The 72,089-nt window shown below is 39.2% G+C and overlaps 2 protein-coding genes, 1 long non-coding RNA gene and 1 pseudogene across 12 annotated transcripts; 2 read left to right on the plus strand and 2 right to left on the minus strand.

Annotated features, from left to right (window-relative positions):
- The first annotated feature begins 15,089 nt into the window (after nucleotides 1-15,089).
- Nucleotides 15,090-16,748, plus strand: LOC104596105 (protein LURP-one-related 11-like). The gene is made up of 3 exons (XM_010257136.2): nucleotides 15,090-15,391; nucleotides 15,473-15,727; nucleotides 15,835-16,748. Exons 1-3 carry the CDS (start codon nucleotides 15,158-15,160, stop codon nucleotides 15,967-15,969), a joined length of 624 nt encoding a protein of 207 aa, XP_010255438.1. The 5' UTR covers nucleotides 15,090-15,157; the 3' UTR covers nucleotides 15,970-16,748.
- Nucleotides 16,749-19,522: 2,774 nt separating this feature from the next.
- Nucleotides 19,523-38,258, plus strand: LOC104596107 (uncharacterized). Of its 10 annotated transcripts, none has more exons than XR_002022601.2 (6): nucleotides 19,524-20,044; nucleotides 21,283-21,403; nucleotides 21,875-31,880; nucleotides 33,007-36,497; nucleotides 36,577-36,982; nucleotides 37,064-38,258. It is a non-coding gene; the product is annotated as an uncharacterized LOC104596107 (long non-coding RNA). The 10 variants fall into 10 exon arrangements; XR_002022602.2 differs by having other exon boundaries at nucleotides 19,524-20,014; XR_016080787.1 differs by having other exon boundaries at nucleotides 19,523-29,380; nucleotides 31,774-31,880.
- Nucleotides 38,259-47,955: 9,697 nt separating this feature from the next.
- Nucleotides 47,956-49,784, minus strand: LOC104596106 (low-temperature-induced 65 kDa protein). The gene is made up of 4 exons (XM_010257137.3): nucleotides 49,541-49,784; nucleotides 49,177-49,410; nucleotides 48,887-49,084; nucleotides 47,956-48,799 (listed from the first exon to the last, which is right to left on the minus strand). The coding sequence occupies exons 1-4, from the start codon at nucleotides 49,623-49,625 to the stop codon at nucleotides 48,105-48,107; spliced, it is 1,212 nt and encodes a 403-aa protein (XP_010255439.1). The 5' UTR covers nucleotides 49,626-49,784; the 3' UTR covers nucleotides 47,956-48,104.
- Nucleotides 49,785-61,452: 11,668 nt separating this feature from the next.
- LOC148804253 (large ribosomal subunit protein eL42 pseudogene) lies at nucleotides 61,453-63,373 on the minus strand (annotated as a pseudogene).
- Nucleotides 63,374-72,089: the final 8,716 nt, after the last annotated feature.

Consider the following 72,089-nt stretch of genomic DNA (forward strand, 5'->3'; position numbering starts at 1 on the left):
TAATAAATTTATATCTAAATACATAGACATAAGGGCAAAATAGGCATTTAAAAAAAACAAGCACATTAAATCGGCTTTTCAACCGAGGAAGGGAGGTAGTTGCATGTTTTCTAAAAAGTACAAGGGAGGTTTCTATTAAAATGAAAACACAAGGGAGGTTTTTATGATTGTTAGAAAACTTAGGGGAGGTTTTTGTATTTTACCCTTGAATTTTTTTAATTGAAACTTTCTTTAGATAGATATAGATAAAATGTGGGAGAGAGGATAAATAGGAATTAGAGATAGTTTAGGAGAGAATCTCTCTACTAAATTAGAGATAATTTAAGAGATAAATAGGAGTTAGAGATAATTTAGGAAATAAATAGGAATTAGAGACAATTTAGGAGGAAGTGGGGAAAGTGGTGCCACTTGGCTAAACATTAGAAAAGCAAATCCCTCTTTCTTTATGGTTGTTAGAAATAGTTAAGCATATGTGATTTCCTTATTGGTTTAATGGGTAACTATGTGGAACTAAAATAATAAAAAATTAAAAAAAAAACAAAAAAAAGGAAGAGGGTTTTAAGGAAGGAGAGGTATGGTGACATGGACAGACCAAATTTAATATATATATATATATATATATATATATATATTGTCAGTTGATAAAATATAGGTTCTTAGGGATGTTTTTTGTTGCAAACAATTTGATTTTTGATGTTGCATGAATTTGCCAAACTCCTTGTTGGAGGACAGCTCAGATGAGTGGGCTGATGAGGTCAGTCCACTGAACTACAAGAAGGCAGAAGATCAAAGTACCTAGGGTGATGAACCCAAGCTGGGCACTCTGATGCTTAAGTTAGTGATGAATGGGAGGTCTTTTTACAAGTGTTAGGATCCGCATTCTATGTACAAGATATCTGGGAATAACTGGCCTTATCGATTTGCTATTTTTAGGGCATGTTTGTCCCACGTTGGTGGTGATCCACATCCAGACTCTCTGGATCATGCGGGAACTGGGGTCATGTGTGCCAAGTAGGCAACGTGTTGCCACCTGACTCAGAACTGATAGGCATGCCACTCTGGAGGACATTCTTCCATGTAGGTTAGAGGGTCGGTACCCTAGAAGTACGTTAGCCACTCAAGCCTTTGTCTGCCTAGGTCGGGGATGTTGTGCCTCTGAGGTCATCGACTTGTCCTCCGAAGGTGATATGTGCTGCCTTGTTGCAGAGTGACTCTCAGGTCATGATGTAAGCCAGGCAGGCCAGTCTAGGTTCTCCTGGCTTAACTTGACCTGCCCCACGTGGTGTTGAGGTGCCATCAAACGATTTGGACTCACCATGTGTTTCTTCGTGGTTGGTTGGCCAAATTACCCCTCATCAATTTTCATGTACATAGATTTCACTTCCAAGGGAGACACAGAAAATTTGTTTGGGGAAATCACCATAAGGAATGTTCAACTTCATAGTACTTAGGTCTCGTTCACCTTTTGGTAAGTTATTTACCTAGGTAAGTGTTTCCTTTACCAAGTAAGTGCATTTACCCATTTTCTTTTATTTCACAAGTAAATAATATAAGGGTAAATTTCTTTAAACTACCCTTATGGTTTAGTGAATTGACTAAGTGTACCCTTAGTGTTTGAAAATTGACCAACTCTACTATTAGTGTTTCTGACAATTGACTAATACTTCCCTCACCTATTCATGGGTCAGGTAGCCCGATGGCCCGGCCCGCACCCTGGTCGGGCTTGGTCATGTAATTAGGCCAACGGGTCTGATCTCGGGCCTAACATAGTAAGCTCGACTGTGTTTTGGGCCTGGCTCGGGATTTGTCAAAAAAGCCCGACTCGGACTGACTCAGCATTATATATTTTATATATTATATAAAATATATAAATAATATAATATTTATTGATATTTATAATTTAATATATACATTTTTTATTCTTTTCTTTATAATTTCTTTCTCTCTCTCTATTCAGCCGCTTCAGTAGTAGTAACAGTATGGGCTAAATTTCGGAATCGGGCCTAGGCCCGAGCTCGGGCTTTTTATGAGGGCCGGGCTCGGGCTCGGGCCTTAAAAAAATCTATCAATACAGAGTAAAAGCCCGGCCGGGCCCATGAGCAGGTCTATCGTCAGTGTCCGTTAACAGAAAGATTAAAAAGACTATTTTGCCCATCATTCTTCTTTAAATTTTTAAAATGAAAATTTTGACACCTCTCTCCCCACTTGACCTCCGCTCTCCCCTCTCTCAACCTGTACTCTCTCTCTCTCGTTCTCGCTACCTGCTCCACCGCCCAAGCTACCTCTGAGCGCATTCAGAGGTAGTGGATGAAATTTCGATTCCATCCATACTCCCCTCTCTCACTCTCTCTTCTTTCTCCCTCATCTCTCCCATGAACGGAGAAATCTTGCAAATCATGGCTCGATGAACCATTCAGAGGTAGTGGATGAAAGCTCGATGAACCAGGTCCAAAACCCAAAATGTTGATTGTGGGTTTGAACAGAGGTTGACTTCAACGTTTTAGGACCAATAGTAGGTTGCCGACGAACAATGTCCGTCATTGTTCTGTTCGGAACCGATGCAAGTCAATTTCCAAACTGTCGGTTTCGAACCTTGCAAATCATGGCCCGGCTCCAAACTCTCTTCGATCCAACAGAAGAAGCCACTAATGCGTAAGCAACGCATCTCTGTCACCGTCTCCGTCTCCAAATCTAACTCCGACCCCATCTCCATCTCATCATTATCTTGGATTCCGTGTCCATCTCCGACTTCGATTCCGTCTTCGTCTCCGACTTTGACTCCAACTCCTACGCTATCTCTGTCTCATTTGAAATAGTGCCATAAGAGGTGTTCTCTGAAACAATAGTTTGTAGTTCAAGAAGAAGAGAGGTTTCAACGGCTTCTTTCTGTTAATTTTAAGTGTTTAATATCGTGAGCTTGGGTTGCAACGGCTTCTTCACCGGTTTTGAATGATTACATCTCGGGTTTTGCATTTTGTCTGCTTAAAACATTAGAAAAAATGAACGCTTCGGTTCAGAATTAGCGTCTCCAGTCACTCCTTTTTCATGAATTAGCGTCTCCAAATTTCTGTTCACGCAGGAAAATTCACAAGCCCGGGTTGTGGTTGTGAAATTGTGTTGTGGTGTCAGAGGAAAATTCACAACCCAGCAAAACCATTTATGAAAAGTCTGTGTTATTGCTTACAAAAAATAAAAAAAAAGGAAAAATGAAAATCCATGATATGATCAGAAATTCTGATGCACAAGAGCAAACAGAACAGACTTCAGACGAGCCCAGTTGTTACTTCTACAATCGGCAAACAGAGAAGACACAATTTCTTTTTCTTCTTCCAGTTGTTGCTTCTGCAACTACCTCCCAAATGGCAACCTGAGTGTGCTCCTCCACAGAACAGGGAAGGGCGGAGCAGACTCTGAAGAGAGAGAGAGAGAGGAAGAGATGGGAGACCAGAACAATGTCCGCCATTGTTTTGTTCGGAACCTCTGCAAGGCTTCGTTGTCACCGCCGCTCTGTTCGGAACCGCTGCTCACGAATGTCCGTTGACTCCGCCGCCCCTCGTCCACCTCTGCTCACGAATGTCCATCAGGATCTGACGCCACGCCATCGGAACCGCTTGAAATACTATGCCGACCTCGCCTCGAAGCTCGCCGATGATCGCCAAGACCGTTTTGGTTTCCGAAACACCACATTGGTAGTTTGTTGCTTCACTGAATGTGAAACTTGTATACAGGTATGGTGAGGCTTCGTCCGCAAGATTCAACCAGGAAGGAGAGAGGTGGGGGTGGGGGGGGGGGGGAGATGGGAGAGCAGAACAATATCCGTTATTGTTCTATTCGGAACCGCTGCAAGGCTTCGTTGTCACCGCCGCTCTGTTCGGAACTGCTGCTCATGAATGTCCATCGACTCCACCGGATGTCTGTCAGGATCTCACGCCACGCCATCGGAACCGCTTCAAATACTATGCCAACCTTGCTTCGAAGCTCGCCAATGATCGCCGAGACCGTTTTGGTTTCCGGCACATTGGCAGTTTGTTGCTTCACTGAATGTGAAACTTGTATCTGCAGGGGTTTCAGGTTTTTTTTTTTCGTGATGGCAAGAGAAAGATTGTCATTGATTTTTGGGGAAGGAAACTTCTTGCACGAGAATGTCACCGACTCGTATTTGATAGGCGATTTGAATGGTTAGAAGAAGGGTAAGTTAGGTATTTTGATGCATATTTGAATGGTTTATGACGGAACAGTAAAGTAGCATTAGTCAATTTTTAAATAGTAAGGTATACTTAGTCAATCAAATAAATCATAAGGGTAGTTTAAGAAATTTACCCATAATATAACGACTATTTTAAACATAAAAATTTCATTATCCAAAGGGGCATTTTTGTCCCATCAAAGTGTTGGCAATTTCCGCCTTGGTGGGAAAATTATTTACCCACTTAGGAGATGGGTATCACTTACACAGGAAAATAAAATTTCTCTAATCCCCATATAAATCTAAAAAAGAACATGGGTTTCCATCCCATTGACCAACTTTCCCCCTCTCAATTAAAAACATATGCTTTGGCAGGGAATCTTGAATTGGTCAAGTCAATATTATACATGGAAGACGGCAAGAGGAATTACCAAACCACCGTAACTAGTGAGCAAATTGACAAGAGGCGTTACCAATTAAAAAGAAAACTGACAGAGGAGGTTACTAGCCACAATCCATGAACTGTAATTTCCAACCACTCCAAAACCGCAAAAGACAGCATCAAAGAACGCCAGAGAAATGTAACGTCCATCCATAACGCCGGTGAACTGTAATGTCCATCCACAATGTCGGAAAACTATCACTGTCATCCGAAAAGTCGAAAAAATGAAAACTGCCACCCAGGACGTCGGAGCACTATCACAACCATCAAGGACATCGAAGAATTGAACTTGCCTTCCAAAATGCTGGAGACGACAAAACAAGGGGCAAATCCATCGGTGATTTTTGCTGAAAGGAGATTAGAGGAGGAACGCCAAATCAAAATGCCCACAGAAAGAAAGCAAACAAAGAGAAATACAGAAGAGGGGAGAAACAGAGGAAACAAGGAAAAACAAAAGAACAAACAAGAAAAACACAGAAAAGCAGAGAACGGGGGAAGACGAATAAAAGAGACACAGAAAAACAGAGAACGAGAGAAGATAAGCAAAAGAGAGATAAAAAAATAGAGAAATACAGTAGAACAGAGAACAAGGGAAGACGAACAGAAGAGAGATAGAAAAAACAAAGAAACACAAAAAAACAGAGAACAACAAATAAAGGGCTGAAAGAAAAAAAAAAAAACCTCGAGAGATCTCGAAAGTAAAACCTCTCTGTGAAGGGGGGGTGATCCTTTCAGGGAAAATATTATATATAATATATTATATATTATTTATATAAAATCATCAAGTTTTTTACTGTACTATAAATTCAAATCATAATTTTAAAAATCCAACAAATTTTTATTGAATTTGGATCGATCGAATTTCTTATCAAATGAGATATACCCCGTACCAAATTCGATTAGATCCACTTATAACCTTAAAAACAAATACTATTTGAACATTTGTTGCTCAATAAAGGCATTTTGTTCATAAAACAATTGTAACATTCTAAAGTTTTTTTTTTTCTTTTTTAATACCAAACACGCTCTTGTTAATTGTTTGCATGGTTGCTTGACTTTTTCAAGGGATCTACATAATCGTGATGATTTAAAGGTGTAAAAGTCATCTGATGAAGTGATTACCATGATCTGGTTTATGCAATTCTCATCTCTACTCTCTGTGGATTCTATTATGATCCATCCACGCAGTAATATATTAAATTTAATAGATATTGATTCCTTTCTCTTGGTCCGTAGATGTCAACAAAGTCAAGCTGATAATTGTAGAGACTAGAATGGGTTATACATATACCTCGTCATCAATGACGAGGCCGAGGCTTAGGCTTCTCCCCCTTTTGACTTAACCAGGCCAATCACAATACGCCATGTTACCCTGATTATGGGCCCACATGTACGGATCTTAATGGCAAAAATTCTCATACCAGAATGGACAGACTGCCGCAGACCATCTGGCATTTAAAAAATTGTTAAAAAAATGAAGTTTTACCAACTTATTTTAATAAAGTAATTTGTACATTTCGTACACCGATCATGAATATCAGATTATATATAAAAAGAAAAAAGCAGAAAGGTCGGTAATAAATTTCATGGATTGCGACGTGGCCATATATATCAATCCCGTCAACCCAAATAAACAACGGAGAAGTACGGACAAGCCCAACAATAAGTAAATTGCCCGCTAGTTATAATGTCCATAGATTTCATTCGTCTGTTGGTTAGTGAGAGGATGCTGTACCGGCTCAACAAAGTTCTTAGTTATGTATTCTTGGAGTGATGGGTAATTTAGGCCATATATGATTTATTATGATGGGTTTCATTCTTTCCATTGTTACTTATTTTGGGTTGAATGAATTATTTGAGAGTATTTGGTTATAATATTCTTGTCATAGGCATCATTTATTTTAGAAAGAAAACTGAATACATGCCATAAACAATAATGTAATTTGTAGCATTGAAAGTAATAGTGTTTCATGTTGTTCATGTTCAACCTTTAAAGAAGTTTTATGTCAGTGGTCATAAATAATTTATTTAAAGAATTGTTCATTTTTTGGATTTTGAACCGGGAAAAGTTAGTTAATGAAATTACTATAATCTCATTGACCAAGACACCTATGTTCTTTTTTTAGATTTATCTGGGGTTCATCATGGGTAAGTGATACCCATTTTCTAAGTGAGTAAGTAAACTTTTCCACCTAGTGAGAAAGTTGCCAAGACTTAGATGGAACAAAAATGCCCATTTTAATAATGGATTTTTATGGCTAAAACATTCATTATCTTATTTACATGGAAAATACAAGAACATGGATAGCACTTACCCAAATAAATGTTTCTTAATAAATACTTACCCAAGTAAATAACTTCCCAAAAAGTGAATAGGGCTTAAACCTCAAGAATCATTGACATAGATATTTACTGGCGGTTGACTTGAGGCCAATTGCTTATTGGCCACTGTTGTGCAAATTTATGCTGACAAATATTAATCGTTGGTTGTCCATTGGTAAAAATCTATATTGGCGGTTTTCGAGGCCTAGGCTTGTAGTTTATGAGCACTAACACAATGCTTCTTTGAAAATTTAAAATAAGCAATACAAAGCATGGTTATATGATGCTTTACAATATTTTATGATTTTCTTAATATATTATATTTATTGAATATACTATTAGCAATTAGATGAAATTTTTAGACATTTTGTACTTTTTCATATTATTAACTTTATTTTTAATTTTAGAATTTTAAATTCCATTTTTATTTGGAAGTTCCAAGTTCTTCTCTTCATTTGCACAATTGCCTACTCAATTTAGTAAACTAATTTCCATTTAATTAGTTTTAAATAGGTGTTAATAACTTCCTTTAAGTTTATTTTATATTTTCTCTACCAATTTTTGTCCATTCGAGAATTAAACCAAACATGACCTTAATAACTGAATGAATTAGCTTGCATGATATCATTGGCCTAATAGAGGATCCTCTCCTCACTAACTAGTAGAGGATTTCGAATTTAAAAAAAAAAAACTCAACCCAAACAGAAGAAAACGGAGTAGTTTAGCGTGAGGATGATTTTAATCTTAATGGTATATATACACCACAATACCACATCAACTCCATTAACTAGACCTTGCATATGCAGTAATATGAATATTGAGTTGCATCGCTGTAGACGATTGGAAATACAATTAAGAAAATGGCTCCCCTCGAGGCATCGGGTCTCGATGGGGGATCATGCTTTTTTTTTTTTTATTAGAATGGATGGACTATCATGGGTGATGAACTTGCCAATTCATCAATGGTCTTTTTCTAAACCTAACTTTAATTTCTTCAATAATTGACATTTTATTGGTTCTTATTCCAAAAGAAAAAAAAAAAACTGAACCACCTAGTGATTATTGTCCCATTGGACTTGCAAATATAACATATAAAATAGTTGTAAAGATTCTGATAGGCAGATTATAATTTCTCCTCAACAAGATAATCTCTCCGACCCAGAATGTTTTCATGCCAGGAAGACAGATTATGGATAATATTGTTCTTGCAAAGGAAATAGTTCATTCATAAAATAAATCTAAAGCAGGAAAAAGGTTCTTTTCTTTTGAAAATTGATCTTGCAAAGGCCTATGATAGAGTTTCTTACTGCCTGCAACTTTTGGGTTTTTCTGATTCTTTCTGTTCCTTGATCAATACTTGTATGACCTTTCATAGCATGAGAATCATCATAAATAGAGAATGTAGTCGTGCTTTTTCACCACAGAGAGGGCTGAGACAAGGTTGTCCCCTCTCTTCCTAACTCTTCATTATTTATATTGAGGTCCTGTTTAGACTCTTGTCGCAAGTAGTGTCAATGGTGAGCTTAAAGGAGTTAAGTTGTGTAACTATCATGAAAGACTGAACCATCTCATTAAGTCTACTCTTCACATGCTGGTAGGACTACTCTCATCAAGTCTACTCTTCAAGCTCTTCCCTTGTCCTAAAATTCAAGTCCAAGTTAAAGAACAGGAAAGCTAGAGTCCTCTCGCATGCTGGCAGGACAAGTCTCATTAAGTCTGCTCTTCAAGCTCTCCCCTTGTTCTACATGGCCGCAACACAGATACCTAAAGTTGTTTGTTGAGATTTTTTGTGGGGAAAATCCAGAAGTCAAGGTTAAATTTATTTGAAGGCCTGGCACACGTTCTTATGTTCAGAAGATAAGGGAGGACTTGGACTAAGACAACTTTCCTTGATGAACAAAGCTCTACTACAAAAGTTAGCATGACAGTTTCTTATTGAACCAAATTCCATTTGGGCTCGAGTCCTGAAGCAAAAGTACCTTTGCGGAGTTACCTTTTGGAAACATGACATAGGAAAAAATGCTTCCCCCATTTGGCGAAGCATAAAAAGTAGCCGTTCTAAACTCCTAAAGGGTTATAAATGGTTTATTTTAAATGGTTGGGAGGTGGATATTTTTGATGACCCATGGGTGATGGGGAGTCCATCAAAAAACCTCTCTCCCGGTCTAACTCTTGTAATAAGGTTTCTCTCATTGTTGGTCACAACTCAGATTTATGGAAGACAAATGACCTCGAGCAAATCTTTGATCTTTCAATCATCAGCAAAATCAAACAGGTCCCATCTTCTTGCTACTGAACAACAAAGCAATGATAAATTGAGTTGGAAATTTACCCCACGTGGGAAATATGCTTGTAACTATGGTTACAAGCTCTTGACCGATGAGTGTGAATCTTCTAACATGGGCTAATTTTGCAATGATTTTATGTGGAAAAGGTTTTGGGGTTCTAAAATGCTTATTCCTCGAATCAAAATGTTCATTTGAAGGTGCATTATGGAGGCAATCCCGGTTGGTGACTTTATGAAAAGATGTCAATCTATTAATCCAACTTGTCCACTCTGTTTTGAAAAGCTTGAAACTATGGAACACCTATTCTTTTCCTGTCAAGTTGTGGCACCGATTTATTGTTGTAAGTTTGAGATGGTCGGGCCGGGCTTGGGCCCAAGTTGTAGGCCCGATGGTCGGGCTGAGCTCGGGCTTGGGCCTTAGAAAAATCTATTAAGACAGAGTGAAAAACCGGCCCGAGCCTAGCTCAGCCCGGCCCATGAACAAGTCATATAGGCTTAACAGAGCCATGACCTGGTCTATCTTACCAAATTTCCTACAGACTATGGTCTCTCTTGAGATATAATTCCCTTGTTGATTGTTGAATGGAATTTGCCTTTGAGCTTCAAAAGAAAAAAAAAAGGAAATACAATTAAGAAGAGAAACCTAGATGCCCAAATCGATTCAAAATTAAGAAGCTAGAAAGAGTTGCAACACATAAACTTATTATCACCGTCTCGATATGAAAGGCCAAATATCCAAAGTACATCTTAGAAACCAATTTGTTGAAGGATGGAGTACCTTTGTAAAATCTTCAAATTGGACTAGTAATCTTGAGCTATTGGAGCAAGATGCAATGGCTTATAACAACAAGCAGTTCTTTCTTATGTTGTTTCTTACTTTTTGCTGGTTAGAATAGACCAGAATACTTAGGTCATGTTTGGGAGTGCTTATGTTAAAAATAAGCACTTAAAAACAAGTGTTTATTCGAATAAATACTTATTTGCATTTGGCACCCAACTTTTTTAAGTGCTTACTTTAAAAAATAAACACTTACTTCATATTGGGCATTTGGTAGTTTTTTTTTTCAAATAAGCAATTAAATAAGCATTTGTGACTATTTTGTCCTTCAATTTCTTTTGAATTTTCAAAATATACCATTATGAAATCACTTTTATTAAATTACTTTTATAAAAACACTTTTATAAACACTTTTATGAAAATACTTTTACGAAAGCAATTTTATAAAAGTACTTTTATGAAAGCACTTTTATAAAAACACTTTTACAAAAGTACTTTTATGAAATCACTTTTATAAAAAATACTTTTACGAAAGCACTTTTACAAAAGTGCTTTTATAAAATTCAAATAGGGATAATTTTATAAGTGATTTTAAAATTCAACTAGGGATAATTTTGGAAGAAAAAAAAATTGAATAATTGCTTATTGTACAAGTACTTAAAAAAGGTGGAAATTTGGGCTAAAATATAAGCCCTTATATTTAAAATAAGCACTTATTTCAGGCTTATTTACTAAACACCAAGTCACCAATAAGGCCCTGTTTGATGATTAAGTACTTGTTTGGTAACCCACTTTTCAAATCACTTATTATGTTTTTAAGTACTTATTGGGGTGGAAATGTTTGGTAAGATACTTTCCCCATAAGTGCTTATATTTATTCAAATGACAATTTTAACCCTCACTTCACTCTTACATATATACAATACTTTTCACATGTTATACTACATATTTCAACTGAGAGCCCACATGGACCTCCACGTGGGCTGTCATGTGGATCCAATTAATAATAATAATAATAATAATAATAATAATAATAATAATAATAATAATAATAATAATAATAATAAATAAATAAATAAATAAATATATACTGGTACACATGTCCTTCGAAGAAAGAAAAGAGGCAGATAATTCCCGCCATTTTTTTGTATCATCTATAAAACATGTACTCAGTACTCAGTAGTCACTTTAATAACTATCTAAGCATGGAGAAAGTGATGGAAGCCCTTCTGATGTCGACGAGATCAATCCCATGGAAACCAATCTCATCAAAATGAGCATCAACATGGATGCCATGTTTTAGTAACATCTCCACCAATTCCTTTTGTCTGTCAGTGCTAACGTCCCCACCAAACCCCCTCATGAAGCACTTCCCCAACAATCTAATCATGTCAGTAGTACACCCTTCCACCATGGGGTTACAGAACTCGTGGTCTCGATCCGCTCCCACCGGCAATATTGACTTCCAATACTGATCCATCATGGACAGAGGCAATATCAGATCGTTGACATATTGCAGCTCTAATCTTGTCCTCTTCACCCCACCAAACACAGGCTGGCTCAATACCCACAAAACTTCACTGGCTCAAGGTCTTGTCCCAAATAGCTTTTAAGGCTTTCAGTCATTCTTCCTCTGAAGCGTTTTCAGAACTCGGAAGCAAGAGAGAGAGAGAGAGAGTTGTAGAAGAGCAAAGCAGCGTAAGGGTGTAAGGGCGTGAAGTGGATTCTAGGAGGGAAGTAGGAAAGGGATCGCGTGAAGAGGGACTGAGCATGAAGTGGATTCGAGGGGAAGAAGATGGTGAACAGTGTTTTTTGGGCATAGGGGTATTTTAGGCATTATAAAAATTTATTAGGGACTGATTTGTCCTATTTTTTTAAGAAGTACTTCTTCAAGAAGTATTTAAAGCCTACTTGAAACCACTTTTTCAAAGAAGTACTTCTTTAAGGAAAGTACTTCTTCCCACTTTTTTACCAAACACCTAGAAGTACTTAAAAACCACTAAATGTGTGGTCCCATGTCTTAAAAGAAGTACTTCTTCTAAGTGTTCTCAAACAGGGCCTAAGTGCTTAATGGTGTGGTCCTAGCCCAAATAAGCACTTATTTTTAAGCACTCCCAAACATGGCCTTAGTAGGTTTGTGGCTTTTTTTGTGTTATTAATAAGTAAAGAATGCATATTAGTGTTTTTTTAGGTGTCCTATTCTAGACCTGATATACCAACTTTTTTATTTAGCATCATTATCTGAGGTTGGCTTCAGTGCTCACAAGATGGTGCTCACACTGTTTGCACAACCTTTACATTCGTGCATTAGGAATATATCCGTACTTGTATGCTTTATTTGATGGGTAGGTTTTCCTAATGCAAGGTTGCAAGGGAGTGTGCAAATAGTGTGAGCATGGTCTTGTGAGGACCAAATATGATTTCTCATAACTGAGGGGTAACCCAGTTGGTGTGCTGGGTGAATTGTCCCAGTAATGGTGTGGTTTTGAATTCTGCTATTATCATCTCTGTAAGAAAAGAGTTGTTGATGTGACTCTCCTATGAGATTTGTTACTACCACTTGGCAGGGCTTTGGCTGATCAAACCCTCCACCCCCCATCTCCCGTGAATTTGATGAAAACCCAATTGATATTTGTAAGCACCTCCGATATTAGTTGATTGGTTATAAGTTTGGGTTTTAAAAGTATTATCGCTATGTCTTGAATTCTTTATCATTACTTGTTTATGAATCCACTTTGATTAAGTTGAGAAAAACTTAAAGGCAAAATTTCATAGTGGTTTGTAGTGGAAGCATAGGGCTTGGGCCGCTAGGGTGTGAACTGAATATGAAGAGTTATGTATTTTGGGGGTTTTCTCTCTTGTATACTTGGTCTTTGTGTTGTGAGAGAAGTCATGAAAAATTGGGTGTATTTGGAGTTTAGGGTTTTCTGTAAGTGAGGTTGTGAGTGCACAATTCTGTATTTTCTCCATTGTTGATTTCTCAATGGATTTCTGATCCTCCTTCGCCCATAGGCATAGGCTATAAGCCGAACCATGTAAATCTGTGTGTTATTTTTGTTTGTTTTTCTTTATCTGTATTTATTTGTTTTTGGGTGCCATTTGAATCTGCATTTTTGGGTTTTGGGAAACAGAAAGATTACTTATAAGTTTTATATCATAATCTGACCCTTAGTTTAGATTTCAGATAATAAAGAAAGTTTTATGGATGATGAGTACTTCATTTGAAAAATAGAAAAGGAATTGACTAATCCTATCACTATTGTTTAAAATAAATCTTTTAAATATCCCTAAATTTTATAACAATTGGCTAATTCTACCCTTACTGTTAGTGTTCCATCGCAATCCATTCACATATGATGGTAAGACTGTCATAATATCTTAGAAGCCCAATTTTACTCACTCCTTCACCATCTCTAACCATGAGAACAAGGATGTGAAACATGGATAAACACATCACTAGTAAACTATAGCGGATGTTTGTATGGCTAAAGAAGCTTTGATTGTGCTGCTTTGGAGAAGGCAACATGTTTAAGCAAAAGAAGCAAACGCCACCTGACTGCAAGATGTAAATGTTGCATAACTGGGTTGTAAAGCTTGCATATGCAGAGTTAATCAAAGCTGTCATCAACCAACCTGTAAGCAGTGCTTGCATCAAACTCCTCTAGGAACATGTTTTTCTTGGCAGGTGCATAGAAGAGATTATAAATTATATACCTTAACATGACCTCACCTAACAGCTTAAAAATTTGAACAGTTCTTTGAGGTGGTATTGCAGCCTTTTGACCAAGTGGTATAGTATTCGATCTCCATTGCTCTCATTATAGTAATTAAATTTCAGCATAGAGCATGGATAGGTCCTCATGTGAGGGAGCCTTACATAGATACCTCACCTTATAGCTTAAACTTTCAGATCGAATGGTTCATTGAGAATTGTGTCGGTTTTATCTCTATTTCTTTCAGTGTACCATCCTTGTTTCTTAACCATTGAAATTTTAGTTCTAAAATGAAAGGTGACTCATATAAATCCACTGGTACCGAATGTTAGATCTTCATTAGTTTTGCCTCCATTAGCATAAAGAGTTGGCTGGCTAACTGAATGGCCCACCATGTGATCGATGTTTTTGGGAAGGATTAATGGTGTTATTTGCATCTTCTTCAATGATTTAAGAAGATGAGGTAAGACCGATTGCAGCAAGGGAAAAACGACATCTTAGAATGAAAATCAATCAGGAAGATAAAAAGTATGGGTGCTTATCGGTTACATGACCATCAAACTTTTATTCAAAAACGCTAGATTTCAATAATTCTGGGATTGGAGCAATTGCAACAATTTAGGCAATCACAAAATTAAAAGACAAAATGATGTTTTTTCTAATGTTAACGTTGCGAAAATTTAAATTAGAACTAAGGATAAAATGGTCTTTTTATCTTTCTATTAATGGTTAATAGGATTGTTAGAGATTTTTTTAGGGAGAATGACCGATACCGCCAGTATCAGAATTTGTAGGTTCAATATAGGATTGGGATAGATGCCAAATAGGAATTGATATCAATTCACGAACAGACAATGTAGGTATCGGTTCATTTTTGAATGTTTATAGCCCAATCCTTACTTTTCCGTTTTTTTTTTTTAAACAGTACGGATAAAATAGACTTAATACTAGTATATATGTTTTCCCAAAAAAAATGCTAATGTGGCCCTTACCGGTCGAACATTTAGTATAATTTATTAGGAAAACCAGAACCCCTCAACAAACTCAACGGGAACACGCCAAAAAAAAAAAAGTTTACGTACGGCCTGTACGGTTGATGAAGAGATGAAACTTGTCTGCCACGAGCTTTGTGGTATTCACCATAAGACAAACATGATTAAGATGTATCGTGGTGGCATTTAAGTGATAAGGTTTCATAAAATAATAATTCCATCCTTCCTCGCATGACATTCTAATTATAAAGACGTACTTTAGATTAATTTAATCGATAATCCAACTAATAATAAACTGGTGATTTGTTACAATCAATTAACTATTTATTAAGACTAATCAATAACCAATTAATAATAAACTCCAGTACTTGTGTCTTACAATAAAAGCCCAAGACGATGAACTCCTTATCATCCAAATCCAATTTCAATTCCTTCGTATGGCAAAAGTGTATCCTGGGAGTTCTTCTTCTTCATCATCGTCCAACTTAACATCGAAAAGAGAGGCTTTTACCATATGGATGAAATCGCTTGTGCTGCATGGTAGTGGTTGCACCGTCTTTGATTCAAAAGGAGAGATTCTTTATCGTGTTGACAACTACAATACGAAGGGTAACAATCAAGTTTATCTCATGGATCGTAGAGGCCATGTCCTCTTTTTAATACATCGGAAGGTAACAAATAATAGATCATGGCATTTAGTGTATATAATTATAAATAGAGGTTTGGTTTTCATGATTTCACTGTTTGTGTAGAAAGGGCGAGTGTTTGGAGTTGGGTGTTGGGAGGGCTACAAATGCGATGCCGATGGTACTGAAGAGATCAGTATGAAGAATCCATGTTTCCAAGTCAGAAAGTTTTGCAGGATTTTAAAGCCAAACCCTTCCTATAAAGTTACTCTGGGTCTGGGGTGTGACCATCAAAATCCATCGGCTTTCTACAGTATTGATGGATTGGTTGGAAAATCAGCCTACAAGATAGTAGAAGAGTCGGGGAAACTTGTAGCGGAGGTATAAATCCCACGTTAATTATTTGGTTGCGTTAAAGTACTTTTCTACTTTATTTTCTCATTTCTTCATTCATTTTTTCTGGGTTTCTACTTTATTTCCTGGAGCAGGTAAAGCAGAAGCAATCTTCCTCAGGAGTTGTATTGGGAGAAGATGTATTGGCTTTGGTTGTGGAACCCCACGTCGATCACTCCCTTGTTATGGGTATTGTTGTTGTGTATGGCCTAATCAATCACCAAATCTAACTACTTTATTCTCCTAATATCTACACATGAAACCCTAAGGCTTCTGGAGATGGAAGACATCATTATATATGAGTAATATACATGCATGTGCATATATGTCTGTTCTTTTTTTCTTTGTAACTGAGTATTCCAGAAAAAAAAATCATCAAGTTTTTTAGTTCAATATTGTCTCAAGAAAATTCGATCACCACGACCGCAGCAGATGTGAGCTCTATGGGTACTAGGAAGGAATAGCGTACGACCAACCTAACGTACGACACATCTTTCAATAGAGCTTGATAAATACAGTGATCCAACCATCGAATAACAGATTGATTACTTACGGAAATATGCGCCCCACAGCATATTTCAGCGTGTATTAATTGAGAACATTTTCTGTAATTGTCATTGAAAGATGTTCCTAATACACCGTTGAGAATTCAGTTTTATCATCAGTTTGATGTACATACCAAGAAAAAGGGAAGATCAACAAACTGCTGGTTCTCCATGTTTGCGCCTTTGGGTGTAAAGTGATGCTATTATTCTACTTATCAAAAAGAAAAAGAAAAAAAGTGAAGATATTCCATTGCATTAGCTTTGTCTGTTCTGTTTTTTTTTTTTTCGAGTCTTGTCTTTTATTTTTGAGAGGTCTAGGCTAGGTACCTAAAATTAATATGAGAGTCTTAATTTGCTGTTGCTGGTGGAGGTATTTGGCCTTCTCCTGCATCTCCAAGTAAGCCATGGATTCTTGCATATTATTTTTATGGATTGGGGTTGTCATGAAATATATAATTTCTTCATAATCCTTCACTTTGCATCTAGGTCTCGGTTCTCTTGTTGATGGACCTTGAAATATTCTTTGTTGGGGGCATATGATTGCCCTCCTTTTTGGCATTTCATCACTATTTACACCACTTGCAGAGGTTTTTCTGGCTGTCATCTCCTCATTTTAGGTGTTGTTTTCTTTCACTTTCTTCTACTAGTATTTCAGTTTGAGCATTTATGAAGGAATGAAATGTGCCTAATAAGCATTAAAAAAAACAAAAGAGGCCAAAATTAAAATTAAAACTGGACTATAAACTATTCGAATCAAATTTGATAAGGGGTCAATTTCATTCGATTCAATAAAATTTTAGGACATTCAAATCTGACTTTAACCCGCTGGATTTTACAATTCATGATTCGAATTTAACCATTTATCTTAACTAATATCCAATTCAAATCCGATAGTTACAGGAAGAGGAGAAAGACTTGCATTTTGCAGCCGTAAGTGGCAAACTGGCGGTGGCGGACTACTGGTTAGTTGCAGGTTGCAGTTGAAGCGTCCCTCTAAAGAGGTGAAACAACGGCACTGTGCAGCGCAGGATTGGCAATCGCTGGTCGGAGTGGACTGGTGTTGGGTCTGGTGGGAGGGGGGACTTCATAAAAATATAAGATTACAAAAATTGAAAAGAAACTTAAGTATAAATCTAAAGGGTATAAATGCCATACAAAATTATATCTTAATAAAACATATATAAAAATTAACATATCGGAACTACGGGACATTTCCAATTTGATCCGTTAACTTAAATGGATCAGTTTTCCAATTGAATCTGATTTGTTAGGATTAAGGGATATTCAAATCCGGGCATAGATGTCGATTTGATTTTCTCAACCACCGGATTTTGGGAGGGGGGGATATTAGTAGTGTGTATCACCGAATACCAAAAATAATCGGGTTCAGTCAAGCTTTGAGGGGAGGGAATCAAGCGGCCCTCCTGCTCATGGTTATCTCTTCTTTCTTAGCAAGAGAGGTTAATGGCCGTCCCTTTCACGACTATTGCGTGGTTTGCAGAGATTTTTTGAATTGTTTACTCTCGGTGCTCGTGGTTATCTCTTCTTTCTTAGCAAAATTAGTTTATTTGTTGGCATTGTATTTTTTGATTTTCTTGCTATTTATGCTTCATGGATTATAATCTAAGCATTTATTTTATGAATGAATTTCGCCTGGAAGGCTTAAAAAAATCCGATTATTTTGAATTGGATTACGATTTGGTCCAATTTAGGCAGTGTTTGGTATGACTTCTGTTTATCAAATAAATGATGCCATATCATCACCAAATCAGCATTTGTTCCATTATAGGGTTTTGTACGCATAATTATGGATAACTTTTGGCCTTGATTTACGGTCTGGTCCACACCCCAATTTCTCATTCACGGCAAAATCTCATGGTTAGGGACCGTCCACACTTGATTTTTGGTCCCCTACTTCACACTTTTCCTGAAAGGCTGAAACCCTATTGTCTGTTTCACTTTTCAATATTTTTGTCAATAAAATATTAATTATTTTACATAAATTTTTAATTTTTATCAATAAAATAATATTTTCTAAAATTTTAATTATTTTACTATTGCTTTTATAAAAAAATTAATATTTATTGGTTAATATTAATTCATTGATGCATTTTTCAATATATTTATCATATAAAATGCAAAAATTAGATATTTATAATTAACTGTGTAGATCAAGGTTTTCGAACCACCGTTGACCCAGACGATCAGATCGTTCGGCTCAGGAACCGTCCAGGCAAGTAGTTCCATTTTACCCCAAACCCAGATTTTGGCCAAAAGCCGTTGAAAAAGTCAAGAACTCGTTGACCCGAGCGGTTGAACCGTCGACTCATTCAACGTTTTTTACCATATTTTTTAATTAATTAATTTTTTTTTAAATTGTTTGTCAAATAAGCTATCCGTACGATCCGAACGGTCAGACCGTTGACTCGAAAATCGGTGGCCAGAACGGTTCTGTTTTTTGGTCATTTTTTAAAATGATGGTGTAGATCATTCATAAATGTATATGAGATACATGGAATCAAAAAGTGTATTGTGGATTGGTCCACACCACGCCTATAGAACGCCACTCTAGGTGTGGAGTGGTCTAGTGCACACAATTTGTCCATAGTTCAAAACAACTGTAGAATGTGGTGTAGTGTGGATTGGTCCCTACCACAAGATATGGTGTGGATTAGTCCACACCCACCAATTTCTCATCCACACTACAGAACATCCCCTAAGTGTTTATTTACTACTTCGCTGAGGTTGTGCCTAACAGTGCCTAGTGGCATCTAATTATCAACAAATTGTGGCAAAACACTTATAAAATATTGTCTCTCAATTTTGAACACAATTCAAGTACAAAGATTTATTTAATAAACGGAAGCCATGCCAAACATATACTTAGTTGCAACCGTAGTTAAAACCATATGCCTCACCCGAAATATTAAGAAGAGTATGTAGTCACTTTATAAAAATAGTAAAAATAAAAAGGAATTTTATTGATTAAAAAAGAAAAAATTTCCCATATCTACCTCTTCATGTTTTTGCAAGAAAGATGACGACTTTCATTTTGTAAGGCTAATCACGGAATGGATGTGCTCTCCATCCATTAAACATAATCTATTCATGCGAGTAGATTGACGGTCTCACGTGCAAGTAGCTCGTGCATGTAGATGGAAGCTAAACAGGACGGTCTCACGTGTAAGCTAAACAGAGCAACCAATCCATGCAAGAATCCCACATGGGTTTTGAGTCTCCCTCTCCGAGAGAGCTCCTTAGCCTTTCGAGTTTCCTTATTTTGAGTTTCCCTGCCATTATGAAGGGAGAACGAACTAGGCCTTCCTGTTTTTCTCTTTACGCTACTGTCTGGCGAGCTTCGATGGCCCTCTTTACGCTACTGTCCGAAGGGGAGCCTGTCTCCTCTTCGAAGATTCTAGCGACCTTCCTGTTTTGCCCTTCAAGATTTTGGTGACCTTTGGTGGCCCTGTTTACGCTGCTGCCCAAAGGAGAGCATGTCTCCACTTCGAATGAAGGTCTCGATGGCCCTGTTTTGCTTTCCCCTCCTTGGTTAGCCCTCCAAGATTCTTGTGACCTTCGATAGCCTTGTTTATGTTGTTGTTTGAAGGAGAGCTTGTCTCCTCTTTGAAGGAAGGTCTCGATGGCCCTGTTTTTCCCTCTCTGTTTTGCCCTTCAAGATAGCCTACCTTGATCAGGAGATCTTGCTATTTTCTAGCGACCTTCCAAGGAAGTATAATCAATTCTTTTTGCATGGACACATGTACTACATGCTACCTCGTAGATCTTATCAATGATAAATCTGATAGATTATGTCCGCCCGTCACTTGCAGTAGTTCTCATCTAAGAATTATTTTACTGTATTTTTTTGCATGCTCAAATGGGAATAATTGTGTAAAGTGTCTGTGCCTTCGTATTTCAATGGGATTTTTTATTGTATTTTTTTGCATGCTTGACTGTGAAAGTGTGTCTCTTCATATTTCAGTGGGATTAATCGTGTAAAGTGTCAGTCTCTTCATATTTTCAGTCAGTGTTTGATTGACTAGGTGAATAGCCATAATAATTTCTTCTCCTCGGTAGATGGTATTTGTTTGTTGATCATTTTCTATATATACCTTCTTATATGAAATTCATACTACTGAAACCACCATTCTCTCTTTGCACTTCTACTACTCTCTTTTTACTTTTCTGGTACTGCCTTTCACTGTTCTCCTTCTATCTTCCTTTGTTTCCATTCTTGCTGTTTGGGTTCTTGCCTAGGTTCTTCTGGTTGCAACAAAAATTAGGTCAGCATGTTATTAGATAAAACATTTATTACTTCTATAATTGTTGTTTAGTGCTCCATTATATTGCTGGCACTATGCTACTCCCAAAATCTTTTTCTACAGCCTTGTCTTTTTCGTGCCAGGCCTCATTGACAGTCACACTACATCATCCTTCCACTGTTCTCCTTCCATCTTCCTCTTATCATGTTCTTGTCGTTTGGGTTCTTTTGGTACTACCTTTTACTCCATTGCAATAAAAATTAGGTCTCCATTTTCTGTTTCTATAAATTTTAAGTAGCTTTTTTTGCCTTCTACACAAATACAATCATGCATGATTGTTCTATTTTGATAATGTTGATTGATAAAAATAAGATCCTTTCTCCTCCACAAGAGAGATTAATATCTATCAAGGAATAAAAGCGTCAATTGGTATAAGCTGATAGGCATTGATTTTTGCATGGGTTCTTTTGGTACTGCCTTTTACTCCATTAAAATAAAAATTAGGTCTGCAAGTTATTAGATAAAACATTTATTACTTCTATAATTGTTGTTTAGTGCTCCATTATATTTTTGGCACTATGCTACTCCTAAAATCTTTTGCTACATTGTAATAAAAATTAGGTTTGTTATTAGATACAAAACTCAACAGTTTTATATTTCAAACCAAGTTTTTTTCTTCTGTATTGATATTGAACTCTAATATTTTTTATGTGTTGACTTGTCTTTTTTGTGCTAGGCCTCATTGAAGATCATATTGCATCAGCCTTCCACTATTCTCCTTTTATCTTCCTCTCATTCAGTTCTTGTCGTTTGGGTTCTTTTGGCCTTGCCTTTTACTCCATTGCAATAAAAATTAGGTCTTCATCTTTTGTTTCTATAAGTTTTGCCTAGCTTTTCTTGCTTGCTACACAAATACAATCATACATGAATGTTCTATTTCGATAATGCTAACTCATAAAAAATAAGATCCTTTCTCCCCCAGAAGAGAGATCTATATCTATCAAGGATTAAAATTATCAATTGGTATAAACTGATAGGCATTGATTTTTGCCTGGGTTCTTCTAGGACTGCCTTTTACTCCATGGCAATAAAAATTAGGTCTGCATGTTATTAGATAAAACATTTATTACTTCTATAATTGTTTTTTAGTACTCCATTATATTGTTGGCACTGTGCTACTTCCAAAATCTTTTGCTACATTGTAATAAAAATTAGGTCTGTTATTAGATACAAAACTCAACAATTTTATATTTCAAACCAAGTTTTTTTTCTGCACTGATATTGAACTCTAATATTTTTTATTTGTTGACTTGTCTTTTTTGTGACAGGCCTCATTGAAGATCACATTGAACCAGCCTTCCACTGTTCTCCTTCTATCTTCCTCTCATTCCATTCTTGTCGTTTGGGTTCTTCTAGTACTGCATTTTACTCAATTGCAATAAAAATTAGGTCTTCATATTCTGTTCTATAAATTTTGCCTAGTTTTTCTTGCCTGCTACACAAACACAATCATGCATGAATGTTCTATTTTGATGGCACTGACTGATAAAAATAAGATCCTTTCTCCCCCACAAGAGAGATTTACACCTATCAAGGAATAAAAGTATCAATTGGTATAAACCGATAGGCATTGATTTTTGTCTGGGTTCTTCTGGTACTACCTTTTACTCCATTGCAATAAAAATTATGTCTGCATGTTATTAGATAAAACATTTATTACTTCTATAATTATTGTTTAGTGCTCTATTATATTGTTGGCATTGTGCTACTCCCAAAATCTTTTGCTACATTGTAATAAAAATTAGGTCTGTTATTAGATACAGGGACGGAGCCAGGGGTGGTGGAGGGGAGCCATGGCCCCCCCTATGCCTTCAAAATTCCCTTTAAATCTATTTAAGTTCCACTTGTATTTTAGCCCCTTTACTCATGTTCCCTTGCTTTTGGCCCCCCCTGTTCATGTTTTCTAGGTTTTGCCCCCCCAAAAAAAAATCCCAGCTCCGCCACTGATTAGATACAAAAATCAACAATTTTATATTTCAAACCAAGTTCTTTTTTCTATACTGATATTGAACTCTAATATTTATGATGTTTTGACTTGTCTTTTTTGTGATAGGCCTCATTGAAGATCACATTGAATCAGCCTTCCATTGTTCTCCTTCTATCTTCCTTTCATTCCATTCTTGTTGTTTGGGTTCTTCTAGTACTTACCTTTAATTCCATTGCAATAAAAATTAGGTCTTCGTGTTCTGTTTCTATAAATTTTAACTAGCTTTTTTTGCCTGCTATACAAATACAATCATGCATGAATGTTCTGTTTTGATAATGATGACTAATAAAAATAAGATCCTTTCTCCCCCACAAAAGAGATCTATATTTATCAAGGAATAAAAGTATTAATTGATATAAACTGATAGGCATTGATTTTTGCCCGGGTTCTTTTGGTACTACCTTTTACTCCATTGCAATAAAAATTAGGTCTGCATGTTATTATATAAAACATTTATTACTTCTATAATTTTTGTTTAGTGCTCCACTATATCGTTGGCATTGTGCTATTCCCAAAATCTTTTGCTACATTGTAATAAAAATTAGGTCTGTTATTAGATACAAAACTCAACGATTTTATATTTCAAACAAGTTTATGATGTGTTGACTTCTGCACACTAGTTTTGAATTTTAATGTCTTCGATCTACTTCTCGTTGTTTAATATCATCACCTTGGGGAGTTCGAATCTACAGATGATGTTCCTTTAGAAGAAATTCTATACATTGTGAGTTGTGATGGATACCAACAGCTCGACTTCCATTCACTTAGTAAAATAGTCTTCCACGACCACCAAGAACCTCCTCTGCCCGGTGGAAGGTGGGAAGGGACCAAGAATACTTATCCCCCACTATGTGAATGGCCACAGGCTAGTAAGGTACCTCAGGTTAGCGAAGGCTTATTTGTTATGTTAGCATGCCGCTAACAGTTGTTGCACTTCCGGTCTAACTCCATTGCATCTGCCTTCATTGTGGGCCAGTAGTAGCCTTCATGGATCTCACGTAACACGTAGTTCGCTTCTATTTGTCACAACCGGCACAAGTAGGGGAGCATGAACGACCTGCGATACATTTGCTCACCAATGATAACATAGCGAGCGGGGTGTAGATTGTTAATGAGCGGGTCGATCCAACTTGGTTCTGTAGCCAAAATAGGAGCAAATGTAATTTATCCTCCTTATAATGCTAGGTTATGGCAGGTCTTCAATGTAAATTATCCTCCTTATAATGTCTGTCGCACCGACCATCTTTGAGAGCGCATTGGCCTCGATGTTTTCAGATGTCGAGACTTACTAGGTGTACCAAGAGCGGAAGTTGGGCAGGAGCTCTCTAACCTTGGCTAGATAGGCCGACATAGTCGACTCTCGGGCCTCATATTGCTCGTTTACTTGGTTCACCAGTAGTTGTAATACTACATACAACGAGATGCTTCACGCCGACCTCCTTTACCAATGATAGCCCGGCTATTAGCGCCTTGTGCTCATCTTCATTGTTTGAGGCTCAGAACATGAATCAGAGAGCGTACTCCAATTTCACTTCGCTAGGTCCGTAGAGGATTAGTCTAGCTCGACTTCCACACCAAGAGTCATCCACAAAGAGGATCAAGGGCACCACGTCCCAAGTTGGGTTGGGTGTCGCACTAGTAGTAGCCTTTGAGGTGGTCATAGGCTCCGCAACTCAAGGGTTAGTGTGCTTAAGGTACACTCGGTGACGAAGTCTGCCAGGATCTGTGCCTTGATCGCTGGGCATGGATCAAACTAGATAACGTATTCACTGAGCTTGATTGCCCATTTTGTCAACCTTTCTAAGACCTCGGGCTACTAAAGAACTCGCCTCAGAGGTCAATTGGTTAGGACTACAATGGTGTGGGCCTGTAAGTAAGGGCACTCTATTTGGGCTGCTAACACCAATGAGAAGGCAAACTTCTCAATATTGGGAAACCTAGTCTCAACAGCATGTAGGACCTTCCTCACATAATAGACAGATCGTTGCACTCTATCCACTTCGCAGATTAGGACCAAGATGACTACCTCATCACTCGTAGAGAGGTAGAGTTTTAGCTCATCTCCAAGTTTGGCCTGGTCAACAAGGGCGATGAACTTTAATACCTTTTTAGCTCGCCAAACATGAGTTGACACTTTTTGGTTCATTTGAAGTCTTGGTTATTTTTTATGGCTTTAAAGAATGGAAGGCACCGCCTAGCTGACTTTGACATAAATCGGTTCAGGGCGGCTATCCGGCCTGTTAGCCTTTGGACCTCTTTAATCATCCTAAGGGGTCTCATATCTAGGATGGCCTAGATTTCGTTCGGGTTGGCCTCGACGCCATGTCGGTTCACTATGTACTCAAGGAACTTTCCCAACAAGACTCCAATAACGCACTTATTCAGGTTGAGTTTCATGTTGTATTTTCTTAAAATATCAAAAATACAATTTACATAAGAAATTAAAGAATTTGAAAATTGGGTTTTCACAACCATATCATCAACATATGCTTCTATTTTATTATCAATTAAATCAGAAAAAATTTGTTTACAAGGCGTTGATAGGTCGCTTCAGCGTTTTAAACCAAAGGGCATAACTTTATAGCATTACAAGCCCGTTTCAGTTATAAAGGTAGTGTCTCCTAGTCGGTTGGATCCATTTGGATTTGGTTGTAGCCAGAGTAACTATCCGTGAAGCTCAACAGCTCGAACCTTGAGGTCGAGTTTACCAAGTGGTCTATCCTAAGGAGTGGGTAGTTGTCCTTTGTGTAGGCTCTATTGAGGTCAGTGTAATCGATGCCCATGCGCCATTTGTCATTGGCCTTCTTCACGAGCACTAGATTTGCAATCCAACTTGGATTTTAGACCTCTCTAATTAAGTTTGCTATGATGAGCTTCCCTACCTCCTCATTTACTATCCTTCACTGCTCTTGGGTGGGGTTCTTTTTCCTCTACCGGACTAGTCTAATTAAAGGGTCAACATTCAACATAGGAATTGTAAGTAGGGAGTGGTCTCCTTGAAAGACAGAGGAAGACTAGGAGCAGAGAATCAACCAAGAGGTTTGGGCCAGGGAGGTGAGGAGATGATTGGATAGGGAATCTGATGATAGGGTTGATTAAGAGTCAAATGGATGAATTTCGTTATGAGGGAGGGTCCATATTTAAAGGGAAGGATCTTGAGATCCTGAAAAGGAGCCAAAACCATTTGTTTTCTACTAGGAAGGAGAATATTAGATTCGTTGTTAGCCAATAAGGAGTGCTGCTAGGGTTTCACCACGTGTTCTTATGGGATCTCTTGAAGGTTGACTTTCCTTTCACCTAGAGATCCTCATAACCCACGTGTATTACCGCCTTTCGCGTCTCACTTAACTGACATGGCATTAATGATGTCATCGCCTAATAGGTAGCCTTTTATTAAACCTATGTGGCACCCGGTCATGCATGTAACTTAAAGTTTCACGTGCAACCAATATTCAGACCCGATTTTGGGGAACCGTAGCTCAGTAACGATTCAGGGTTTATTGTGGGCGTGTAATGAACCGTGGGTTCATTGCAGACCTACGATGCACCGTAGGTTCATCACAGACCTGCAGTGTGTTGTAGGTTCATCGCAAGGACCGATTGGCTATGGGTTGATTGCAAGCGTCCATGTGGTGTCAATCCAGTGTTTATTGTGCTCTTAGGGACTTAGTGAGCACTGTGTACCTACATTAGCCCCCCTGCTTATCTGTAAGTGGAATCTTATTGATAAGCATTTTGTCTTTGGATTTGCTTTGAAGTTCTATGATGAGTCGATGAATACCTGTGCATTGGATTTGGAAATCTACTCTGTTTTGGGATTTCATGTGGTTAGTAGAAAATTAAATTAGGCTTCTGTCAGCCCCCCTACCTGTTGATAGGTCGGGAGTCGGTTACTTGAGCGGTCGTGTGTCTTTGTGTGTTAGCGTTTGTTCTTCAATTGGATTTCCTCTCTTCTGGAGTCTAGCCCCCTGTCTTTTGATGATTTGCTTTTTGTGAATGGGCAACTCAGCATTGGATTTGCGAGTTTCAGCCCCCTAGCCATTGATACGAAGGAAATTAGCAAAAGGCATTATCGTTGTTGTACCAATGTGGGCGGTAGTCCCCCTTGTGTGTCAGGGTGATGCCTTTTGTGGCTGCACAGTGTCAATTGAAAGTGTAGGTCAGTGACGGATGAAAGTCGAAGAAGAGATTAACTGACGATGACGTGGCAGGTATCATTAGCATTTTCCTAACTGTCATTTCGTAATAAATGCAGTCTATTTGTGCGTGTGACACGGATTTGATATCTAATATTTTAAGTGTCAGTTGATGACATGGCACTTTGCTTAAATTAATGCGCCATTTCATCCTGCCTTTGAAGGGCATATCTATAAATTTCTTTAGATTACTTTTTCGTTAAGTACTCGTGCTTGTTCATCTTCCTCAGTGTCGTTTGTCATTCCCGACATGTGGGAGCTGTGTTTAAAAGGACAGGGGTCTTCGTTGGATTGTCACTTCGTCCTCTCGCTATCTTCGTCAAAGTTTTACTCCACGACCCACTTTGTGCCATCGTTCTCATTTTCCAATTCAACCATTGTCTATCGGCCATGGCCCCATGCCAAAAGGAAGTTGAATGTCCCTTTGTTGACTTTGTCCGAGAAGTTGATATCGCTGAGTTATTGCTGAGTTATTGTCAGAGCATGAATCAGCCATGGTGACCGATGGGGGACGAGGTGTAGATAGCCAGTGCCACCTTGCTGCCTTTATTTTGTATGTGGCCTCCCGCTTCCTTTTCCCGGGGCTTTCCGACTATGGCTTGTGCATAGTCTTAGTCCGTCTTGCCATTCTCGCTGCTAGTGGCCACCAACTGTTGTTGGCCTTAATATTTTTTGGGGTATTTCTACGAACAGATGGACGACACCGTCCAACAGTTAATGGACCCTAGTTGTAGGAGGCACATCAGCTATGTTTGTATGCCATTTCTGTGGATGTTCTTGTGTGAACGCTTCGACCTCAACGTCACGCCTCGTCCTCTCTCCCCGATGTATGTCACTATTGCCACCATGTGTTGGCTTCTAGCAGGCATAAGCAATTCAAAATGAGTGAGATCGACCTGAGGTTGACTTCCCTTGAAGAATTCGTATGGAGGCCATACACCCAAGCCATCCGTCATGCAATGCCGTTCTGCGTTGGTGCTCCAATCCCCAAGGATGGCGACCAGCAATGCACAATGGAAGTCAACAGTCCTGGTGGGCGTGATGCGATTAGTAACTTGGTCCGGTGTCATCGCGTACCTTGATCACCCAGGTGAGGCTCAACTAAGTGCTTATCGACTAGACTAGCTACTTCGCCAGTTTGGTTACGATGATATGGGCAACCAATTTTTATGATCATCAAGAGGAGATGTCTTCTGGGTTCGATGCCATGAACATGCCGCCTTTCCTAGATTTCAAGGTTCCCTGTTGTAGGGTATTCTCGGGTTCAGGGTTGCAAATCCCTTCATTTTGCACACTTGTGCACGTTGTTCGAGGGTTTTCAAGAGCTGATGAGGTCAAACTCCCACCCCCGTCGTGTCTTAGCCCCCTTGAAGGTGAGAGTTTAGCTGCTCCTCCGTCACACTCGCCGAAGAACGCAAGGACGGAGCATGAGGGAAAGCACCCAATTTTGGCAGAGGGAAAGAGTAGCCACCCTCCTCCGGTGAAAAGGCCAAAGTCAGCAAGGGTGCCTCGTTGAACGCAGCCACCAGTTTTTCAACGACCTGCTAGTTCGAACGTGGCTTCATCGCATGCCGAACCAAGGCCAGGCAAGAACCCTCCGCCTCAACACCCATGGAGAATGATGCGCCAGACATGGAATCAATGCAGTCGGCGATTGTTGTTCCTCCACAGAAAGTTACCTATGTCCGTTTCTCAAGCGGACGTGTGAAGAAAATGGCTCCCCGTCCTCAGAAGAGGGGGCCAGTAGAAGAAGATTCGGTAAGGGAGCTTGTCTCTGTTCCTGTTGTTTTATTACTATTGCATCTAACTTTTCTATATTATGACTGATATGTCTGGTTTTTATTTTGCAATCTATGGAAACTGGCAAAGTTTTGTCAGGTTACTTAAGTTATGTTCCAGAATCCCCTCTCGAGGGTGTAAGTATGCAAGTACATGTATATTTGCTTTTCATTTACTTGCGCTTGGTTTATACTAACCATTGTGTTTGACCTCATCATAGACTCCTAGGGAAATAAACCCCTCTGATCCAGTTCAGCCAGTCATTAGGCGACTGCCACAAGTGGTGCAGTCGTCGCAGCCCCCACTCAGGTTCACAAGGCTACTGAAACTGTTGGCATCGATGACACGGCTCTAGATACTGTGGCGTGGGAAAAGGAAGGCCCACTAGTGGAATTCTTGTTATTAGAGGCACCTGACTAGAGGCGGTCAGCAAAAAAATGCCTTTATAAACTACTAAAAGAGGTAGCTTAATTTAGATAGCATTAGAGGCACTTTTAAATGCCTCTTAATTTTATTTTGTAATTTCACTTTTGGCCAAAACATTAACATTTCGTGCATGAGTTTTCTCCTCCTCTTTTCCTCGCTTTCATTTTTTTCTCTCCCGTTTCTTTTCCTTCTTCCTTTCCTCTCTTCTTCTCTTTCTCTCCTCTCGAGTGTGCAAGATCTCCGCCATTCGCAGTTCTTAGTTAGGGTCTCAATCAGTTCTGAGTTCCACCATTAAAGCAAGTTCTCCGCCATTGAAGAAAGTTTGTCTTCTCAGCTTCAACACCATTGTTTCTCAGAGTTCTCAGCTTCATCAGGGTTTTGGATAGGTAAACCTTTTAACATTGCTCAGCCTTTGTTGATGATCTGTGGTTTCCCTTTTGTTTATAGAGCTTGAATTAATTATTTCAAATTTTTGAGTTTTTAAATTCGTAATTTCCATTATTGAGCTTCACGGATGAGAGAGCTCGTGGTATAGTGTAGGTTTGTGCAACCTACTTTGGAATTTCTTTTGTAGGTTTGTGCAACCTATAGTGTAAGGACGAAACGGGAAGAGGGTCGTGTCGTGGTAGTTAGGCCGGAATACAGCAGACGGATAATGTACGAAGTCCGGCAGTGAGGTACTACTGTTGGTTGCTTTTCGTTGTTTGCGTTAGTTGGTTCTTTATATTAGAGATTCTGATTTCGTCATTGGAGAGATGGGGCTTTTGTTGAGAGAAGCTCTGAGGTGTCTCTGCGGCGTGAGTAGATGGTCGTATGCGGTTTTCTGGAAGATCGGTTGCCGGAATCCGAAGCTTTTGGTTTGGGAAGAATGTTATTATGAGCATGCATGGTATTCCCTAAAAAGTCACCTTTCTCTTTCTTAGCTTGGGTGTCAAGTGGATGAAGTTTGTTCTCTAGTTAACAAGATGACGATAAATAACCAGGTCCATGTGGAGATGCTTGGTGAAGAACGGGGATTGTTTCTTGAGATTGCTGATATAATTAGAGGGTTAGGGCTGACCATTCTGAAGGGGGTAATGGAGACCCGATTTTGGGCATGATTTGCAGTTGAGGCAAATAGGGATGTGACAAGGGTGGAAATATTTCTTTCGCTGGTGAGCTTGTTAGAGCAAACCATGAAGAACGGTTCAATAGCAGCCAAAGGCATTGACAATGGCACAATGATAAAGCATAACAACTTCCACCAAGCTTCCTTTCCAGCAACTGGTCGGGGGATGGCAGTGAACTACCTCGTAATGGTTCTCTTGATTCCGACGTGTTGCAAGCAGGCTTGAACTTGATGTTGGTCTGCCATGACTAGCATGAAATCTGGCATCTCGGATGGTTCTAACACTGAGTTGTTTGGCTGATTTTTGCATTTTGTGAACCCGACACTAACTGACCTCTAAGGGAGGAGTGGTTTAGGGTGGGTAAAGCTCCTCAACAGCGTGGATAGGGGCAAATTTTCTTTGCATGTTTCTTGGACCTAGAAACTAAAGCCAATATTAGGTCTGGTATAAAGAAAAATATATCTACAGGTTCTTGATAGCAGTAGCACAATGACAGTGGCCAGTGGGTGCCCTTGTTTATCTAGAGATGAGATAATAGAAGAAGGGGGTTGTTTTCTTTTCTTTTTTTGGGGAAAAGGCTTGTGTTTTGATAGTAGTCCCCCTCTCGCTGAACTTGGGGGTATGGATGCAGTGTCTCTGACTATTTTAGTTTTTTGGTTATAGTCTCCTTTGTCGTAGCTGCATGTTAAATGTAAATTAAGGGTGGGAAATGAAAATCAAAGGGCTGAGGTGTATATTTTATCAAAAAAATATATTAGCTTTTGTTTGGATTGTATTAAATTCGTTCAGATATGTCCTGGCTATTGGATTTGATTAGCTTGATCTATTAGGGTCAAAAGTGTTTTGGTTGGAATTTAGTTAGTTGGATTTAGTCTTAGAAGCGGGCTATGGCATGCTTCTTGGTTGATAAAATATATAGGAACATGCTAATTAAGAAAATATGGACAAAATCAGTTAAATACTACGATTTTGGGGTAGAAATAATATTTTATGAGAGATTTTTTACTTTAAATTGTTTTGCTTTTTTTAATATTCAACTAAATAATTAAGCTTTCTTGAATTTTAGAGAGCATTGTAAATTTGTAACTAATATATTTTGTTTTTTTTTTCATTTTTTCAATTTTGAAGCCCTTTGCATGAGGCATATGCCTCATGAGGAGGATAGGTGTTTTGGCTCTGCCTCACCTCAAGGTGTGTCAGTGCCCCGCCTCAAATTCTTTTTTGAATTGTAGTTGTGTGTAATAAAGTTGGGAGATATGGAGAAACTTTAATATTTATGAAGAAGATGATGAGCTATTTGTGTGGCACAATTGGTATACAGAGAAACTTATAATCCGTAGTGAGAGAGAGAAAGAGAGAGGAGAAAGGTTTAAAGCTATTCGTGTGGCACAGCTAGTATCACCTCTACTTATTCACTGAAACCACCTTCACAGATTAAGAATATAGGTTTGTTAGTCAAGATAAGGGAGGGGAGAAAGGTTTAAAGAAAAGAACATTCAATGCATTGTTTGGATGACCTCCAAACTTGATTTTTCTTTATGGTTTTACCATTTTTCTTCCTAATTTGTCTTCTCCAGTTGCCACATTTCTATTTGTGATATTTTGTGAAATTAAAGGTCATATTCTTCTTTAAATATAAATAATTACTATCAATTTTTTCTATCGTGCAGTCAGAGGAAGTCAGGTTATGTGATCAAGAGGAGCGGGAATAGCTTGAAAGGAACATAAGAGAAAAAAAGGAGTGTTGTTCGGATCTGTTCTCTCATTTGTTGATAAGGTAAGAACTTGGATTTTTTATTTTTGAACTTTAGAGTTTAAATTGTGCATTGGATTTTGTCATGAATTTGTTGAATGGTGATCATGGAATGGATGGATGATGAGAGGGAGGTACTCTCGGACATTAGGGGTGGAATGGATGAATGGATGCATACATTGGAGTGCTTTTTCTTTGCATGTGACATTACCCCTGAACCCATTCCCTGTAACCACTGCAACCCACCACCGAAAACTAGCATGAAATCAACCCCGAAACTATCAACCTTGATCCATACCATTGCTGCAATTTGTAGCAGAAAACCTACTCAAACTCAGTCCAAAACCTCACCCTTTGGTCCATGTTTTTATCTGAACTGTGGCTGATTTTTTCTGTCTTTAATAGTTAATCTTCAGAATAATCAAAGGCCATCACTAGTAGAGGAAATGTGAAATAGAATGTGGGGTATGAGTTGATTTGAGCAAATGAACAAAGGTATTAAGCAATTTGTTAATCTAGAGGGACTCTAAAATTAAGATGCAATAAAGTTTGAATCTTCCATGATTTCCCACCCTGTGGATGGAAGGAGTCAATTCCTTTTGTTAGAGAATAAAACCTATTCAATGACCTCACTTAACAACTTAAGCTTTTAGGTTTAATGGTTCTTTGAGACCATTCGTCTCAAGAAATCAAATTAAAACAAAGAAAAACAAATATCATTCTTATGTTTTGGGCCTGTAAAATTTTGATTATGACATAAAATTGAGTCATATAAATCTCCAAGAGTAGTTAATGAGACACAAAACTCTTATATATAGGTGTTATATGATGGATATCTCTTAATTTGTTTGAAGATAGGGCTCTTCTTAAAAGCTTCATCTCCATTAATGTGTTAATGTTACCAAATAAACTTCTTCTAATAGGATTGGTCCTTGATTGGTTGAAATCTCTGAGAGTCATTCCCTTGACCTTGAATGTCTCCAAAAGCTTTTTTGTTTTTAGTTTTGGGTGTGGTTGGAAGAGTTGAAAATTTGTATAATGAATTGGAAAATCTCCTATAGGAGAATATTTTTGTTATCAGTTCTATTGGAAAATAATTTTAAAATATGACATCATGTATTCCTTCTCTAAATATACTTCTGTGTTTCAGTTGATTCAATTGATGCAGAAGTGAAAGGCGGAAAGGAAAGTTGGATCCATTCCTTACTAGATTTGTATGGTCTATCCAGAACGGCTCTTATTTATTTTAACCGCTCTGTCTGGTAGCTGTTATGACGAAAGAGCAATCAGATTACACAAATCCATTTGAATCTGGCTCAATTCCATTTCCCTGTGAAAATCTGCAGCAAGTCCAAACCCAATTAATTGTTGAATTGAGCCCAAGGGCCACAACACTAAGCTTATTCTAGCAAGCCCAAGAAGTTGGTTGCCAACTCATGTAGGTCTCATGTGATTTTTGAAATAGTAAAGATTTTTTTTTTCTTAAAGAAAGATGATTTTATACGAAAGATTTTCCCAGTATAATTTGATTGGATCATCAAGGTTTGATTTGATACCACTTGTTTTCTTAATATTTGAGCACTTTTGAGTCCTGTCCAGCTTCTTTTGTTGGGTATACTTAAACTAAGCCTCAAAGAAGCAAGATGAGGGTGTCTAATTCCATTTTGATACTGGTCTTTCTCAACCCATCCAGTTTGAAATTTGCCCCTGTAAGAGTAACTGAGCCTGGGAAGTCATACTTGGAGTCCTGTTGGGCCACCAAGTCTTAGATTTCTAGGTTGTTGAAATCGCTTTCCTCATTTGGGAAGTCCATGTGTTGTGTGTTCCACTCTTCAAAGGCGTGTTAAGTTCGCTATTTGTTTGGTTTCCCATACTGGTATCACCTTATGTAGTTGACATTTTAGTTTTACATTTAAGATAAAAAAATAGCTAGAGGCCGGACAGATCTTTCCTTTTCCATGTGGTAAAAAGATGTGCTTTGATACTTGCACATGAGAAATGGGTGTAATGGCACATGAAAAAATTAATAGTTTACTATTTGTAATGTATAGCTTATTTAAATCTAATATACTAGGGCATAAAAAAATCTACAACTTGTACAAGTGCAATTTCCACTTCTGAAACTAGTTCTTATAGTGCAAAAGATAATGTTTGTCTTTAATAAGTATGAGGCAGAAATTTACTAAGCACCTCATCAACAATTTCATTTACTGAATTTAATTTTTATTTAGAAGCAAATTTTTCTAGTTTAATTGATTCCTTCGATTTGAAAAGAATGAATAATTTTGATATTTTAACCTGGTGGAGTGGATATGAAAAAAATTATTCAGCCCTTGCCACCATGGCACATGATCTACTAACCCCTTTGGTGTTTATAGTTCCATCGAAGTTTTGTTTTAGTGCAGATAATAGAGTGCTAGATGAGAAGAGAAGCTGCATGAATGATGAAAGTCTGGAGATGTGCATATGCTTCAAAGATTGGCTAAATGTTGAGGATAGATTACTATAGGGGTGTTCACGGGTTTGGTTGGGTCGGTTTAAATCATTTTTGATGGAGCGCAATCCGGTCGGTCCTATCTGTCAACGATCTTGCCTCTGGCTGGAGCAAAAGGTGCCTGAAACGGGGAAGAAAGCGAATAATCTCTGGGGAGGAGCCGGGTGAGAGTGCTCCGAAGCTCAAGTTAGTATTTCCTTAAAGGCAAGATGAAAAACCAGATGGCGCAAAGTTATCACGTACCTTCCTTCTTGGGGGGAAGATGGCCTTTTATAACCACTTCGCACACTCACTCCTAAGCTTCTGTCAGGTCGGGTATCATTACCTCTGCACTTCTGCCAGTTCGGGTGTCATCACCTCTGTTAGGGCAGATAACCGCCACTGCTCTCTTTATCGGAGCCGTCTCTGTGACTGGAGGTGGCGGTGGCAAGTGGTCGTTGAAGTGCAGCTGTCAAGCGTCAGATCCTAAGTCAGGTGCGTCGCCTTAGGATACGGACTCCTTTAGTGTCAGGTACGGTTGTTCAGTTCGGCGGCCTGGAGACGAAGTGCTAGAGTGGTGTGCGAGGTGAAGTCTTGAGTTCGGGTAGAAGTGTAGCCCGAGCTGCCTTGGGGTGGGCCAGTTCGGGTTGTTGGGGCTCCTTTTGGGGAGCTCGGACTGCTGGTTCCTCCTCTCGGAGCTCGCGCCTTGAGCGTACTGCCGTGTCGAGCTGTTGCTTCTGTTAGGCCACCCTCGGTTGTTTCCATGTGTTGGGTGGTCAAGAGGTCGGGCCAAATCTTCCTTCATCAATTGCCCCCCACTCCTCGCGCTAAGGGGCTTGCCCTGGCGCGGGGAGTTCGCGAGGTGATGGGTGAATTTGACTCGTACTTCGAACCGTTTGACTGATAGCGCGAAATGTGCGTTCGTCAGGAGATTTCCAGGTTCCTCGAGCGCCAAAAAGTCAGGAAACGCGCCAATCCGTCTTTAAATGCTGGGAGATGTGACAGCGCGCGTTATTTCAAATTTAAAAAATGCGCTGCTGGGAGATGTGATAGTGGGCGTTATTTCAAATTTGAAAAAACGTGCTGCTGTTGCCTTCAATGCTGGGAGACGTGCGCCGATGCTGCTTCAGTTTCAAAAGACGTGCGGCCAGTCACGTCTCGGTCTTAGGAGGCGTGCAGTCAGCTTGATCGTGGGTCGTTGGATTTGCCTTGATCAGAGCCATCGGTTTTCGGTCACTGTGGGTATAAATAGTGGGGGACCCCCAGTCGCTTTTCATTGCCATTCTCCTGTGTTTGCTTCTTGAGCCCGTGCCCAAGTTTTAGCTCGCGCCAACCTTCCATAGTCTGTTTGCTTTTTCCGGGTGAGTGCGCACTTTCTTCGAGGGGGTCAGATGCAGGTTCTACGAACCGAGCTGCATCCCCCGACAGCCTTAGTGAGCTCGAGGTAGAGCTCGAGGAGGAGCTCGAGGAAGAATTCGAACCCGTAGGCCGAGTCACCTCGGGTAGTTTGGCGTCCTCCTCCCGTCAAGGTCGGACGTTAGACAAGTTTGGGCCCTCAACCATGATGCCTGAGGGGCCTTACTCCCTTATCACCCAGTTCAACCTGCCTAGGGAGTATACTTACTTTATACCCTCGGGCGACTTCCCTTGGGAACACGGTCCTGATGAGATCGTGATATTCCAGGAGCAGTTCGTCGCCGGGCTACGCCTACCTTTCCACCCTCTCATCGTCGAGGTTATGAACCACTTCGGCGTCACCGTTGGTCAGCTCCACCCGAATTCTATCCGTAATTTGGTTGGGACTATCTCCCTCTTTTGCGAACATATTTTGCCTTTAGACCTGGAGATCTTTTCTTCCATTCTAATGCTTAAGAAGCAAGCGGGTCCCCTTCCCGGGCGTAGGCGGGCATACTACCTGTCACCTTACTCGGGGTTCAAGCTTTTACACGATCTTCCCAACAAGGTCCCGACGTGGAAACGGGACTACTTCAGGGTACAAAGTGCAACGGGGTGACCGTTCCAAACTAGGTGGGGGTTGGCTGCCCCCGACCCCGGTGTTACGCTAGATAGGGAGACGGCGAAGGGCCTCCGAGAATGGGCTCGGCTTGGGCTAAAATGCCACAATTATCTGACAGAGGCCAAGCTCATCCAGGCCGGCCTGAGTTCGGGTAGGTTCCTTGCTCAGAGGCTTGCCTTTTGTTTTGCTTTTTGTTCTTTCATTTTCTTGATGCCGAGCTCTTTTTGTAGGTGTGATGGACGCAGAAAAGACTCGCGGTGGGAACCCGTTTCATGTTATGAAGAGGAGGAAGCGAGTTGCCAAATGGACTCATGTCGAACTGCCCCGAGATGCGGAGCCCGAGGTACCGGGCTACCCGCCAGTGGATCCGCCCAGGGAGCCCGAGATGGCCCCTCCAGTACAAGAAGCGGCAGGGGCCCCTTACGCTGAGGCTGCTTATACGGGTGCTCCTCCTTACACTGAGACTGCTTATACGCAAGCTGGGCCTTCAGGCTCGAGAGGCCAAGGCGAGTTCAGGAGCATGCTGTCGTCGAACCACGCTCTTCAAAAAAGTAGGGAGGCCATTTACCCCGAGGAGGTCACGGCTTGGACCGATTGAACCATGTAGCCGGGCGTGCTGCCTCTTATGCCATGGTGGTAAGTCAGCGACTTCTTGTCGGGCTCCTTGTCATTACCTTTCTCGTTGTTGCTCATTCTCGTTATGTTTCCTTTTGGTAGGTGAACTCCTCCATCCATGCCTTAGCGACCCAAGCGGAAAGGAGCTCGAGGCGGGCACGAGCTGCCGAAGAGGCTTCCCGCGCTGCCAAAGTGGCTTCTCGTGCTGCATAGGATAGGCTGGCGAGGTCTCAGAGAGACACCGAGGCCATGGGAGTGGTGGTGAAGCACATGGCGGACTTGATGCTGGACTTACAGCATCAGGTCGAATACCTTCAAGAGGATATTAGGGAGATGACAGAGATATTTTCTCAGGGCATCAAGGATGCCAAGAAAAGGCTGTTGAAAACTATCGCCTCGCCGCGCTTTAACGACTTGATGGTGGGCTCGTACAGAAGGGGTTTTAAATTGAGCTGGTGGATGATCAGGAATACGTACCCCGAGCTCGACATCAGCGCCATAACTACTTCGCGCATTACTCAGGAGATGGCCAATGTGGCTGATGGTGAACCGGATTCTGAGGATGAGGCAGGACCCTCGGGTATCGTTGACATGCCTTCCGAGGGTGAGGACTGAGATTGTTAGACTGCTGGAATGTAAACAGAGTATATATATATATATATATATATATATATATTGGAATGTAAACAGAGTATTTTGTAATGAAACGTTCTTTTGAGTAAGTTGTCACCCTCTTTTTTCCGAACTGACTATATTGCCGAACTGACCATATGCCTCTGATGATGAGATGCCAAGGTCCTTATCAGCTTGCCGTTATCACTTTGCCTGTCAGCTTAGTGTTAGCATTTTGCCTTTGCGTGCCCATGCCGAAGAGGTGACTAAGTCTTATGGTGCCGAGGTCCTTGTTAGCTCGTCATTCCAACCCTCAGGCTCTGATAGCGACTCCTAGTCCACTTTGCTTGGTAATTTATAGGTAGTATCGTCTTAAATTAACGACGTTCCACGCTTGGGGTACTTGTTTGCCCTCTAATGTTTCGAGCTCGTATGCTCCCCTGAGCGCTCTCTTTACTCGGTAGGGCCCTTCCCAATTCGGTCCAAGTTTGCCCACGCCGGGCTCGGGTGCCATGATCTTACGGAGAACCAGGTCGCCGATGCGGAAGTTCCACTTGTTTACTCTGGCATTGTAGTACCGAGCTACTCTTTGTTGGTAAGCTGCGGTCCGGATGTACGCGAGATCTCTTACCTCGTCTCAATCGCCCTTAACAAGAAACAGTTTCTTGAAAAAAAAAAAAGAAAACAATCTGCGCAAATCTTGAAAGAACACCTTCTATCCATCTGCGCAGGGTCAGATCTGATTTTCTTTTGGTTCAAGATTCGAACCTGTGGCTCTGATACCACTGAGAGAATGGTAGGATCCATCTGATGGATGCCATAAAGGTTGCGGAATGGGTGGGGCGAATTTCAAAAATTTCCTACCTTCTCCCAACTGGGAATCATATTCCCTGAATTTAGAATACAATATTCAAGGATCTACTTGAACCCTAACCAAACCAGATCTGTACCAAAAGATAAATGGGAGGATTATACCTGATCCGGAGAAGCAGTATCTCCCAAAGTTGGTGTTCACGCCCAAAGAATGCTCCAAGATCTGTCCCTGCTGAAGATGACACAACTGTGGATGGAACAGAACCAGCAGGGTGCGTCCTACACACTGGATCCTTCGCAAGAATCCCCTGGATGTACTAAACACTGAATTCTTTCAGTCTTTCTTGCAAGACTGATGTCAAGAACTGGTTTCTTGACTTTCTTTTCTGCAAAGATCAAATCTTGCAATAATGCAGATGGCGGCGGCAGGAGGAGATTTCCAGAAACGAAAAGGCTGAACTGTTTTCTTTTCTGGAGAGTATGAAATCTAATCTCAAATCGCAGGAACCCTTCTTGCTTACCAAAACCCCTTGGATCGAAATCTGATTTCTCTCCCTCTTGGTTCATTCGAAATCTCCTCCCTTTCTTCTTGATTAAGAAATCTCCTAATTAGGAGTTATCCCAATCCAAATCAGTATTTGGATAGGGGATAATCTTAATCCCTTTCCCAGATAGAGTTAGCTTACTCCTGATCTTATCAGGAGGTTACCAGATTCAAATCTGATTTGAATTTGGTCTCTAAGAGTGGATAAGGCTAAGAGCCCAATCCTTTTTGCCAACTTCAATCTCAAATTCGCCCCATTGATGGGTGATCATATCAGCCCACCTCGAAATGGGCTTTTGGCCCATTAAGTATTCAGTGTTTAATTAGTTTCCAATCTGCTGCCCAGTTGGGCTTCTTTGTATGGCGTGGGACCCAAGCATTGATCTACACACCAGCCACATGGGTTCGGCCCAGCCTTTAATACAAGGCCCAGCCGAATTCACTGAAAAACTCAATGAACCCCTTGAGTCCATCGTATGGACCCTATGGGCCCAACACTTACATTAAGTGGCCCCTGGGCCAAGCCATCTTATAAAAACCCAGGGACTGTGGGCAGGTGCAAGATTAGCCCATCAGGTATTATCCTAAATGGTCTTACACTTAACCTCTCAGCCCTTAATGATCAAGCACTGCCCGACAAGAGAGGACCTCTCCCTCGGCTGCAAGGAACAGTGCCGCACTCTCCTCTCACATGGATCCCGGGAATTAAAACCATTTGCAAACATTTTGAAACCGTACATATATATGTAAATATATTAATTTTGCAAAAACAAAATTCCAACGATTGAAATCAACTGCCGGCAGTTTGGTTTCCATCAGAGAGAGTGCATTCCCGATCATTACCCTTTGTCCGACAAAGTGGCTGATTCTGTCACTATGACCACCCACTTAGATGAATTCTCAAACTGCCCCAACATACCCAGGTTTTGATCCCCACTAAGGATCTCACTGATTGGCATATCAAGGGCAGCCTGATCCAGCACCTAGTGAAGTGTCATAATCGAGTCTAGGGGTCAGGTGTAACTTTCCAGTTTTGCCCATCTATCTCCAAGGTCCAGGGCAAGACTGGAAATCTGGTCCGGTTCAAGGATTCAAGTAATCCCATGCTGTATGTGCCTCGGGTCTTACCCTGATGGCTGAGACAGGCCATCCCAACACTTGGTGGCACACCAGTATCAGCCTTGGCAGGATAAATCTCCCCAGACTTATCCAACGGCTGTGAACATTTAAAACTAACATGAGTCTCTACAAATGTCCAGTTTTAGGGCTTTACACAGAATTAAACCAAACAACATGAATCAAACATGCACTTTATTTATTTCCACTAAATAACAAAAGTACATCAAAATGATTGAAGCTAAGGGCATACAAAACTGTCTAACAGGTAACCCGAAGCGACATACTATGTTCTTCCAAAATAAGTTTTGTACGTTTCGAGCTGTGACTGTTGCGAGAGGTTCAACTTCTACTCACTTTGTGAAGTAATCTACCGCCACCACTAGGAACTTCCTTCCACCTGTTGCTGGCGGGAATGGTCCCAGGAGGTCGATGTCCCATTGCGCAAAGGGCCATGGACTGGTGAGATACTTGAGGTCGACGGCAATCTGATGGTGGATATTGGCATGCTTCTGACACTTGTCACATTTCTTGACGAGCTCGATGGCCTCTGCCTTTATCGTTGGCCAGTAGTACCCTTGTCGAAGTGCCTTCTAGGCGATGGCCCTGACCCCCAAGTGTCCACCGCACAGACCTTCATGAGTGTCGCGGAGTACGAGCTCGGCTTCGGCAGGTCACAAGCAACGCAGGTAGGGGAGCGTGTAGGACCGTCGGTATAGCCGTTCGTCTATTATGACATATTTGGCTGCCTGGCGCTGCATCCTTCTGGCTGCATTGCGATCCGTAGGGAGGGTCCCATCTAGCAAGAAGCTCGCGAGTGGGTCGATCCCGCTCGGCTCTGCTTCAAGGACGGGAGCGACCTCTTCTGCCCCACCGAGAATGCTAGGCCGAGGTAAGTCCTCTATGTACACGGTTCTCATGACGTTGTGACTGATGCTGGCTAACCGGGACAGGGTGTCGGCCTCAATGTTCTCTAAGCTCGGGATTTGCTTGATGAAGTGTGACTAGAAGTTGAGCAGAGCTTCCTTTACCTTTGCCAAATAGGCGATCATAGTTAGCTTGCGTACTTCGTATTCGCCCGTAACCTAGTTGACCACAAGCTGGGAATCGCTGCAGATAACTGTGTTTTGCTCTTACCTTTTGCGCTAGGGACAGCCCGACTATTAATGCCTCGTACTCCGCCTCGTTGTTGGATGCCGCGAACTCAAAGCGTAGCGCGTATTCCAATTTCGTGCCACCCGGGCCGCGCAGGACTATTCTAGCCCCGCTGCCCTGTTGATTCGAGGAGCCATCTACGTGAAGGATCCAGGTCTCCTCATCCCAATTCGCGTTTGGCCTAACTAGGAGAGATGCCACCTTGGCTGCTACTTCACGGGGTTCGGACTCTATTGGCCTGGGAGCTCCGGGCTCATCCGAACTGGGGATCTTGAGCTCAACCGGCCTAGGGACTTCGAGGCTGAACGTGCACTCGGCGATGAAATCTGCTAAGGCTTGGACCTTAATAGCAGTTCGTGGCTTATACTGGAGGTCGTACTCGCTGAGTTCGATGACCCTCCTCGTTAGCCGACCGGAATCCTCAGGCTTGAGTAAGACTTGCCTCAGAGGTTTGTCAGTCAAGACGATGACAGTGTGAGCCTGAAAATATGGGCGGAGTTTTCGAGCTGCAATTATCAATGCGTATGCCAACTTTTCTATCTGCGGGTATCTCGTCTCTGCTCCCTGCAAAATTTTACTAACATAATAGATGGGTCGTTGGACCCGATCTACTTCTTTTATTAGTACCGAACTGACCACCTCGTCGCTTGCCAAGAGGTACAGTTCCAAGACCTCGCCCTCGGGCCTGGTTAAGACCAGCACACTAGCGAGGTAGTTCTTTAGCTCGTCGAACGCGAGCTGCAACTCTCGGGTCCATTCGAACCCTTTGCCTTTAATTGCTTTAAAGAAAGGCAGGCAGCGGTCTTCCGACTTGGACATGAAGCGGCTCAGAGCGGCTATGCGGCCATTTAGCCTCTGAACCTCTTTTATTTTTCGGGGTGGTCTCATATCTAGGATGGCATTTATCTTGTCCGGGTTGGCCTCAATACTGCGTCGGTTGACGATGTACCCTAGGAACTTACCCGAGGTGACTTCGAAGACACACTTGTTTGGGTTTAGTTTCATGCTAAATTGACGCAGAATTTGGAAGACAGAATGTAAGTCTTGTATTAATTCATGCGAAAATTGTGTCTTGATGATCATGTCGTCTACATAACATTCTATCTTCGTGCCATTTAAGGGTTGAAATAGCTTATTCACGAGTCTTTGGAAGGTCGCCCCGGCATTCTTCAGTCCGAAGAGCATGACCTTGTAGTAGTACAAGCCAAACTCGGTTATGAAGGTGGTTTTTTCCTCGTCGGACTGGTCCATCCTGATTTGGTTATAGCCCGAGTAGGCGTCCAAGAAGCTTAGCAACACATGTCCCAAGGTCTTGTCCACTAGGCGGTCAATTCTGGGGAGAGGGAAACAATCTTTCGGGCAAGCTCGGTTCAGGTCGGTGTAGTCGACACATATGCGCCACTTGCCGTTTGCCTTTTTTACCAGAACCGGGTTGGCTACCCAGCTCGGGTAATGAACTTCTCTTATGAAGTCTGCTGCGAGGAGCTTTTCGACCTCCTCATCAACTGCCCTTCAGCGTTTTGGGGCTAAGTTGCGTTTCTTCTGTCTAATGGGTCTGACTATAGGGTCAGTATGAAGTTTGTGAGTTATAAGGCTGGGGTCAATACCGGGCATATCGGTCGCGGACCACGCAAAAATATCTAAATTTTGAAGTAAGAAACTTACCAGTTCGGATCGTAGAGGTTCTTGGACGGAAGCACCGATCTGTAGTGTCCGAGCCAGGTCCGCAGCTAAAGTTGGGATTGCGACCGTTTCTTCTATGGGCGAAGCTCGTTCTTCACCTTGCTCCGTAGGCCGCTCCAGTTCGAGGTCGTCGGCCACCTTGGTTTTTTCCTTCAGGGCGGCAACATAGCACTTGCGGGACTCAAGCTGGTCGCCTCGCGCTACCCCCACACCGAAGTCTGTAGGAAACTTCATTGCCAAGTAGTAGGTGGAGACCACTGCACGTAGGATATGAGTGATTGGCCGCCCTATTATGGCATTGTATGGGGAGGGGGTCGCGACCACCAGAAAATCGTGGTTGAGTTTAACCGCACAGGGCCATGTGCCGAGTTCCACAGGTACTGTTATTTTCCCAAGGGGCCTGACTTCCTCTCCGTTGAAGCCCACCAGAGGAGTGTTTGCGAGCTTCAACTCGCTTCTCTGCAACTGAAGCTGGTCAAACGCCGACTTGAAGAGAATGTCCACCGAGCTACCTGAATCAACAAGCACGCGCCTGACTTCGAAGTCGCTGATCCTTAGTTTTATGACAAACGCATCATCGTGGGGGTAGTGGACCCCTCGCGCATCCTCTTCCGTGAAGAAAATCGCTTCCTCCGTCTTTGCCCTCTTCGGAGGGTTCTGTTCTTCTTGGGCAGCTTCGCGAACTGACGCCCAGGCCGCTGTCGAAGTACAACCCACTACTACCGAACCTCCCACTATCACGTGGATGGTTCCTTGAACTGGCCTCTCTTCCGGAGGTTGTCTTTGCGACGGTTCAGTCGGCCTGCTGCTGGACTCAGGGGCATCCTTACCGTGCTCCCCTTGCCGACCTATCTTATTATTATTATTATTATGCTATACAAAATTTCTCAAGTACCCGCGACGAATGAGTCCCTCTATCTCGTCCCGGAGATTATTACAATGTTCGGTACTATGACCGTGGTCTCTTTGGAAAGTGCAGTACAAGTTTTTGTTCCTCTCGTTTGGGTTCCCTTTTAGGCGAGGTGGTCATTTTATGTACGGGGCGTCTTTGATCGTCATCAAGATCTCAGCCCACTTCGCGTTTAAGGGTGTGTAGTCCATCCGAGCTGCTAAGGGAGCTTTGAACGGCTGGCTCGGCTTCGTCTCCCGAGCTGGATCTTTCCTTCTTCTGTCATCTGGGTTGGAGGGCTCGCCTTCCCTCTTCCTTTTCTCGATCCCGCTTTCGGTCCTTTGGTTAATCTCCTCCTCTGTTCTCATGAATTTATCTGCGAGCTTGAGGAATTCAGCTACGGTCGCGGGCTGGCTAACTACCATGTGCCACTTGAACTCCTAGTGTGTCACTCCTCTCTTTGCTGCCGCGAGCTGCACCGTGGGGTCCAGTCGCGGTGTACCATGCAAGCACGCATCATTGAACCGCTTGATGTAGCCCCGGATGGACTTTCCTCTCTGGACTACTCCGAAGATGCTCTCCTCGGTTCTGGGGCACCGCTTGCTGGTAACGAAGTGCGCGGTGAAGACCTGCACGAATTGGGTCTCGCTTCTTACTGATCCGAGGGCCAGGTTCCTGTACCAGGTGCGGGCCACCCCCTGAAGGTGGTAGTGAAGGCCACACAGATGCATGATTCATTGGCCCTTGCCAGGTGCATTTGGGACTGGAAGGCATCGACGTGGTCGTTGGGGTCGAAGGACCCATCATACTTGTCTAAAGGGGGGAGTTTGAAATCTCTAGGCATGGGGACTGCAAGGAGTTCTGATGAGAGGGGGGAAGGGACTGAGAGAATAGGGGTGGCTTTTACCTCGTTTGAGCTTGCCTCTTCTTTACCTCGGAGCTCGGGCAGGATGCGGGTGGTAGTTCGACGACTTCGTTGGCGTCTTCATTGCTGAGTGGGCTTGGTACTGGCATTGCTGGCCTCGGTGTTGCCGAGCTCGATGGGCCTGGACTGTTGGTAGTCCGCCGCTAGGAGTGCCGAGGTGCTGACTTGGCGGGCGAGGTTCCCGACCCGTCAGCGAGTTGCGAGGCGGGGGTGATTTTTCTTTCCCCCCGGCCCGGGGATGAGGCCTGGCTCTTGGGGGGTTCTGAAGTTGGGAGGCTTCTCCTCGGTGAAGGCACCCACCCTGAGGGGAGGGCTTAACCGGCTCCGGAGCGGGGTGCCGCGGTTGAAGCTGTGGTTGGTTCAGAGGCAGTTGGGGGAACTGCTGCTGATTGTGATACTGAGAGATGTGGTGCAATACTTGGTGCTGGTGGAGCTGATGCTGCTGGAACTGGTGCATTTGGGCTTGCATTGCCCGCATGCACTGCATAAAGTCATCAAACTGGTTTTTGCTAGTCGCCAGGGGGACAACAGTTGGTTCGGTAAAGGTTGTCTCGACAGAGAGAGGAAGGGGGACATTCATGGCGGGAAGGTTCACGGGTGCCACTGTTCGTGGCGCATTCAGGCTGGGGATCCCATCCACCGGAAGGGGGATGGTGAACTGTCCGATGCACACCACGGGGACTTGAAGTTGTTCCCCGGTGGCGTTCATCTCCGTGCTACGTCCAGCATTGCTGGAAGAAGCCATGGGTGTTGGGGTTTCTTGGAAAAAAAGGGGTTATGAGAGTTTTAGAGGGAGGCTTTTAGAAGCGTTCCCACAGACAGCGCCAATTGATGGAGTGCAATCCGGTCGGTCCTAGCTGTCAACGATCTTGCCTCTGGCTGGAGCAAAAGGTGCTTGAAACAGGGAAGAAAGCGAGTAATCTCCGAGGAGGAGCCCAATGAGAGTGCTCCGAAGCTCAAGTTAGTATTTCCTCAGGCAAGATGAAAAACCAGATGACGCAAAGTTATCACGTACCTTCCTTCTTGGGGGGAAGAGGGCCTTTTATAACCACTTCGTGCACTCACTCCCAGGCTTCTGTCAGGTTGGGTATCATTACCTCTGCACTTCTGCCAGTTCGGGTGTCATCACCTCTGCTGGGGCAGACAACCGCCACTGCTCTCTTTGTCGGAGCCGTCTCTGTGACTGGAGGTGGCGGTGGTAGGTGGCAGTGGCAGATGGCCGTTGAAGTGCGGTTGTCAAGCGTCAGATCCTAAGTCAGTCAGGTGTGCCGCCTCAGGATACGGACTCCTTTGGTGTTAGGTACGGTTGTTCAATTCGGCGGCCTGGAGACGAAGTGATGGAGTGGTGTGCGAGGTGAAGTCTTGAGTTCGGGTAGAAGTGTAGCCCAAGTTGCCCTAGGGTGGGCCAATTCGGGTTGTTGGGGCTCCTTTTGGGAGAGTTTGGGCTCCTTTTGGGGAGCTCGGACTGTTGGTTCCTCCTCTCGGAACTCACGCCTTGAGCGTACTGTCGTGCCGAGCTATTGCTTCTGCCAGGCCATCTCGGTTGTTTCCACGTGTTGGGTGGTCAAGAGGTCGGGCCAAATCTTCCTTCATCAATTTTCTTTAACCGACCCTACCTGATCGATTTACTCATTGACTAAACTAAAACTGATTGACCCTGAAGCAAAACCGACCCATCGGTTTAGTCGGTTTTTATATATATATTTAAACTAAAATATCTATATTTAAATATATATTTTTATTTAAGTTGATTTCTTTTTAGTTTTCATGCAAATCTAAAATATATATTTAAACCGATTAGTTTTTTATGCAAAACTGGTTTTTTATCAATATATATTTAAATTTATACAAAACTGAATTAGATATTGTACCATTGTATGATCAAGGAGATGTAATTTGAAGAAAAATATAAAAACAATAATTTTTTCGTATAATCAATAATTTTGTAGCATTTTTAAAGTTATTATAAATTTTGTTATTCAATTTTATTTAAATTATTTGCTATTTTTTCAAAAATGTAATTTTTAATTTGTAATTGTATTTATAATTTTTATATTTTATTCCATTTTGTTAAGTATGTTTTTTATCATTGTATTGTTCAAGTTTCAAATTTAATTTATTGCCCATTTGGCATTTTGTAATTTGTTAAGATAACAAATTTTTATTTTTCAATTTGTTCACATGTTCCCAAAAAAGTTAAAGTATTAAAAAAATTCAAAATGCAAAAAAATAATCTGACCCAATTGGGCCCAAACCCGCCTAGAACCAATAGCCTAACCCGATACGGCCAGCCCAAGCCGCTGGCCGTTGGCAGGCCATGCCAGCCCACAACTCTACATTCTCTTGTAACTGAATTGTATTTGAGTAAGAGTGTAAACGGATGAAATTCGATTTGATATCTATCAGATATTAAAAATTAATATTAGAATTCGAATTAAATATTCAAATATTAAATTCAACTAATTAATTATTTTAAATAATTAATAAATATACAAAATATATAAATATATAAATTCTATAAAACATTTAAAAATTTTATATATTATATATAATAACTAAATAATATTTGAATATTATAATATTTAAATTCAAATTCGAATTCGGCCATTTAAATGTTGACCTTATTCAAACTCGTATGCATGAATAGGATATCTTAATTCGGCCTATATTTGAGTCTCCTCGGCATATTGTGTCCAACCACCACGTGGGTGGGTTTTGTCGACCAAGGTATGATGTCATATTTCGGTGTTGGTCACTTGATTTGTATTCATTCATTATTGTTTTTCTTTCTTCATTCATACCCAAACTAAATTATATAAGCAAAGCCCAAGCCCAAGCCCAAGGGTTGATTGAAACTAATTAACCCGGTCATCCACCCCTCTCTTCCTTTCATCAACATATACACACCATGAAGTCTGTAAGTACCCATCCATCAAACATTTTGAATATTTATCAGATAACGGCTCAAGCTCAGTTTTTTTTTGAAGGATAGTTATCTTTCAACCTTCCTCATGATGAGAAAACACTGTTAGGCTTTTATGTTATGAGAAGGAATTGTGGGAGACCCCTGTAATCCGGACTGTTAAGAAAATTTTTGTTTAGTTTCTAAAAACCTTACCTTACCTTCCATTAACAGAAACTGTTCAATTTGGGCAACAAAACTAACTTCATCCTCTATTAAATAATTGTTTAAAAATAAACAAAAATATATTTTTATCTTGTAACCCAAAGGTTCCAAGCCATTTAACGCATTTAGATAGACAAAGAGATGAACCCTCAAATTTGAATATAAAAAGATAGTATTAATAGATTACATCGTTACACAATTTTAATTTTGATTTTGATTCATGGCAAACTCAAATTGAAGAGTCGTATATTAAACCTGCAAGAGTCCATTCCGTAATCCTCAGAGATTACCTATTGCGCAGCATTCTTCGTCGGAGCCCAAACGAGTTTTCACCTCCTCTGACTCTGTCACTCTTCCTCGAGGCGGTGATGCCTTCTCTGCCTCTTCCTCACCAGGTCTCGACTGCACCGTCAAATCCTCCTTCATAGAAACTCCTTTATCCGCACTACTGACGCCTCCACCTTCTGACTCCGTACCCATCCCTTGCATCTTCGATACCACCACGCTTCCTGCCTCCGCAACTTTATCATACACTGGAGCTAGCGTCTCCGTCACCGCCGCTGCAATTTTCTTGCTATATTCACCAACCGGCGTCGACTTAGTCGAGTCCCCACCTTCAGGTGTTTCATGAACCACCTCCCCTTCATTTCCACCATAGCCAAGCTTTGACGCAACTACGTTCTTTGCAGAGATTGCTTTCTCGGCGATTGCAGAGGTTGCGGAAGAAATTTTCTCAGTATGGCTGGGCTGATTTGTTGGTTTTCCTTCCTCTACTTGAGAGTGAACTACAGCTTCGGTATCAGGCACCGACTGGAGATTCCCTGAGGCTGTATCAATGTGACTGGGAGGCAAATCTCGGGAGGACTGATGATGCTCATTTCCCTTATAAGACCACGCCTGTGGTTCAACCTGTTTAGAGTCTTTCATATTCCCAACCGACCCGAGGATGGGTTCGACCCCTGTTTCCTGTCCTCCTGTTTAAACAAGGATGATCAGTAATTGAGTTGAGACAGGGACAACTCTGAAAATAAAGTAGTCCACCGGTGGTAGATGTGAGTTACCTGCGGCTATTGGATCGGTAGCATTGTTCTGATAGTTTGGAGCAGGATGGGATGCAACATCTCGGTCCTTTGGAGGAGCAGGAGAGTCCTTTTCCAAGGGTGGTAACTGCCCACTCGTAGCACCCAAATTCACCCGCGACTGCCCTAAAGCAGAAGCAGCCCCAACTTCTCCGGCCCGAGCCGTTGTTGACTCATAGACTGAAAGAAAATACAAAAAATCATCAAGACAACTTCTAATGAAATTGGAAAATGCGCGCATGCATATATTGTCGAGAAGAAAATAAACGTACTGGGTGCTCTATGAATTTCGGGGTCTTGTTCAATTTGTTCATCAGTGTCCTCCTCCTCCTCCTCCTCTTCGTCTTCGTCGTAGCCCTCATCATGGTCGGGACGAATGTGATCGTCATCTTTGGCGTCATGGCCGCGTCGGCCATGCTTTTTAATACCGAGTCTGTCTGTTATCTTCTTTGCCTTGTCCTTCACCTTCTTTAATACAGACTTCTTCTCACGCTGTTCATCTTCGCCTTCAACAATTAATACAGTCTTTAGACAGTATATTCATTTAAACGATTGAGAAAAAGCCGCAACTCGATCGCAGAGGAAGAAGAAGTACACAAAGATAAGATTTGCGGAAATGAAGAAATGTTTCCTCACCAGTTTGGAGACGCACGTTGTGGGGGTCGAGTGGATTTTTGTCGTAAGCATGGGCGTGAACGGGTGCCACTTGAGTATTATGCATCTTTTGCTGCAGCTGCAATTAGTACTCCTGGAATCGAGATGAGATCAAGAGACTTCACCTTGTCGATCGCTGCAACTACAACAATTACGCTGTTGTATCTATTATTGTAGTGAGGTAGAATGTAATGTAAGATAGATGGATTGGAATGAGAACATTTCACAGATTTTTAAAGGAAGCGGCTGGAACTGCGTTTGCCTTTTGAAACTTTGGGTTGATAACAAGTGTTTACCAACTCCAAACGTGTCCTCAGTAGATATATACCAGCTTTACACGTAGCTGTCGACTCGGCAGTAATCACTCAGGTGGGTCCACGTGGATCACAAAGCCCGACCGCCCGTATTGCGGTATTGGATAGAATTTTATAATATTTATCTATAACGAAGGATATAACATGCAGAGGACAGAGGTAGTCTCTGTATCTTATCCCCCAACAGCCACGTGTCATCCAGGCGTTTCGAGTTTAAATGCAATTTTGCTAAGAAGTATAAACGAGAGCGTGTTGGGATCTATGAGCTGCCCATTTAAAGAAAGAGTTCAATGATCTGTCTCTTAATTGGCCTCTTATGTGGCAGTTTAGAGAGAGACTTTGGTATATAGCATATGAGTCAAAAATGGATACAAAACATCACACACCCGTAAATCCTATATCCAAAGCAAAGGTTCTTTCTTTGCTCCTTACTTGTGCTTTAAAGAACCATTAGATTTACTTACTTCCATATGTTAATCTATGTGTAATTTGAACATTGGATAAGATGCCAATGTAGTAGGTTGGTGTTACATTTGAGAGACAGAGAAAGAGTAGCAGGAAAGAAGGAACGGCAGAAGGGTTCTTTGTGTTTGTAAGATACACTTGAGTGTGGTGGTTCTCTCTACAATTTTTTTTTTTTTTTTTTTTACAAAGGGTGTATTCTATTACTTTTGGCTTTCTTTCATTTGTCTCTCCTTTTGTGTTGTTGAATAGTTGTTGGTTGAGAGAATGAAAGTGTGGTAAAATGGCAAGTAATTGGTTTGAGGTTGAGAAGGTTGATGGGACAAAGAATTTTGAACTATGGAAAATCAAATTCCATGATATTCTTCTTCAACAAGAATAATACAATGCTTTGTTTGGAAAGGATAACTAAGAAGTCGGAAAATATGATGATGATTGGGAACATCTTTCATATTTGGGATATGTTTCCAATACATGGTTGGGATGTATTCTGGGCAAGGATCGATCTAAGTATTGATATTGGGTATCATATCAGATAAATTAAATACGGATGCAGGTATATTTTATAAACGTATGGATACGAACGAAAGGTATAGAAAAACTTGAATACGCTAGTGAAATGCATATAAATCACATAAATACATTAATCATATTAAACCAAAAGTTGAATTATCTACGAATAAGATATAAACATATTACAATAAACAATACCGAGACTCTAGAATTATCACACTTTCACTTTTATAATTAAAATTTTCAATTTTTATTAACTTTTGGGAATATTTATTAATTTAGTATTTTATTTAAATAACAACTACTTTTTAAATAATAAATATATTTTCAGCTTTAACATATAATGTTTTTATTTTACACATAATTGTAAAATAAAAAAATAAATCATTTAAGGTAGATAAAATAAATTATATTTAATTTTCAATTTTTATTAAATTTTTTTGGGAAATTTTATTTATTTAGTATTTTTATATAATAATTCTATTTTTTCAAATAATAACTATGTTTTCATTTTTAACATATAATTATGTGTAAAATAAAATATATAAATCATAGATGAAATATATTATTTTTATAAATTTTAGTTTTTATTAAATTTTTTGGAAAAATTAAATCTTAAATTATTTATTTCATTTTTCATAATACTATTATTTAACTTGTATTAAAGATGAAAAACAATCCAAAAGTACTCAATGTACAATTTTGTCAAACTAGACACGGATACACCTCCATATCGGTGTGTATCGAACCGTATCCACCATATCGGTGGATATATATCCAGTTGTAGTGTACATACCAATATGCATGACTCGTAAGATACACATTCAGTCGTGGTGTATCCTGTATTCATGTTCATGGAAACGAATACGATACACTCCATATCGGGAGTATCGTATCGATATCTTAATCCTTGATTCCGGGGCATTTGTAGGACACAGGGCATAGATGTGAATTTGAAGATGGTGTATAGTTTGAAAATGAAGGAATGAAGGTTTCTGAACACTTGAACATCTTCCATGACATAATTAGTCAACTTGAGAGCATGGTGTGAGGATGGAAAAGGAAGATAAGATGGTGACTTTGTTGTGTACTTTTCTAGATAGTTACAACAACTTGGTTACTACCTTAAGTTGTGCCAAAGTCAACATTTTTTGCTTGAATGATGTATGTAGTGCTTTGCTAGTCAATGAACTTGGAAAAAGGCATTTTGGAGAGTTCGGGGGATAATGCAAATGAAGCACTTATGGTAAGAGGTCGACAACTTGAGTGAAGTAACTCTACCAATAAGAATTTAAGAAGCAAGTCCGAGTACCGTTCAAAATCAAAGGATTGGCAAGAAAAGGATAGTTGTTGGCATTGTGGTAAGAAATGTAACTTTAAAATGGATTGTTGGAAGAGGATTAATTCAAATTCATACAAAGGAAGTAGTAGGGAAAAGAATGGAATTGAGTCAAAGAATGAAGCCAACCAAGTTGATGAATCAACATTCGGGATAATTGAAGATGAAGTGCTTATAGTTAATAATAATCCCACTTTCTATCAAAGTTGGATTCTTGACAATGGTGCTACTCATCACATGTGTCTATACTGTTTTTGGTTTTGCTTTTATCAACCTTGTGAAGGTGGTTCGTTTTGATGGGCAATAATACTACAATCAAGACAATGGGGATTGGAAACATATGATTGAGGATGTTTCATGGAAATATTAAAATTCTTGAAAATGTGAGGCATGTACCAAACTTGAAGAAAAGCTTGATTTCTGTATCGGAATTGGATTCAAGTGGCTACAAATTCAGCAGGCAAGGTGGAGTTCTCAAAATTTCTAAAGTGCTTTGATTGTGATGAATGGCATCCAATGTTAAAAATTTGTATAAGCTGCTTGAAAGCACAGTAGTATAAGAGAATAATGAGTTTAAAAAACAATTACGGAACCAAAGGCTTGGTCACACGAGTGAAACAAGTATGGAAGCTTTAATGAAGCAAAACTTCATTCCTAAATTACAAATTGGTGAAAAGGAATTTTGTGAACATTTGTTTATGGAAAGCATCATAGAAGAAGTTTCAAGGTCAGGACACATACTAGCAAAGATATTCTTGATTATATCCATTTCAATTTGTAGGGCCCATCACATACTATTTCTTATGGAGGTGCACCCTATTTTATCTCTTTCATTGATAATTATTCAAGAAAGGTTTGGGTCAAATTCTTGATAACGCCACCAATGAAGCTTTTTTATCATTTAAACAATTCAAAATTGAAGTTGAGAAGCAAATTGGGAAATACATTAAAGTTATTCGAATGGATAATGGTTTGGAGTAGAAAAAGAATGAATTCCTTAAATTTTGAAAGGATGAAGGAATTATCATGCATAATATTGTAGCATACACCCTTCAACAAAATGGTGTGGCAGAGCGCATGAACTGAACTTTGGTGGAGCGTGCAAGGTGTGCTGAATAATGCTGGTTTGGGAAAGAAATTCTGGGTAGAGGTTATTTCCACTACATGCTATCTCGTTAACCAGTCTTCTTTGGTGGCGTTAAATGAAAAGACACCTTCAAGAGGCATCGCACAATACTCCTTGTGATTATTTTAATTTAAAAATATTTGGTTGTGATGTTTATGCATTGATTCCTAGTTGTCAAAGGGATAAGTTGGATCCCAAATCTAAAAAAATATGTGTATTTGTTGGTTATGGAAAGAATGTTAAGGAATACCATTTATGGGATGCACAAGTTCCCAAAAAGTAGTATTATTGAAGATATGCATTTTGATGAATTTTGAGTACTTTTCAAGATTTTGGAGAGGAGAGAAAATGATGCTAGGAATGAGGTGGAGTATTTTGAATTTATGTCTAATGGAGTAATTTCAGAGAGGGGCACTCCATTTAAACCTTATGTGAATGGAAATGATGGTAAAACTGAAGAAAACATTGAGAATTTTTTAGGAAGCACCATTATTTTTACAAGACCGTCCAAGAAAAAAAAAGACATTTACTAGCACACCTAGAGATTGTGTAGATCCTTCCACCATGGAAGCGTTAAGAGAGGATGGTGAACCTACTTGTTTTGATGAAGCTATGGATGATAGTAATTCTTCAAGTTGGACTTAAACTATGAATGAAGAAAGCAATGCTCTTCACAAGAACCAAATGGGTCTTTCTCAAAAGGAAGGTATTGATTGCTACAAAATTAAATGGGTCCACAAAATCAAAAAGGGGTGTTGATGGAAAAGTTGAAAGGCATCAAGTAAGGTTAGTTGCTAAGGGTTTTTCTCAAAAGGAAGGTATTGATTTCTTTAAAATATTTGCACCAGTTGTGAAATTGGTTTCCGTTCAGCGTATTCTTGCACTTGTTGCTATGTTTGACTTGGAACTTGAGAAAATTGATGTGAAAATTGCATTATTGCATGGTGATCTTGAGAAAGTATACATGAAACAAGCTTTAAGGCAATGGTACAAGAAACTTGATTCCCTTATTCTTAGGATTGGGTATCGATGAAGTGAATTTGACCATTGCGTTTACTTAAAATTCTTTGATGACAACACTTTCTTGTTACTAGTCTTGTATGTTGATGACATGCATTCTACTTGTGGGTAGGGACAAAGTAAAAAATTAATGATTTCAAAGCACAATTGAGCAAGTCTTTTGAGATGAAAGACCTTGGTCTGGTGAAACATATTCCTGGAATTGAAATGTCAAGGGATAGAAGGCATGGTACTTTGTCTTATTCACAAAAGAGCTTTGTTGAGAAGGTGCTTAGAAAATTTAGCATAGAGAAGTGTAAGCCAGTAAGGACACCATGGGCAGGCCATTTTAAGTTGTCTTGTGAACAATGCCCAAAATTAGAAGAGGGGATGAAGAAAATGGATGGGAGTCCCTATGCTAGCCTTGTAGGGAGTTTGAGTTTGATGTTTGATATGGTATGCACTAGCCTTGTTGAGGTTTTTATTCGATTCATGGCTAATCCAGGTAAGGTGCATTGGGAAGCTGCTAAATGGGTTCTTCACTACTTGCAAGGTGCAAGTAATTATGTCACCACATATGGTAAGGATTTAGGTAAAATTCTTGGTTTTGTGGATGCAAGTGATGCAAATGATCTTGATAAAGGAAGGTATATAATAGGATGTGTTCCAAGTTGGGAATGGTCCAATTAGTTGGATGTCTAAATTACATCCAACAGTTGCATTATCTAGTATGGAAACAGAATATATGGCTCTAACAGAATCTTGCCAAGGAAGCAGTTTGGCTTCAAGGTTTTATGGGTGAGCTTGGTATTGACTCTAAACCTATGGAATTATCTTATGATAACAATAGTGTTATTTCTTGGAAAAAAATCCAGTTTATCACAAGAGAACAAAACATATTCCAATGACAATTATATCCGAAAACTTATTGAAGATAAAAATGTGTGTAGATACCCCATTTTTGCATTCTTCAATCTTTCAGCAGGACTTTGAGCTTCAAGCATGCTTTAGCCAACCTCTCAGCCAACCTGGTGGCATTTTTAGAATTTTATAAAAGTTAGGGTCTCAAGGATCCAAGACCATGGGTACGTAAAGCCCAAAAATCTGAATCCGATCACACCAAGATCACCCAAATTCAATACCATTTACCCCTTCATCTTAAGACTCAAAATCGAAATTGATTTTGATTGTCCAATTGGAGTCGTTTTAATCCTAAACTTCATCTCACATCAAATCAGAAATCTAAGACCTTAGGTACGTAGAGTCCAAAAATCTGAATCTGATGACACCAAGATCACCCAAATTTGACCTCATTTACCCCTTCATCTTAACACTCAAAACCGGAACCAATTTCAATTGTCCGATCAGAGTCATTATGATCTTGAACCTCATTAGACATCAAATATGAAATCTGAAGACACCAAGATCACCCAAATCCAACACCATTTCCCCCTTCATTTTAAGACTCGAAGTTGGAACCGATTTTGATCGTTCAATCGGGAGCATTTTGATCTTGAACCTCATTTTATATCAAATCAAAAATCCAAAACCATAGGTATGTAGAGCCCAAAAATCTAAATCCGACAACACCAAGATCACCCAAATATGACATTGTTTACCCCTTCATCTCAAGGCCCAAAGTTTGAACCAATTTCGGTTATCCATTCAAGATCATTTTTTATCCTGAATTATATCCGACACAAAATTTGAAATCCAACCTTATAGATGTATGGACCACAAAATTACAAGTCCAAAGATACCAAAATCGTCCAATTCTGATACCATTAACCCCTCCATCTTGAGACCTGAAGCTAGACTTGACCCGAACCCTCCGTTTGGAATCTTCTTTACTGTAACTTCAAACCTTGGGACCTATACGACCAAATCCTTCTCCCAGCCTCTAGAACCATCTTAAAATTTAAAATTTGACCAGCTAAGGAGCCTCTAATCAATCAAGCCAATCACCTAAATTTGTAATGTTCAATTTAGGTAAATTGGTGAAATTTTCCACTTATTGTTGTCTTGACATCCCTTCCCTAAACCAATCTTCCTCCAAAAAAGCTCTAAACCTCAAACATTGATCTCCCTAGTCTCCCAATCTCAACCCTTCATTCCCTTCTAGAATCCTCCCCAAAAATCTATAAATACCCCCCTTCCTCACACACAAGGGCATAATTCTAGCCTTTCTCTCTAACCTAAGGTAAACCCATGCAAACACTTTCACATAGCATTTAGCCACGTCCTAGACTCTCTTCCCATCTTCTCTCATGTCCCAAGAGTCCCTCATATCAATAATACAGTCCAAGAAACCCCTAGGTCGTGCTTACATCCATGGTGTGAACTTCGAAGCATCCTTGAGCCCAAGAAACGTTGCAAAAAATTACAATCATCCAGAATATTTACCAACAGCTGGGCTATAATTCAAACCCAAGAACAGCCAATGAATGATCAAGAGCACATCATATCCTATGGAGGTCTCCAAGTAGATATTATTGAAAATATTTACGTTGTCATAGGAGAATGCATCGTGGAGAACAAGGCAATTTTGACTAGTTAAAATCTTCCATAAGGTACACCCATTAGCATACCCAACAGCATGATTGCTATTCATGTTTTTTTTTTTTTTTCTTTCTTAATTTCTTGTTTTCCTTTTAAAGTAGTCTAGTAGGATTAGTCAACCTGATTGTCCAAAGGCGAATACTCCACCAATTTTTCTTTTGTTTCATTTTCAAATTTATTTATTTATTTAGTTTGAGTGTCCCCTTCTTTAGTCAATCTCATTGCTTAACTATCAAGCTCTTTATCTTACTTGCTAACACTCCATGTTTTTTTCTGTTTTTCTACCATTTGTGCATGTAGCCTATTTGAGCCTTAGTCAATTTAGAATTCTTAGTATATTTTACAGTGTTTTTTTAACACTCTCTTGCTGTATTTGAGCCTTGGTCAATTTGTTAGTGTTTTAGGATTTCACTTTGATCATACACCGTTAATTTGTTTCAGTTTATGTATATTTATTAGCCACTTTCATTTTCATCAGCTTAAATTAGGACACTACTTAGATTTTTTGCACAGAAAATCACTCGGCATCTCTCTCAAATTAAAATTGCACTTTAATTTCAATCATTTGGATTTAGTTTTCCTCTTGTCTAATGCATTAGAATGGTTAGGCTTACAAGGTTTAGATAATTGCATGTTTATAGTTGTTCTAATAGGAAGGCACCCAAAAAAAATAGGAAAAAGTTCATAATATACATTAGAATTGACAAATGCACCTTTCTCACTTCAGGTTGCAACATGTAACTTACTTCCCTTAGTCTTCATTTGCACATCTTATTTTCCCTTCGACTTTAACATAATCTAGTGGGCCCATTTATTCTCACCATTTGAAAATCCATTTCAAAGTCTTCAATTCTGTTTTTATCTCATATGCATAAAAAAGGCAGCATGTTTCCCACAAAGAAGATTGCTCAAGTTGCATATCACCATCCACCTAGGCATTCTTGGGATCTTTATTTCAGCAAGTGTTTTGTTTAATCTACTTAATTTCATACATCCATTTCTTGTCCTACCCCCCTTTTTCATGACATGCATAAATCTATCATTGCAACTTCAGTTTAAAGTAATCTATTTCATCATCTTTTTCTTTTAGAAAATTAAATCATTTCCTGTAAGTTCATAAGTTAGAATTTGTGTGTATTAGAACACCTCACTTAGGTTTGTCAATCCAATCTTCATTTCAAAATTAATAGATTATTTCTTTTTTTCTAATTTGTTAAGGAGCCATATCTTGCTTGTTTTACTCATTATTTAATCATTCTCTCTTTAGTGTTATCATCTCTTTGCTAGTTCATGTTCCTTTGCATAGTTATCAATTTGAATAGTTTGAATGGTTATTCCTCTTGATGCTAGTTTCAGTGTGTATTTATCATCCTATATTCAAAGCCCTAAAATTATTAAATATTCTTGGAAATTGGTGAAGTAGAGGCCGGTTTAACTAGGCGGGTTGGGGTGCCTAACACCTTCTCACACCATACCTTGGTCCCCGGACCCAAAGAATCTCTATTCTCATTGATTTACGAGTCACCAAGAAAACAAATTGATTTTCTTGTAAAATTCTCAGGTTTTCCTAAATTCCCATTTCCTAAAAATTTAGGTGGCAACTCCAATCCACTCCATTCCTTCGTCCCCCTCCCGGGTTGGGTAGCCACAATGTGCATTTGGTGAAATTTGACACAAAAAAAAGGATGGTTACAGTAGAAAAGTTGGAGTGGAATTTGACTTCTCTAGGTATGATGCCAAGGTGATTGTTTATAATTTTTTCATGCACATGAGTGGTGTTTTCTTTTTCTAGAAGGGGCAATTTTTGTAAGAACATTTTATACCTTAAATCATGGGACATGAGCTGTTTGGGAACAAGAACCAAGGAGGGGATATATCCTTTGTGGGGTTTACTTTTTTTTCTTTTGAGAGACAAAGAAAGAGTAGCAAGAAAGAATGAACGGCAAAAAGGTTCTTTGTGCTTACAAGACACTTGAGTGTCGTGTCTCTCTCTACAACGTTTTTTTTTTTTCACAAAGGGTGTGGATTCTACTATTTTTAGCTTTCTTCATAATGGTCTTCTAGGCTTGTGGTGACATTGTGGAGGTGAGGACACTCTTTGTTTAAGTTGCAAAAGGAGTTTGTACATGTGGTTTCACAGTAGTAGTAGAGAGGTGTTGTACACAATCTCTTGTATCCATAGTAAATCAATGGATTGTTGGTTTTACCCATGGATGTAGCCCTCATTGCATGAACCACGTAAATCATTTGTTCTCCTTGTGATTTCTTGTTCTTCTTACTTTCATTTATTTAAACTTCTGGTTTGCTTTTTGTGATGATGGATAGTTGTTGGTATTAGGTTATTTTCAGTGTTGTGAATGTTAACAACTTGTTCATGTCCTTGGGCATAACCTTCAACAATTATGTAGTAGGGTTTTCACACAGTTGCTTCTAATTTAAAAGATGTGCCCTACACAAAAAGCTTAGAAATTGTATTTAGTGAAAACCTATAAAGCCCAAATATGCTTTATCTCAGCTAAGAAACCCTTTCTAGTGAAATTAGTTTTAACAGTTTTACCCTAAAAAAAGTTTTTAATAGCTTTTTTGAAAGAGTTTAGAAGCCTTACTAAGCAAGGACCAAAATATTGGTACTGGATATCCATTTTGTATGGGTACGGATGAAAGATATGGAAACATTTAAATATGTAAGGGAAATATATACAAGTCACATAAATACATTAACAACACTAAATCTAAGGTTGAATTATCTATCAACAAAGTATGAACATGAACACTTTAATAGGTTATAAGAAGGAAATATTACAATCAACAAAATGGGAGGACTCTAGAACATCACACATATACACATAATACAATAACTGCCACTCTATTTCAAATTTTTATTAAAATTTTGAGAAATTTTATTTATTTATTATTTTTATATAAATAACAACTCTATTTTTTAAATAATAAATATGTTTTCATTTTTAACATATAATATAAATCATTTAAGGTAGATAAAATAAATTATTTTTTATAATTTTCAACTTAAAACTAAATCTTAAATTATTTATTTTGGTTTTTATAATTAATAATTCTATTTTAGTTTTTTATAGTTATAACTTTTAATTTTTATTAAAGATAAAAAACAATATACATTTTTATCAAAATAGGCACCAATGCAGTTTATATTGGTGTATATTGGACTGTATTCACAAATGCAGCACCACAAGGCTTGATACAAAGACATACTGTGTCAATACACATGACTAGTGGGATGCATACCCCATAGTGACATATCCCATATCCATGGTATTTAGATGCCCCGTAGGAATATCCTAAAAATACTTTAAAACTTGCTCCCTAGTAGATACTTAAGGATTTCAAGTAACAATGCCAATACCAAATAAAATACTTGTTGAATGTTTACTCAACATAAGTGCTAATCAAATTAGTTTCTTTGACATGAAATCCCATTACCTCCATAAACATTTAAGCCTCAAGTGGCAATTGTATCAAAGAGAACAATAAAGTAGTGTAGAAGCCTCTCGATAGAGGTGTGGGCACATTTAAAATCAGATTGGTCCCTGATCTATACTATCCATAAAAGTATGAATAGGTGCCCCTAGCTTCTAGAATTTTCATTGGAAAACAAATGCCCCCTCTCTAAAGTTTGAATTGGAAAACAAGCAAAGAAAAATTTGTTATTTTACATCTTCATTTAGTGTTTATTTGATAAAAAGACACAAAAATACTTCTTTTGTTCAATAATTGAAAAACAAGCTATAGCAAAAATATCATTTTACATTTTTCATTTAATGCTTATCTACTATTATTAAAAGTGTAAATAATGGTATGAAACTTTTGTTTGACTAAATTACCCCAATTTTTTAATTTGGTCCTTGCATAATTTAAGGATGAAAATGTAATTTGAAAAATCATTTTTGTCCTCATTTAAATCCCTCTCATTAAGTCTCATATTTGAAGTATTAACTCCCATTAACATTCATTGAATCCTATTCTTAACTAGAATACCCATATTTTTGAATTTGATCCCTCTCTAATTGTGAGGGCACAAAGTGTAATTTGAACTACTACATGTCTCCTCATTTAATTCCCTCACATTAAGTCTTATCTTAGGGCATTAACTCTCATTATTTTATTGAATCTTATATTTAAGATATTATTTTCATAAAATAAAAAACAAATAAATTCTGTCAATTAGATCTACATCCAATACTTTTGGTGATATAAATTACATGTTTTTTAAAGTTTACCCAAAAATGAAATCATTTTTCCATGATGCCATAATTAAATAAAAAACTTTTAAAACATAAATAAATTACAAATATAGATAATCTAGGCACACCTCTAATGTTTTATCTATATTAATCATATTAAAGAACAATAAGTGTGATAAATAATAACTACTCTTATTGATGTTGCAATTGAATATATATTTAAAACCAATCAAAAAATAAAAAATTATTTTTGTGGTGGCGTATCAACAATTCAACCTTTTGAGTCAAATGTGTCAACCATCATAATTAAATAAAAAAATGGAAAATATAAAAATACAGAAACATTATGTAATAATAAAAAATGTAAATAACAATTAAACACCTATCTAATATTTTATACTAATGATATTAAAGAAAGATAAGTGTGATAAATAATAGTTAATTTAATCTATGTATGAAACAATGCCTAGAAATAACCCTAAAAATGTATTTACAGGCGAAGTTCAATCTATTAATAGATCATTAATAGGTAATAAATTTTTACATCTAAGTTTCACAAAATCCAATGTTGGTCCTAACTACTTGGCGTTTTGGGAGGGATTAATAATTAATTGGATACATCCTAACCTTTGGCATTTTTCCACACAAAGTGACTCAAATCTGCATTCTCACACGTGCCAGTCCAAATTTGTACAATTAAACTATGGCATAATGCCTAAGTTCTTTTTGTCAGTAACTTCTTTGATTTCTCGAAAAAAAATCCAATCCGAACTCATCAGAAAGAACCAATTTTCTTACTTCCCTTCATGATTTTTCATGTCACTTGAAACTTTATAATGAAGTCAAAAGAGGAAAACCCAAGAATCCCTTTTTCGGAAAAAAGGGTTGTGATGTTTCTATAACCAAATCAAAACTTTTACAAAAATCCAACCTTAAATGATGGAATTGGTTTTCCACTTTCACACCTTTCTCTCATCTTCCTCAGTCCTCATTGCCAAACTTTTATCCTCTCTTTCTCTTTTACCTTCTTTTTTTCTCTACTCTCTCTCTCTCTCTCTCTCATTTGGCAAGGACAATAAAAGAATGGATCTCTCATATTTGATAAAGTTGTTTTGGTCTTAAGACTCAAACAAATCAATTCAAAATCCTTTTTTATTTGACTGAGAGAGAAATAGAGAAATGGAATTGATAGTTGAGACTTGAGAGAGCAAGAATGAAAGAGTTAGAGAGATAGAGAAGAAATGATGAAAATTTTTGGGAGAAGATTTCGTGTGTGTGTGTTTGTTTTTTTCAACTTCAAATAGCAATGCAATTCTGAAGAACAAGATAAAAAATAAAACAAAAAAGACCCCTAATGCCTTGAAGGCACATTTAAAAGAGAGAAGTGCCCTTTCCTTCCTTGTCTCCACCAATATCAAAGTGCTTGCACCACTTGATTTGGTGTTGTAAGACAATTTATAGGCTTGGCATTGCAGCCTTAGTACGATCTTCTTTGTGTTTTTTGCGATCTTGTGGAAGATAGGTTTGGTTTGTCCACCATAACCTGACTATTTGCAATCATAACGATGATTCCCTTGAGCAGATAAGCTATCTTTCCCCTTTTTGTATTGGGTCACCTTGTGAACAATGGCTTCATGCACTCTTTGCTCTTGTAGTATGTTATCTTAGTCTTTGGAACATTCACCATGTCTCTAAGACTTGAGAGAGGATTAATGTTCAGAGAACCGGACTGGTCATAGAACCAAGGAGGGAGAGGTTCGAGGGTCAAAAGTTCAACCTTGTAGCCAATGTGGATGGATGGAAAATTCCTTAATTTTTAAAGCAAATGGCCAAGCTTCAAGTCTCTTAATTTACATTTTCTTTAAAATATGTATATAATAAAGTAATATATACAATAAAGAGTCATTAAATAGCGAAGTAAAGAGGAGGATTAGTAGTAATTAAGCAATATATGAAAATAAGAGTTTATGGATTCAAGTCTTGTTACATTCATTTTACAATTTTGATTACTTAGTGGCCCATGCGGTTTCGCGAAACCAATACTGATTCATCATTTTTCTAGTTAAACTGGACAGTCAACCAGTTTTCATCAGTCTTTTAGAAATTATGATTCTTGGGATGTGATCGAACCAACCAATGCCCAAGTATCATAGGGCTAGTCATAGAGGCCCCGTGCAACGCTCAATTGTGTCAATAAAGCCTTTACACGGTCTTGGCATCACTCAACTATGTATCTCCCCTCAAAGAGTAACTTAAGCTTTTGAAGGAGTGAGAGAAGGAAACATCAAAGGTGTTGAAAATTAATACTAATAATTATAATAATGCCATTGGAATTCCCCCCATACAAAATACATGCATAGCCCCACCAAAAACACACACGATGACACTCTAATGGCATGTTGCGAGTGTAGTGGATGGCACTCGATGGTGCAGCAAAGAGTTCACTTGTGATAGTCTCCCCCACTCAATTTGGTCTTTGATGAGAATGAAAATTATTATATCTTTATCCCTTAATATTCAGTCTTTTATACTTATTTAGTGTCTAATTGGACTCACTATTCTTATATTTCGATTTAGGGCACGAAAGGAGGCGTTTGGTGAAAAATAAGGCTAATCGGGTAATTTTGCACAATTTCTGCGCCGCGTGTTAATTTGGGCATAACTCTCTCATCCGGACTCTGATTGAAATGATTCAAGATGCATTGTAAAAATAAAGAAAAGCTCTACAACTTTCATGTTTTGAATTTTAATAGATTCGGACTGAATCGATGTCAAAATCGGGCCCGAAGTCTCTGCAAATTCGTAGAGAAGCCCAATTCGTAGAGAGCCCCCAAATTGCAGCAAAGCTCAATTCGTAGAGAAGCCCCAATTCGCTAGAGAAGACCAGCCCAATTCAGCATGCAGTAGTAGGGCCCACTCATCATTCCTAATAGAATTCGGCTAAGAGTCTTAATCATATATGATTTTTATTGTAATCTTAAAGAAAGAAAAGAGTTAGAGTCCAACTTAATTAAGAGTTTCTATTTAGAGATAAGGATAAGATTAGATCTGAATTAGGAAATAGGACTTTCTATTTTTGAGAAAGAGAACTCCTAAGAGGAGTTGAAAACTGCTCCCTCCTAAAGCTATATAAAGGGGGGCGGACTAGCACCCAAGGATCATCGAATCTTGTAAACAAGAATTCAGCAAGAAGGGAGAAAAGAAATAGAATACGCCCCCCTCATCTGGAAGTTGCGATTTCTACATGAAGTGTGTGTAAGCTTTTGATTTCTGGTTGAAAGGTTAGGGAAGCTTTGATTCTTAAACATTGTGAGATCTAATTGATTTTTATTTCAGTTCATTGTTTATGGGTATTCATATGCTTTCTTCAATTTCCTGTGAGGATTATTTTTATTGATTAAGCAAGAATGATCCCTTGCTCATTCAATGGGAATAATCTATGGCCAATTGAACCGCCAATTTCATATATGATTGGTAGGTTTAATCATGGTGGCAACTAACATAAATTGATTATGGACAAGTTTTTTATTTATGTTAGGAGGATATATAATCTGATTTAAACAATCCAAGCTTGTGAGATCACTGACCAGAATTGGGTCTCTCCCCTCTTAATGCTATTAATAGATTAAATCCTAAGAGCTTGTTTAGGACTGTCTATTAATAAGAGAAGCAATCAAAGAGCTTGTTTTGGTTGCCAAGAAATACGAGTAGAGGCTGGGTGTTAGAGCTTGTTAATGACTATAACCAATTTATTCATAAACATATGAATTTACCCTTGCATTGATGATCAATGATAAAAATCAAGGCCGAACTTGTCTCTTCAACCAGAAGCTATCTCCCATCGATTTAATCCTTGCTTTATTTTATTTTCCTTGCTTTTATAACAACCCCTCTATTTTCTTTTCTCTTGGAAATAAATCCACCCAATCCTTGTGAAGACGACCTTGCTCATCACTATCTACAAAAATATTTAATTTGAGCAGGACATTTATCTTTGGTTGGATTCGACACCCACCAGTCTTCATCTTTGAAGATCATCTTCTACTTATTACTTGGATCTATTGTTGATGAAGGAGAATTCTTCAGTGCTTCATGAACATTATTTCTTCCAAGGCCCATGCATCTGCTTGGATGGTAGGTTGGTGATTTCTCCCTAGGCTTGGGAATCCTATAGCTAAGTTTGGGGTTAAGTCCTTTCCTAGCCACTTTAAGGTAAGACATGGGATGATTCGGCTTTGTTGAAGGAAAAGTTGGAGATAGGTTTAGGTCAAAATGAGTTTTTGAATTGTGGGAACATTGGTTCCCATGATTTTTCTCCCAAAGGGGTTTCCTTACAAGGCTACTACAAGTGTTGGGTTGAGGCCAAGTTGGATTTTGGTACCTATTTGGGGTGGTTGGAACTCTTTCTCCCCGACTAGCTTGGTAGTAAATGGATGTGTTGTTGGAGATGGCCTTGGGTCTTCTTGGTGTCTTCTTCGGTGAAAAATTGTGGCACTAAGGTTGGTGCTAGAACAACTTCGACGGAGACTACTTCTCTTCAGAGGAGTTTGGTTGCCTATCTCCCCCACTAAATCTGAGGCACATGGGCTTGGAGGCTTTTCATCATTTGATAGTCTCATGTCAGTGAGCTATTCGGCCACAACCATGGCTGTTGCAAGGTCTTTGAACATTTTGTCATTAAAGTTCTATCTCTACCCATGGTTGTAAACCACCCATGAAATTGAAGAGCAAAATTTTCTTTGATATGTCAGTGATCTCAAGCATTAAGGCTGAAAACTCTTTGACATACTCAAGGAGTGAGTCCTTGTGTCGTAGTCCCATCAACTTCATGCAGGCCAAATATTCAACATTCTCTGGGTAGAATTGTCTCTTTAACTCCCTTTTAAATTCGGCCCAAGTGTTAATGGTACACGTGTTGTTCAATGTCTTTACATCTCCTGCGCCACCACAAAATAGCAATATCAGATAAATACATAGATGCAATATGAATTTTGGTCCTTTCTTCACTAAGGTTTGTCACCGAGAAGTATTGTTCCATCTGCCACAAGAAGTTGTTGAGTTCCCGTGCATTTCTTGAATAGGGAGTTGGTTCCCAGATCTTGATGTGGACAGAAGTGTCATTGAGGTGCTTGTCGAGTTGGTAATCTTCAAGATGTTGCACTCCCCCTTAATCTCATTCTGTTGATCCTCTATGTTGATTGGGGTGCACATGGCCGACTTCATGCTTGCCCATTCTTCTTTGATTGCGTCGAGTTGGGGCTTGGATAGCCAATGATGTGGACAAGGTTCTCTTCCACATAGCCCATTCACTTCTCATTTCATCAAGTTGGGCTTGGATGTTGTCGAGTTTGTCTTGAACATTAGAGTGGGATGAGCTTCCTTCCTGTTGGTGTGTGACGCTGCAAACTTCCTCGAGGGTCTTGTTGAGCACACCATGAACCTCAACTACCACCCCACCTAGGCAGCCTTCTCCTTCCACTTCCACCACCGCACTCTCAATGGCTTCCACATTTTGGTGGAGCTCATCCACCCGATCACGCATTTCACCATAGTGGCTTCACAACGTAGCATGTGCATGTTGATGGCCACATGCTTGTTGGTAGATTTTTCACACTTGCTAACTTTCAATGTTCAGCACTTTGGGGCCCTATCTTTAAGGGTGTCATTCTCCACCTCTAGTGCATTGTCCGTCTCATGGGAGTGGGAGAATCCATGCTCGATCTCTTCCACAATATCCTTGTTGTGCTTCATTGCTTAGCTAGTGTCAAAGGTCACAAGCTATCAATGAGCTCCTACTCTAATACCAACTACAATAGTAGTTGGCTAATGGCTCTGATACCAACTGTCATGGGGCTAGTCGAGGCCCCGAGCGGCACTCAATTGTGTTGAAAAAGCCTTTACGCAATCATAGATTTAATAATATTTGATAATAAGAATATAAAATATAAATAATTGAAATTGTGAAAGTAAATTAAATAACTTAGAGGTATTGAAGCTTTTTATTAGTTATTTATTGTTTGTTCGTTATAAATATATTTTCAATAATTATGTGTTTTTGGTATAAACTTTCAATAATTATTGAAGATTAAACTATTGTTATTTGCAAGAGATAGTGTTCATTAGGCGGTTCAGTTCGGTTGCAAATTGTTTGGCTAGTCAAACTGATCTAATCAGGTTAGGGAGTTGGCCACTCGAAACTGATCGACCATTAATGAAAACCGACCAACTCGAGTTGTATTGACCAACTTTTTAAAAATCATCCTAAAGACCAACTTGCTTTTGCATTTAGGTTGTAGTCACCGGTTCAACCGTTCAGGTCAAGCGGGTTAGATCGTTCCATTTCAACAGTCAATATATTAAACTTTCACTTAACAAAGTCCATGCATTGCACGGGTCCCCATTAGACCAAGAACCAAGGTCAGGTGATAGTTTGAGTTGTTTAACCGATTGGATCAATGACGGATTGAAAACATCAGTATCAGTTTGGTTTGTTAATTCAAAAGATTTAAACTTAAAAATTATAATAATATTATTAAAATAATATATTTAAAATTTTAAATTTACAATATAAAACATTTTAGAGTAAGAAATATGGGAATTTTTTATATAATTGGGTCGATTCGATTTTGGTCAGTTTACAAATGGCCAAACCAAAACTAATCTGACTTGATCGATTAGGAAATTGTTGAATCAAAGCCGACCAGAAATACTAAAAAGTGACTAGCTTGGGTCGAGTTGGATCAGTTTGGTCAATTTCATTGGTTTGATGAACAATACTAGTTGAAATTAATTATTATTATTTTTGTATTGCAAAAAAAAATTATTAAAAATAGTATATAAAATACAAAGAATTATTAATTGTTTAAAAATTAAAATATAAAACAATTGTCTACTCTTATGTATTTCTATTATTTAACTTTCACTTAATAAAATTTGTGCATCGCATGGGTCACCGCTAGTTATATATAATACAAGAATAAAGAGAACCGGTGACAAGTTTTATATCTTCGACATTCTAAGCAATCAAATTACATGGCATTACATGAATGAAGAACCAAAAATGGTCCTTTTTGGGTGAATCCACTTTAAATTTTTATTCTTTTTTAAATAGTGAATTTCCAGTTTACTAGAATTATTTGTTTTTATTGGTTGGTTGTAGGGGTAGTCACAAGCTGAGCTCTTCACGAGCTATTTAAGCTTGGCTCGTGAAAAGCTCAGCTCAACTCGGTTTCAACCGAGCTTCGAGCCAAGCTTGAGCCCAATTTACAAGCTCGATTAATAAACGAGTCGAGCTGAAGCCTAATAGTCGAATATATATATATATATATATATATATATATATATATATATATATATATATATATATATATATAATTCATAATTTTTTAAATATCAAATAAAAAATATTTTTATATATAATTTTTTATTTTTATAAAACATTTTTTCTCAAATCGAACTCGAACTGAGCTTAACAGTTTTTTACTCGAGTCAAGCTCGAGCTCAAGGTTCTAGCTCGAACCAAGCTCGAGCTTGAACTCGAGCTCAAGGTTCTAGCTTGAACCGAGCTCAAGCTTGAACTTGAACCTTTTACTACCTTGGTGAGCCGAGCTCGAGCCTCATACTATTTAGCTTGGCTCGTCTCAAATCCACCCCTAGTTGGTTGTAGAATTATGACTAGATTAGAAAATTTCAGGCCTTTTAAATTGTATTCTCCTTCCATGGAGCGAAAAAAAAAAAGTGTCCCTGCAAATTGTAGATGCCACATCATTTGATGAGTAGAGAAGAACTTTCTAAAATTGGGATCTGCTAATGGGAGGTAAGCCACCCTCCTCGTAGTTTCTCCCTGATTCTTTACTATTTCTTTCTTAACGTTCTTTAAAAATGGCTTGTGCTAAGAAGGTTGAAGAAACAATATGCAGCTTAACAATACATCTGAACTACAGGACTTTATTCTCGCTAAAATCCTTCAAAACTTTTTTTTTTCTTCATTAAATCTAAGGCCATGTTTGGTTCAATTCTCATTCTTGCTCATTTTTACTAGAATAAAATTCTAAAATGAGCAAGAATGAATAGAACGAGAAACTATTGCTACAAATCAAACATTTTTTTCTCAAATAATGAATTCTTTTTGTGGCAAAATAAGAATGAATTTTTAATCCGTTTGGTTACAAATTTCATTCTCATGCCTTTTGTATAAACCAAAATAATAGCATAGATACACATACAATACTTTGGTAGATATATAGTGGAAACATGCAAAACCCACATCAATAAAAAACAAAATAACTATGTGCTCCACATCAATAACACTATGAAAAAAAGAAATAAAAAATAGGATAAATTTCTTAAACTACCCTTATAATTTAGTTAATTGACTAAATGTATCCTTACTATTTGAAGATTGATTAACACTACCCCTACTATTACTATTTCTGACAATTGACTAATACTTCCCCTACCGTTAGCGTCCGTTAACAAAAAGACGAATACTGAACTCAGTGGCTCTGCGATCTCAGCATTTACATCCCTACCATTTTTGCACCTAAAAACCCCTTTGATAACAACGGCAACAAAGAGCACTTTGAGTTGATGGCAGAGAAAGTAAAAGGGATGAAACTGCAACAATGAAAGCCCCTTGATCTGTACGGATTTGATGCCGGATAAAGCAAAGAGAGGCCTTGCGAGAGCTGAACGGTGTGAACCACGAGTGTGGATCTGATGAACGCCAAGCTAATAATGAGAGTAAACTTACCTTATGTAGCTTGATACGGACAATTAATGCCAACATGGGATGATAGAGGAGTAGGGGAGAGATTTCGATCAGTTTCAATTGCAGCAATGACGACCAGGAATATAACAAAGTTTAGTGAGAGGAAGTTAATTTGTTCTGCCTGCTGGAGAATCTACCATTTGCCACCGCTGTGACATCAAGCTCGAGTTCTGGAGTTTGAAGATGATGGTGAACAATGATCCAAAATGCAAAAATAAATGAGGGAAGGGGTGGGAAAATAGATTGGGAAGCTGAGGGAGAGAGGGAAAGAAAGAGAGAGAGAGAAAGAGAGAGAGAGATCGGTATTGAAAGAGAACGAGAAGGCAATGTGTCGTGTTCAGATCCGCGCCGCTACAATTAGTTGCAGCGGCAGCGGCGATGACACCCCTTCAAACGAAAACAGAGGAACGCTGCTGCAATGAGTTATAGTACCTTTCATCGTTGCTTGAACCAGAAGCAGCGACGACAATTTAACCTCCGATTTCTCTTCTTCTCTCACACTTTCTCTTTTTTTTTTTCTTCTCCTTCTTCTCTTGCTGGTGGAACCGGCACAGCCAAAACCAGTTGGCAAGCAGTCATCGGCAAAGGTAAAGAGGTGGAATGAGATAAAGCAAAGACGATGCTACTGCAACTTCCGACTGAAACCGATTTCATGCCCTTGCTGTATAACTAACCTATAACTTCCGCTCCGCTGCAACTTCCTCCGCCACCATGTACTTGATCGGGAATTGTTGTTCAACTTGCAACTTCCGGTTTCATGTAGTTGGTAGTTTGAGTTGTGGATTTGAGAAAGAGAAAAGATCGGAGACTCTTTGTTCTCCAATGCTCGGAGTTGTACTGCAGCGGCTCAAATCTCTGTTCTCTGAAAGAAGAAAAAGAAGTGGAAGGAGAGGAGAGAAAGAGAGGAAGAGAGAGAAGAGAGGACTTGCAGTCGCCGCCCTTGTTCTCGTTGCAAGATTAAAGAGATGAACCGTGCGGACTTGTACTACAGCCTGTTTTTGGTCTCCGTGTCGGACTGAAAACCGCACTTCTCATTCTCATGCGCATGCTCGTCGACTCGGTCATCTGTCTCCGTAAAGAAAGAAGGGGAGAGAGACCAGAGAAGAGGCAGAGGGGGAGGTCCAGAGAGGAGGGGCCTTAGAGGACGAGGGTAATATTGGGTTTTGAAAGAATTTTATATGTCACGTGGAGTCACATGTGCACAAATTGTAACAATAAACGCTAACGACAGGGGCAGAGTTAGTCAATTGTCAAAAACAGTAAAGGTAATGTTTAGTCAATTTTCAAATAGCAAGGGTATACTTAGTCAATTAATTAAACTACTAAGGTAGTTTAAGAAATTTACAAAATACCAAATTTTTTTGCATTTGATTGCATAGAGAAAAATATAAAAGAAAAAATGTTAAATAATTGATTGGTTATCTGCAAGACTGCAACGACAATGAGGCACGTGTTTTGATTGCCATAGTCCTAGCACTTGCCTAGGTGAGAGAAACTGGTTTTCTCAGACCTCCCCTTGGGCATGGTGTGCTGCCAATCTTGTGCCATACCATGCCTCTGTGGTACACATCTTTGACAACCATGAGCTAGACGTTTAGACCAAAACAAAATAGTAATCATGTATCAAAAAAGCAGGGTAGGATCCAGTTATAATTTTTCTTACAAAGAGACTGAACCCAACACAAGCATTCTACATTTAAGAACCAAAACTAATATTTTCAGCTCAGACTATTAGAACCAGCAGATACAGAAAACATTAAAACATTGTTTTCTTTTTCTTTTTTCTTTTTTTTTTGACCTAATGGAACAGAAGACTTGTACATGTTTTCCCTTCCAAAATAAAGACGAAAGTTAGAAAATAAAATTTGGTGTACAACTTAAAAAATAGAACAGAAGGATTTATAATGTTGTCGATTCTGCATTTTCTTTTTCCCCGTCTTTGGTAGGCTATGATGGTGTACAACTTGTTTGTGAATCTTTCAAGATATCATAGACTGGTTTCTATGTTTCCATTAGGAAAAAAGAAACAATATTTCTGATCTTGAAAATGCCAAGCATAATAAAATTATTTCGTCTTCTGGAATTTAATATATAGTTCTAATAAGCCCCTAAATAGTAATTGGCACTTAAAAAATCGAATTAAAAGGAAAGAAAGAAAGTACAAAGATTAGAACAAAAATAAGTGTATCCTGCTGCTGACTCAGGTAGTCTGTTTTTAACAGTTCAAAT

Source organism: Nelumbo nucifera, chromosome 1 (assembly GCF_055504915.1).
Source record: "Nelumbo nucifera cultivar China Antique chromosome 1, China Antique-T2T, whole genome shotgun sequence".
NCBI classification, from domain to species: domain Eukaryota; kingdom Viridiplantae; phylum Streptophyta; class Magnoliopsida; order Proteales; family Nelumbonaceae; genus Nelumbo; species Nelumbo nucifera.

What these genes read in the sequence shown, in the direction of transcription:
- LOC104596105 (XM_010257136.2), top strand. Translation starts at nt 15,158, where the DNA reads ATGGCAAAAGTGTATCCTGGGAGTTCTTCTTCTTCATCATCGTCCAAC. An exon ending in TCTTTTTAATACATCGGAAG is followed by an intron (nt 15,392 to 15,472) that starts GTAACAAATAAT and finishes CTGTTTGTGTAG; the next exon opens with AAAGGGCGAGTGTTTGGAGT. An exon ending in CGGGGAAACTTGTAGCGGAG is followed by an intron (nt 15,728 to 15,834) that starts GTATAAATCCCA and finishes TTCCTGGAGCAG; the next exon opens with GTAAAGCAGAAGCAATCTTC.
- LOC104596106 (XM_010257137.3), bottom strand. Translation starts at nt 49,625, where the DNA reads ATGCATAATACTCAAGTGGCACCCGTTCACGCCCATGCTTACGACAAA. An exon ending in CAACGTGCGTCTCCAAACTG is followed by an intron (nt 49,411 to 49,540) that starts GTGAGGAAACAT and finishes TAATTGTTGAAG; the next exon opens with GCGAAGATGAACAGCGTGAG. An exon ending in CGAAATTCATAGAGCACCCA is followed by an intron (nt 49,085 to 49,176) that starts GTACGTTTATTT and finishes ATTTTCTTTCAG; the next exon opens with TCTATGAGTCAACAACGGCT.